We start from the raw sequence: 72,089 nt of genomic DNA, 5'->3' as shown, positions 1-72,089 counted from the left end.
TTGATTATTCTGTTCGAGTTATAGGGAAGAGTCGACAAGAGGACAAACCTAAAGATTTGGACAAAATGGTTTGGTATGTGTTGAATAACTGTCCTGAGATACTACCTTATATCAAGTAAGTGCAGTACTACAGCTTATACATTGTAATCTACTAAACTTGCAGCACATTCTTATATATTTTGATGTTTGACGCGGTCACTATGTTGTGCAGCATCTACAAAGAGGAGTTACTGCCGCAAAATCCAAGAAACATTGACGAACTGTTTATGGCAGGATTTGCGAGATGGTTCAAGAACCATGTAAGCTTTTGAAGTGCACTGTCAGTTTTTTTTAATATGTTGAGTACATAAGATGATCAGCTTGTCTATTTTCTAACCATAGGTTAAGAAGATGCGGGAGGATGGGCAGGTAGTTGATGATGCCCTTTACTCACTAGCAATGGGTCCTGATACTCGGGTAAGACATTATGAATCTTGCGTTGTTGGAGATGTACGCTACAACACCCTTGCACGAGACGAAGGCAGGAAGACACAAAATAGTGCCATCATGAGCACGGATACATATGACAAAGAGACAACTGAAATGTATGCTAACATAATAGACATTGTTCAGTTGCAGTATATCTCCAGTATCAAGGATCATTGGTGTGTGGTTCTATTGTGCTGTCATTGGTATAACCTGTTTTCCAGGATCGCAAAACCCAGAGCTGATGATTATTTCAAATCCATCAATGTCAAGGCGGCGTACCAGACCAACGAGCCTTTTATTTTGGCAAATCAAGCAACACAGATATTTTTCTTGGAAGACACATTTGCACGTAGCGATGACTGGAGAGTATTGCAAAGGTTTGAGCAGAGGAACTCGTTTAATGAAATTGCACAATTAGATGATGCTTACACTGCTCCTGGTGTACAAGATAACACAGATGTTCCTAATATCTTTGAGAACCATCACGTCAATGACGCCAGCGAAAAGATTGCATGCCGTGTTGTGGACATACAAGAGTTGATCAAGAAGAAGCCAACGTTCGAGGATGTTGATGACGAAGAAGAAGATGACACCATGGGGAATTACGATTCAGACTGATACACATGGCGAAGATGTTGACGCTGCTGCTGCGGATGATGATTACATTGCTTTTGTCGTATTTGCCTGTCAGAAGACATTTTTTTCTCTCTATGTGAAATTGTGTTTGCTATGACAACTGAAACCTGATGAACATGTTGTTTAGTATTTTGCTATGAGAACATCACTTGTTATGTATGCTGATTTGTGTTTGGTGATTGTATGACAACTAAAATATGATGACATTGTTGTTTAGTTGTACTCATATTTGGCTGTAAAACTTGAATTTGATGACATAGTTTGCTGTTGGAATGCAATTTGCTCGACGTCTTCGAATGAGAATAAAGCTGACCCGACAGGGCCTCTGCTATTTATTTATTTATATGAGCAAAAGGGGATACCCCCTGATTTCCGTTAATAGAAATTATTAGATGTTCACAACACTACGCCCAGCCTTCTACACAGGTTTCATTCATTACTAGTTTCAGCAAAGTGCTCATGTCGTAGCCACTGAATACATCACGAGTGCTACATACACTACAAATAAAGAGACAATCATCCTACAGAGCACATCAATTTTTCCCATTATCTTCACAAGCTCTTTCATCTCCTCATTGCTGTCAAGGCCGTTCAGCAGCTATTTCTTGGCCATGATCAGAGGAACTGCATCTTTAACCTTCTGCTCTGCATCTTCCTCTTCTGTCGTTCCTTCAGTTACTTGTCCAACACCCCAACCTGCTGGTATTGGGATTCCTCGGCTAACCAAATAATCAGCGTAGTTGCATTCCCCCACATCAGCAACTTCCCAGAAATACAAATCACACGAATCTTCCCTTTTCTCCACGAATCAAATTGGAAGATCATCAACCAAACTATTAAAAAATCAGCAACTGAAAGCAGCAGAACAACACTTAAACATATTATTACCCCATGATTTGGGCATTTGTAGAACACTCGGCCAGGGTTGTGGATTGTGCTTGAGATGCAACGGATGACTCTGCGAGATTTGCAACAGTGGCACCACACCAACGGCAGCAGGTTGCGAGGAGCAATCGGCTGCGGTGCGCATGCCGGCGGGGGTGTGATGAGACCCACAGGCGATGGTATGGGTGGCGACTTGGCGCATATCTGGTTGTTGCCTGCTGAAGAGCAGGTGGACAAGCAGCCAGCGGACATGGTTGCTGTGGCCAGAGCTTCTGATGCTAGGCAGAGTAAGTAGAGAAGAGGAGAATCGAACGTTGGATATGCCAGTTTCATTACTTGCAGAGTAGCATAGCACCATATATAGTCATAGTCTAGGTTTGGATTCGAACCAGCTACAGGAGCACGTCTTTCTTTTTTCTAAAACTTAGCAATGTCTCTTTACTGGTACACTAGCTTGTTATGTACGTCTTCCCAAGTCTTTGATTTTCTTTCCCTTTCTTCGCGAGGAAGGAAGGAGGGAAAAATTGAGAGTTCCTGGGACTCGAACCCAAGACCTCTCGGTTGGAAACCAAGGGTGCTAGTCACTTATATGGCGAACGTTCCCTGTGAGGAGGACGGCAGACGAACGCACTTTCCTCGCAGTTTTCTTCCTATATATAAAAAAGTATGCTACTTGGTGTCCGCTTAGTCAACAAATGATTGTGCCAACCTTGACCGTTGGATTGACATTCAATGTCTATCGTATTTCTTCAGTCTCTTCTTCCTCGAGCCGCCAAAGCCAAACCAGCGCCGGCGGGACCACCTGCTCCCGCCTCCCACGGCTGGCTGTGATATTCCCCGCCTCCTGTTCGTTCCCGTCCGAGGCCTCACCATCGTCCTCCGCCTTGGTTCACTCACCGCGGCGCCGCCTTCCAGTGTTGTCAACATGGTCAACAACCGAGAGGAATAAGGAGATGACTGTACATGGTGAGGATGACAGTAGGGACCCAGCAGCGCGCGCAGTAATTTTGTTTTTTCGGGACGGAGAAGGATATCAATTGGGTTGTGCGGGACCCGTGGCCCGTCTAGCCCAGGCTTTTATTTCATATGTTTAGCACATGACCAACTCAGTTTGTTTTTTTCCCTTTCTGAAAAATGGCTAGCCAGCTATTTTGTTTTTTGCAGAATAACCAACATGGCCGGAAATCTTTCAAGACGAGGAGGGATGCATTTTGCCCAGAAAATGGGATATAAGTAATAAGAAATGGGCTATAAGTAATAAGAAATGGGCTATAAGTAATGATAAGTGGGCTGTAAAATGAAAAAATACAGCAAATAGACAATTAGTTCCAAAATACTATTTTCTTTCAGATTTTGATATTTTAAATTTCATTGTTTTTGTGCGGGTAAAATTTCATTGAATTTAAATTAAGGTATATTTAGATTTAAAATTAATTTGAATCTGTCTAGAAATTTCGGGCTGTATGCTGTTTGGGACAGATTTGGAGGCTGACCTGTGGGTCTACTAGGTTGACGTGTACTTTGGCTTTGTCAACTTAGTCCACAAACGATTCTAGCAGCAGTGACCGTTGGATGTTAATCCAATGGTCGTGCTGCTTCTTCAATATCTGATCTTCTTGCTCCAGCCGCCCAAACTAGCTCCGGTGGGACTGCCTGCTCCCGCCTCCCGTGGCCGGCTGTGCTGCCGCACAGGCCGCACCGCCCCACCCTACTTCATTGTTGGCCAGGACATTCCTCTACTCACCCACACCTCCTGTTATTTTCCGGCGACGGCAGCCGGACTAGTAAACCCTCGTACTCCCCACCGCGTGGGTAACCATTGCCGAGTCTTCCCCGGCTCCGTGTCGTTCCCTTCCTAGGCCTCACCGTCGTCCACCGCCATGGTGCTCTCGGCGCAGCCTGGTCAACATGGTCAATGAACGACATCCATCAGTCGTGGATTGTACGCGCAAAATAATGATTCCTCCACCTGACAGCTGGGACCCACCGGAAGGGCTTCTGTATTTCACGAAAAAACGTTCCCCCCGCTGACATGTCGGACCCACCAGCTATATCTTCGCACGCAAGGAAGTGCCTCCTTATTACGCACAAAAAAATGAATACCCCCTACTAGCCGGGACCCACCTTGGTGGGAGGCTGACTTGTGGGCCTACTAAGTTGACGGGGACGGAGGGCTTTGTCAACTTAGTCAATATAAACGATTTCAGCTCCAGTGACTGTACAATGTCCATCCAACGACCGTAGTGCTTATTCAACCTCTGGTGTTCTTGCTCCAGCCGCCCAAAGCAGCGCCGGTCGTGCCGCATGTGCTGCCGTGAAGGCCTCACTGCCCCCTACTATTCCCACCGCTAGCCAGGCCCTGCGGCGACGGCAGCCTCACACCGCAGCCGAACTAGTGAACCCTCGTACTCCTCTCCGCGCGGGCTTCCACTGCCGCATCTTCCCCGTCGTCCCCTTCCTAGGCCTCGCCGTCATCCACCGCCCTGGTGCTATCGGCGCGGCGTGGTCAACGTGGTCAAGGAACGACTTCCATCGGACGTGGACTGTACGTGGAGAGGCTGACAGCTAGGTCCACAGCCGCAGCAAGGAAGTGCCTCCTTATTACGCAGAAAACAATTATTCCTCCACCTGATAGCAGGGACCCACCGGACGGGCCACCGTATTTCACAAAAAAAATGTTTCCCCCTGACTGCTGGGACCCACCAGCTACATCTTCGCACGCAAGGAAGTGCCTGACAGTCGGGACCCACCTGGTCGAAGCGTATGTAGCATTGTCATTCTGGTCGTGAACGTGTATGTTCATATATACTGGTCGATGTAGAAGAGCGCACGTGTCGTAGTAGAGGCACATAGCATGTACACGTACGTACAGAGGCCAGGGTGCAAGAAAAAAAATACAACCATGTACGTACATACAGGCAGGGTCTCGAACGCCTACTCACGCATACGTACATGGCTCGGTCGGAACGGAGAAACAGCATCATCGTCGTGTTCATGGGGAGCCAACCGGCTGGGTCGGAACGAAATAAGTGGTCGTGTTCATCGGGAGGGCTTGGACGGAACAGGCGATGGAAACGAGGCCTGGCGTATCGTAGAATGGAGGAAACAGACCTCCTACATTCAGAACGGGGTCCTGTTGATCGGGAGGGATGTGGCGTACCGCAAAACGGAGGAAACGGACCTCCTACGGTCGAAACGGGGGTCCTATTGATCAGGAGGGGTGTGGCGTACCGCAAAACGGAGGAAACTGACCTCCTACGGTCGAAACGGGGGTCCTGTTGATCGGGAGGGGTTTGGCTTACCGCAAAACGGAGGAAACGGACCTCCTACAATCGAAACGGGGGTCCTGTTGATCAGGAGGGGTGTGGCGTACCGCAAAATGGACGAAACAGACTTGTGTTGGAGCGCTAGAGTCGAAATGGGGGTCATGTTCATCGGGAGGGGTGTGGCGTACCGCAAAACGGGACTCCACGGGATACCGTTCATCTCCACCGTCGACCTCCTCCAGCCTCCACGGGCTACTGTTCATCCACCGTCGACCTCCTCCAGCCTCCACCTACGACTGTTCATCCACGGGCTCCTGTTCATCCAGCCTCCACCACACGCTACTCCATCGGCTACTGCTCAACCACCCCTCCACGGGCACCCTCCACCGTCTACTGTTCATCCAGCCCTCCACCACACCACGGGGTCCTGTTCAACCACCCCTCCATGGGCACCCCTCCATCGTCTACTGTTCATCCAGCCCTCCACACCACGGGGTCCTGTTCATCCACAAGCAACGCCACCGCTCACTATTCATCCAACCCCCCCCCCCCCCCCGCAACACTCACTGTTCATCCAATCGATCGGCTTCAGTTAGCAGCAGTAGCGAAGGAATCGCTCGATCGGGTTCAGTTAACAACCATCGATCGATCGCTCGGGTTCAGTAACGCGTAGCCTGCAGTGCAATTGCTCGGGTTTAGTTAGAGCCCAACGCCTCGCTCGGGTTCAGTTAGAGCCAACGCCTCGCACACAAGCGCGTATGTGTATGAGAGAAACGCGCATCGCTCGGCCCCCGACCTCCCACCGTAACCGGGAACTCCCCGAAATTTTCCTCGCCCTCGCTTCTACCACGGTTTTTTCCATCATGGACGGCCCAAAGAATGTCATGCAACTGCGTCTCCGGCCCGCCCAGGATGAAAAGCCCATTTTCTATCATGATTTTTTGTCATAGAAGTAGGAGCCCACCACATCTATGATGATATCGGGTTTTGTCACAATTATCGTCACAGAAGTGTCATATGTATGACAGAAAAAAATTTCGTTCGGCCCAAAATGTCATGGATGTGTCTTTTTTTTTGTAGTGATGTGGCTTTTTTAATGATGTTCCTAAATATGTAAGACAATTATTATCCACTGTCATCATCCTTATATTCACCATGCTTGCTATAAGTCACAGTCGATGCTATATAGGTCCGTCAGATCTTACATCAAGATCCATGCAAAACTTTCTTTTCAGATTTTCGTTTTTCGATCTTAAATCTCAGTCCAGTGACACATAGCCACGCTGTGAAATAGGGGCTCGGGCACCATTAATGGAGATGTTGGGCGGGAGGTGCGTGGCGGATAGAGGTCAAAGGGCTCTCCTCCCGATGAGCATGCGCATGGGTCTGATCGCACGCCTCCCATACTCAAATAGCTATCCCGCACATCACCTCCTAGCCAATAAAAAAGGGGACGCGTAGCGGCACGTAATTGGTAAGTAGAACACCCACGATTTTAATAATAGTTGTGTTTTCGATTTGTAACATGACATCTCTTTTTCCAAAATGACTGTTGATTATTAATGTGTGCGCCTTTGCAAATCGGACAGAAAACTTACCACGGCATGTTGGTGCCATGTCATGACACCATGTCAAGTTTCATGATTTTCAGGCGGGTTTTGGATTTACAAGAATTTTATAACCAAGTTTCGCACACTGAGGTGACACGTTCCCCATCGGAACCACGAGCCTTCTTGAGAGAAGATCCGGTTTGCAAGAAGCTTATACCAATTTGGCCAAAAAAATTACCGCAGCATGTTGATACCATGTCATGACACCATGCGAAGTTTCATGAGTTTCAGACATGTTTTGGATTTACATGAATTAAAAAATCAAGTTTCTCAATCTTTCCAGTCGAGTCAAGACGCCTAGATGTTTGAATTTCATTCTCATTTCTTGCATGTGACCTAGAAATTCACCCAAGGACACACATGTGATTTTTCAACGAACTTTGGTGCACTGGAGCATGTGCTTGTAGTTCAAATTTAAATTATGCACATTAAATGCCCAGAAATTCATTTAATGTATAAAAAAGGGACATTTACATCTGTGCCCCTAACTCGAACCCACTACTCAGATTTGCCCCTAGTTCTGAAGCATGCTCAAATTTACCCCTCCCCTCTTAAGTCACTACTCAGAAATGCCCTTCCGTACAATACTATAGCACTTTCCGTCCAATACTGTAGCACTTTCCGTCTGCTACAGTACACATGGGCCTCTGACAATCAAAGGCCTTTGACTGGATGGAAGGGCATTTTTAAGTAGTGACTTAACAGCAGAGGGGCAAATTTGAGCATGCTTTGAAATTAGGGGCAAATGTGAGTATGTGGTTCAAGTTAGGGGCAGAAATGCAAATGACCCTATAAAAAAGGCATTCCAAAATTTAGCACGATACTTCTATTTGGTCTAATCTGCCTGTGCGAAAAAATAGGCAGGGGAAGGCAGTGTACATATGTCGTTTCGCACACGAAGGTGACACGTTCCCTCTCGGAACCACGAGCCTTCTTAAGAGAAGCTCCGGTTTGCAAGAAGCTTATACCAAAGCTTGTCTCAATTCGGCCAAAGAAAAATACCGCAGCATGTTGGTTCCATGTCATGACAGCATGCCAAGTTTCATGATTTTCAGGCGTGTTTTGGATTTACATGAATTAATAAACCAAGTTTCTTAATCTTTCCGGCCGAGCCACGACGCCCAGATGTTTGAATTTCATTCCCATTTCTAGCATGGGACCTAGAAATTCACCCAAGGACACACATGTGATTTTTCAACCGACTTTGGTGCATTCGAGCATGTGCTTGTAGTTCAAATTTGAATTATGCACATTAAATGACCAGAAATTTAATTAATGTATAAGAAAGTCCAAACAAACCCGGAATAATTCAAAATTTTAACACGACACTCATATAGTTCTATGTTGCCTCTGTAAAAAACAAGGGGGGCAGCATATATTGTTTTGAACACAAAGGTGACACGTCCCCCCTCGGGAACCATGAGTCTTCTCGAGAGAAACTCCGGTTTTCAAGAAGCTTATACCAAAAACTTGTCCAAATGCGGCCAATTTTTTTACCACACCATGTTGGTGCCATGAAATGACACCATGCCAAATTTTTATAATTTTCAGTCGAGTTTTGAATTTGCAGTAATTTAAAAACAAGGTTTCTCAATGTTCTCGGTCGAGCCATGATGCCCAGATGTTTGAATTTCATTTCCATTTCTTGCATGGGACCTATAAATTCACCCAAAGACACACATGTGATTTTTCAACAAATTTTGGTGCACTGGAGCATGTGCTTGTAGTTCAAATTTGAATTATGCACATTAAATGCCGAGAAACTCAATTAATCCATACAAATGCCAAACGAACCCGGAATAATTCCAAATTTAAACACGACACTCATAGTTGCATGTTCACTATACATAAATGTTCTAGCAATTCAAACACCATCCTTTCCCTCTATAACACCATTTTTTCTTTCAAAATATAATGAAAAAATTAGGTATACCAGAAACAGTTTACTAGAAATAATCATGTGGGATGCGATATAAAATATCTTGGCACACCGTCTTGTCTGGCTTACGTAGGAAGCTTCGTCATCTACAGTCCACCGCCCCTGCTTGAACCACACTTGCATGCCAGTTTCTCGCGGCACCGAGTGAAATTTTTCTGCCACCGCGGAAATATCTATCTCCACGTCCCCTTTCTCCCACCAAAAGCCACATTTCCACTGTTCCTCCTTACTTTCCAAGTTCAAACCTTCACTTCTACTTACTGGCAGCTCAGCCTCCTCGCCGGCGGCCCTTCTACTTGCAACGCTAGCTCCTCGCCGGCTACCCTTCTTCTTGCAGTGCCGCCTCCTCGCCGGCGATCCTTCTTCTTGCAGTGCCACCACCTCGCGCGGCGACCCTTCTTCTTGCTGCACGGACTCCTCACCGCCGACCCTTCTTCTTGTTGCGCGGCCTCGTCGATATGGTCAGGTAATCCACACCCCACCCACACCATCCTCCTCCTTTCTCGTCACACATGCCCCGACCGACGGCACGACACCTTCCACCGAAATCACTGTCCCCCTCCTCTAATTAAGCATCACCCACAACCATTTTGCACGCAGTATAACATGGAGCTCAGTAGCATGTGGCAGCTGTGATGCCCGGATACTTAAGCTACAGTGAACCTCTGCTATTGATGCCACGTCACCACGATTACTATTGTTAATCTCGCATTAGTTCAAAACGATTCGAATTCAAATTCGAATTAAAGTCAAACAATAAAAGTTTTCAATTCTCAAAACTAAAATTTTCTTATTGTGACAAATAAATCATGGATAGTAATGGTGGAGAAACAACATTTTTTATAAAATAATTAATTACTCTAGAGTGATTAAAATGGCAGCAAAAACAATTAAGTGAATACCTTTTTCAATTAATAAAATTCTGAACTAATTTATTTCGGGTTAAAACATTTATGGAAGTGGGTGGTTCTCAAACATTAATTTAAGAGTTGTTATCATTTTTTAAAACTAAAAATAAGGTGTATCTAAAATAAAACAGAACAGAAAAATAAAAAAGAAGAAGAACAAAAAACAGAACAAAAAAAGAAACAAAGGAAAAGACCCCCCCCCCTTTGGGCCTCGGCCCTGCTGGCCACTGGGCTAGCCTGGCCGGCCCGGCCGCCGCCCCCATATCCCCCCATCCTCGAAACCCTAGCCACTACCGCACCCCCACTGCCCCCACGTCGCCACTCCCTCTCCCCCTCTCGATCCAATCTAGATCGGGGCGAAACCCCCACTCCCCTCGCTCCTCGCACCCCCTCTGCCCGAACTGGTTGGGGGCATGGCGCCCCAAACCTGACGTCGGCGCTCACCGCCACCACCTCCGACACCGCTGGACCGCGCCACTGGAGCCCCTCACCGTCTTTGGCGGATCGGCCGCCGCCCCGTCGCCCTTGACTCATCCCCGCCGGACTGCCTCCCCGTCACCGCATCGCCGTCATCCCCGTCTCCTTCCCGCGCCCCACTGCCCTGACCCTACGCCCCCGGTGAGGCCACGGCCTCCACTCCCTCCTCTCTGTCTCCCCCGCGCTCGGTCGCCCATGTGCCGCGCCCTCGCCCAGTCGCGGTGCCCCTGGCCGCTATTGTGTCGCCGCTCCCCTGCTGCAACTGCTGACCTGGCTCCCCCTCGTCACACCGGTTGTGCCCGGTCGTTTCTACCCACGGCCGCCCGTGCCCCGACCACACACCACGCCTGCTCGCCGCGCACTACGCGTGCCCGAAGTTGTGCCAACATCTGCTCGCGCCCGCACTCTGACCCGCCGAGCTCCCCGTGTCGACCACTTTCCCCCCTGGGCTGCCGCGCCCACCTGCAGCTTTCCACGCGCGGCCCACCACTCCCCTGGCCACGCGCCCGCGCGCGTCGCTTGGGGCCGCGCCCCGCCATGGTCGCGGCAAGTGCTCCATCCCGCCAGCACCTAGACGGGATGGCGCCCGTGGCCCCGCTAGCGCCCGATCCACTAGCTCCCCTGGGGTCAATGATAGGAGGGCCCCGCCTCCAGAACGTTTAAAAAAAGATAGAAAAATACATAGTTAAAAATAATAATTAATTGATTAATTACTTAATTAATTAATTTAATTTAAGCGTAATTAGTAACCTAATCACCTATTTAATTAACTAAACCAATTTAGTTAAGCTAAGCCTATGACATATAGGACCCACGCGTCAGTTTGACCAAGTCAACTGACTGTTGACCGCTGACGTCATGATGATGTCATAAACTGAATTTTATATTAAATTAATTCTGTTAATCCTAAAAATGACTTAAATCCTTTAAAATTAATATAAAATAAACCGTAGCTCGGATGGAAAACCTTTGTACATGAAAGTTGCTCAGAACGATGAGACAAATCCGAATACGCAACCCGTACGTCCCTCACACATATCTAGCATAGCGAACACGCAACTTTTTCCCTCTGGTCCACCTGTCTGAAAACGCGAAACACCGGGGATACTTTCCCAGATGTTTCCCCTTTCACCGGTATCACCTACTTCCGCGTTAGGGCACACCTAGCACCGCTCATTGTCTTGTCTTGCATCGTCATGTTTATGTTTGCGTTGTATTTATTGTTTATCCCCCCTCTTCTCTCTGGTAGACTACGAGACCGACGCTGCTGCTGCCCAGCTCGACTACGGAGTTGACGACCCCTCCTTCTTCCTAGAGCAACCAGGCAAGCCCCCCTTTGATCACCAGATATTGCCTATTCTACCCTCTACTGCTTGCATTAGAGTAGTGTAGCATGTTACTATTTCGATTAATCCTATTCTGTTGCATGGCCTGTCATTGTTGCTACATCCGTTGATACCTCACCTGCAATCCTAAATGCTTAGTATAGGATGCTAGTTTACCATTAGTGGCCCTACCTTCTTGTCAGTCTGCCATGCTATACTATCGGGCCGTGATCACTCGGGAGGTGATCACGGGTATATACTATACATACATATACCATACAAATGATGACTAAAGTCGGGTCAGCTCGTTGAGTACCCGCAAGTGATTCCGATGTGGGTGCTGGAAGGATAGGTGGCTCCATCCCGGTAGAGGTGGGCCTGGGTTCCCGACGGCCCCCGACTGTTACTTTGTGGCAGAGCGACAGGACAGGTTGAGACCGGAGAGAGGTGGGCCTGGCCTTGGTCGGCGTTCGCGGTTACTTCATAATAACACGCTTAACGAGATCTTGGTATTTGATCTGAGTCTGGCCACTGGCCTATACGCACTAACGAACTATGCGGGAACAGTTATGGGCACTCGACGTCGTGGTATCAGCCAAAGCCTTCTGGACGTCAACAACTGAGCAGCGTGCACTGGGTTGGACCGCGTAACGCAACTTCCTTTGTAATGGAGGTTGCTAGGTCTGTTCACCAGCCGCGTTCGCAACGTGCAGGTGTGCAATGGGTGATGGGCCCAGACCCTTGCGTGCATAGGATTTAGACCGGCGTGCTGACCTCTCTGTTGTGCCTAGGTAGGGTTTTGACGTGTTGATCTTCCGGGGCCGGGCATGACCCAGGAAAGTGTGTCCGGCCAAATGGGATCGAGCGTGTTGGGTTATGTGGTGCACCCTTGGAGGGAAGTTTATCTATTCGAATAGCCGTGTCCCTCGGTAAAAGGACGACCCGGAGTTGTACCTTGACCTTATGACAAATAGAAGCAGATACTTAATAAAACACACCCAGACAAGTTCCACAGACAACCCGGTGATCGCTTTTCCACAGGGCGATGAGGGGAGGATCGCCAGGTAGGATTATGCTATGCGATGCTACTTGGAGGACTTCAATCTACTCTCTTCTACATGCTGCAAGACGGAGGCTTCCAGAAGCGTAGTCTTTGATAGGACTAGCTATCCCCCTCTTATTCTGGCATTCTGCAGTTCAGTCCACTGATATTGCCTCTTTACACATATACCCATGCATATGTAGTGTAGATCCTTGCTTGCGAGTACTTTGGATGAGTACTCACGGTTGCTTTTCTCCCTCTTTTCCCCCTTTCCATTCTACCTGGTTGTCGCAACCAGATGCTGGAGCCCAGGAGCTTGACGCCACCATCGACGATGACTCCTACTACACCGAAGGTGCCTACTACTACGTGCAGGCCGCTGATGACGATCAAGAGTAGTTTAGGAGGATCCCAAGCAGGAGGCCTGCGCCTCTTTCGATCTGTATCCCAGTTTCTGTTAGCCTTCTTAAGGAAAACTTGTTTACTTATGTCTGTACTCAGATATTGTTGCTTTTGCTGACTCGTCTATGATCGAGCACTTGTATTCGAGCCCTCGAGGCCCCTAGCTTGTATTATGATGCTTGTATGACTCATTTTATTTTTAGAGTTGTGTTGTGATATCTTCCCGTGAGTCCCTGATCTTGATCGTACACATTTGCGTGTATGATTGAATCGAGGGCGTCACAAGTTGGTATCAGAGCCGACTGCCTGTAGGAATCCCCCTTCCAAACTCCTTTGCCGAAGTTGAGTCTAGTCATTGCAAAACTTTTACTAACATGGTTGTGCGGCCCATGGGCCCACGTCGCCATTGGGTGGTACTAGGATATTTTACTCCTCGATCAATACTCTGGGACTCTGAGCTCTTTTCTATTCGGGTTTAAATGATTTTACTAACTCTAACATTAGGGTCTCGTAACCACTTCCTCCCGGAGAGCCCCTTAGTACAGATGATCGCCTACTGCACCAGAAGATTCCGAAGATACTTTATAGTGTTCTCTCAAGACTTTGTGTCGTCGCTTGTTGCATTCCCTACCACTGTTATATCCTTAGGGATAACTGCATAAACTTGCCAGACTTACGTTCAACCCCATTGATCTTGTTATACAAGAGGCCTTGAACTGCTCTTCATTATTCCGAGAATCCTTTGAGCTTCCGCCTTGTAGTTCTTGCCCCATGAATACCCCTACGGATAATTTTCCCACACTTACCGAGTATCCGCTCATCCCCAGTTGATTCATGTATTTCAGAAAGGTCTTCGAAATACTATTCAATCTTCCGAAAATCCTCAGCGGCTTATTGCACTTGAAATTCTCGCTTGATGCATTATGGTTAATCCCATAAGTAATCTTATTGGCATCCTTTGTCACTATCATTTTGAGTCCATTGATTCAGTAAGTTGCGAATGCTCGCGATCCTCAATTATATCCTAGAATTCATCCTTCACACTCAGACGTCAATCCGGGCATGAGTTGGTTCTCGGCAATTCAAATCTTTATTGATTGTCCAATTAAGTGTTTCCAACTTATCCATCCTTGATCAGAGCATCTGCTTCTGATACTTCGTTTTGGAAACTATAATTTCTTTCTATTTAAACATCAGACTAATCAGGTGATTCTTGAATCTGATGCCTCTACATTCTTTCTTCCTCTGAGTGAGTACCGATACTCACATCAGCTCTGTTGTGGATCGCCCGGTCCATTGTTGGATTTTTATCCGACAGTGTCCTTCATGTTCAATCACCTTGTGAGATCTTCCCCTGATACATAATGCCTTTGGTACATTGTATCCTCTGCTTGACCAACCATGCTCTGCTTTCAAGCTTGTGTATTTACTTTTGAAACTTGTGGTATATGTTACTAAGATGCCCGATGGGTTGAACCTATGCTTTCCCCTAATCCGTGAGAACCCAAAAGTTTTCACAATGCATACTCTTTCGATGTTCTACCAAATAAAATTCCAACACTACAATTATATGAAAGCGAGAGGTGAATGAAATGATATGCATTAAAGAAGTGGGAGTCGACCTTGAACTTTGCGTTCATGCCCATGAAAATGATGTAGACCGTCTCGGAAGCTTCTTGCAAAATGATTCCAGCTGTATGATTCTTTTGGCATTCTTGAATTGATTCCTTACAGTTATGGTTCTGACCATGCTGTCTTGATCTGATATATCTGATGGGAATTCATTCCAGTGCCTCGTCTATTTTTGGCAAGGTTGAAGTACCTACTGTACTAGGTCAATGAGCCGGTTCTACTTCTATCATGTTCTACCTTCGAGTATTACCCCCTGGTATCTCGAAGATGTCTTGCCATTGCACCACATCTTACTAACTTTGTTGAAGTAATGTCTTTTCTGTAATCACTCTACGGGTTCTGGGTTGTTGTCAACTGAGGACACTGACTAGTGAAATTATTCCCCACTACAAATTAAATACCCCTAATATTTTTACTGGGAAATTCTGAACCCAATCTGGTCATTCCTAGACTATCAGCTGCATCCTGGTCTTGCTATCTTTAACTATGCTACCTCATCCTTCTCTGGTGAAGGAATTCTTCAGTGTGTGAGCATGACTTACGTCAAGCTTTCAACATCATGTTGCTTGTCTTGAGAAGCAACTTTGGTTCCGAGCTTGCATCTTATATATTGATCCTATAACTTTCCACTTCGTTATTTCCTTGCTTGTTGCCATTGTTGTTTGATTGCATCCTCTTGAAACCTCCCGACAAATGTGTCGGATCACCTTCAGCACTTTGACTTCTTCCGAGATGTCAATTGTGTTCATGATGAGAAATACCCTCCTTGCCCTCGATGATTTTTATTATCATCGACAACACCCTTGACTTCCTTTCATCGCGAACTTGTCCACATTATGAATACAACTTGTTCTCTAGCTAGTGTTGTGTTCTGCCTTGAAGTATTACTGTCTTTTATGTCGAGAATGTTGTGGGGATTGCTCCACCTCTTAGAAATTCTCGGTATGATGATACTTCTCACCATCACCATTCTTCTTTGGTCCCCGTGTTGTTTTTAACAAGGATACCAATATACTAACGATGTTGTTTGAGTTCTGTACTTCTAGAAACCCTATTGCTTAGAAGTTAACGACCGATAGTTCGTTCTTAGACTGTTGGTTTGAATCGTCACTCTAACATTGATCTTACTGCCTAAGGCCATATTTCGGGCACAACTTTTAACTAATGATTGATGGTGTATGTTTTCCTTGAGCATACAACATTATATCATTTGAATTGACAAGTGTCATCTTCTTGTTCACATTATTGTGGAAATCCATCCGTTTGGAATTCTCGATGAATTGTCGCTGAGCCCATCAGCCACCTCCTCATCCCCTCATTGGTTTAATGATGAAGTATTGTTTCAGGAACCCGCTCTCATAGTTCATTTCCCGAGAATCTTGCAATGTCATTTTGTCGATTTGTGTTGAACCTTTTCTTCTCGGACATCCTGAGTCTGAGGTATCATGACACTAATCGGATCTGAATCTCGGTCAGGTATGATGGTTGGGACAACTTTCCACGAGATATGATGTTGGTCCTTTGATGACCCGGTAATATGATGTCATGCCTAGCACCCCCCTAGCTGGAGGACCTATCATTATAATTTCTTTTGCAAGGGTAACCATTCTTCCTGAAGGAAATTGTAAGACTTATTTTATAAGTTGCTCCTGATGGATCATTTGTGTATCCAAAGTCTGGCCCTTGATTGAAACAACATATCATCGCTACCTCGATGCATGACTATGATACCCCGCTCTTCAACAAGAACATTGGAGGCGCGATGCTAAATTTTTCTTGGTCAGTTATCCAAACACCGTTGTATGGGTAACATCTTGATTAATCCTTGCCTCTTATCTGAATGGTTGGGTACTTGCTCTCCTACCCTGTATGCCATGTTCTGCTTGTACATGGGAAGGATATACTCCTAATAATTGTGTGTAATCACAATTTTACTTTCCATTGTTCTATTTAATCTGATAGTCACGTTTTCCTTTCCATTCTTTTGTTTAATCTTTCCTGAATCTGACTTAACTAAGCAGAGATAATTCCCTGCTTAGGTAGGCACCTTGTTGTACCACTTTGTCTGTAAGATCCTGTTACTATTGTTGATGACATTCCGGTAACCACCGATGGGTGATAACTTTGCCAATTGGTTCGCCTCGTTCAACAAGCAGGAAATTGCTCTCTTCATTCCCCGTCCTTGGTACCGACATTATTGCTGGCATAGCTGACAAGCTATTCACTGACATGCCTCCCTGTCGCGGCTGTGCAAGATGTCACTACCCTTCCTACTTTCAACCCACATGGTGGGCTCTTAACCCACAGGTCCACTGGATCAAAACATAACTCTTCGCTACAACCCGGATTCTAATGTATCCTGTGCACCTGACTTCGTATGTGATTCACGAGCTAACATCGATACCATTATTCATCTTGGAATCAAACATCATGTTATTCTTGTTGTTCAAACCCCCATTCCAGCTTCTGTCTAGTCATCGAAAGATTGCCTACCCGTTTGAAACTTTGATACCATCGTATATTGCACTCAACGAATTCACTGAAATAAAACTCGTGGGGTACCGTGTGTATTTCCCATTGAGTTCACCGTCAGATGCCCAGCTTTGTGGAGATGCGTTCTTCCGGAGTTTTTCCCCTTGGCCGCATTCGTAGGACGATGGAGATCTCGAAGAAAGGATGACGACTTGATCATGGTGACTCGAAGCAGAGAAATGAAGAAACCAAAGAAAGGGATCAACCTCTTCGAAAGGGCAGCCAAGACGAGAAGATCAGATAGGATTTCGTAACTAGAACTTTCCCCCTTACACCCCTCTTAAAATCTCGGGACAAGATTTCTTATAGTGGAGGAGAATTGTGACGTCCGGATACTTATGCTACAATGAACCTCTGCTATTGATGCCACGTCACCACGATTACTATTGTTAATCTCGCATTAGTTCAAAACGATTCGAATTCAAATTCGAATTAAAGTCAAACAATAAAGTTTTCAATTCTCAAAACTAAAATGTTCTTATTGTGACAAATAAATCATGTATAGTATTGGTGGAGAAACAACATTTTTTAGAAAATAATTAATTACTCTAGAGTGATTAAAACAACAGCAAAAACAATTAAGTGAATACCTTTTTCAATTAATAAAATTCTAAACTAATTTATTTAGGGTTAAAACATTTATGGAAGTGGGTGGTTCTCAAACATTAATTTAAGAGTTGTTATCATTTTAAAAAAAAACTAAAAATAAGGTGTATCTAAAATAAAACATAATAGAAAAATAAAAATAAAAAGAAGAAAAGAAAACACAACAAAAGAAGAAAGAAAGGAATAGACCCCCCCCCCCCCCGCTGGGCCTCGGCCCAGCTGGCCACTGGGCTAGCCTGGTCGGCCCGGCCGGCGCCCCCATATCCCCCAATCCTCGAAACCCTAGCCACTACCACACCCCCACTCCCCCCACGTCGCCACTCCCTCTCCCCCTCTCGATCCAATCTGGATCGGGGCGAAAACCCCACTCCCCTCGCTCCTCGCACTCTGCCCAAACTGGTTGGGGGTACGGTGCCCCAACCCCGATGTCGGCGCTCACTGCCACCACATCCGACACCGATGGACCGCGCCGCCGGAGCCCCTCACTGTCTTCACCGGATCGGCCGCCGCCCCGTCGCCCTTGACTCCTCCCTGCCGGACTGCCTCCCCGTCACCGTGTCGCCGTCATCCCCGTCTCCTCCCCGCGCCCCACTGCCCTGACCTTGCGCCCCCGGTGAGGCCACGGCCTCCACTCCCTCCTCTCTGTCTCCCCCGCGCTCGGTCGCCCATGCGCCGCGCCCGTGCCCAGTCGCGGTGCCCCTGGCCGCCGTTGTGTCGCCGCTCCCCTGCTGCAACTGCTGACCGGCTCCCCCTCGTCGCATCGGTTGCACCCAGCTATTTCTACCCACGGCCGCCCGTGCCCCTGCCACGCACCACGCCTACTCGCCGCGCACTATACGCGCCCGAAGCTGTGCCAACTTGTGCTCACGCCCGCTCTCCGACCCGCCGAGCTCCCCGTGTCGACCTCTTTCCCCCCTGGGCTGCCGCGCCCACCTGCAGCTTGCCTTGCGCGGCCTGCCACTCCCTGGCCACGCGCCCGCGGGCGTCACTCGGGGCCGCGCCCCGCCATGGCTGCGGCCGGCGCTCGATCCCGCACCAACGGGCATCCCCTCTAGCGCCCACACGGGCTGGCACCCGTGGCCCCGCTAGCGCCCGATCCACTAGGCTCCCTGGGGTCAATGATAGGAGGGCCCCGCCTCCAGAATGTTTAAAAAAAAGATTAAAAAATACATAATTAATTGATTAATTACTTACTTACTTAATTTAATTTAATTGTAATTAGTAACCTAATCACCTATTTAATTAACTAAACCAGTTTAGTTAACCTAAGCCTATGACATATAGGACCCACGCGTCAGTTTCACCAAGTCAACTGACTGTTGACCGCTGACATCATGCTGACATCATGATGATGTCATAAAATGAATTTTGAATTAAATTAATTATGTTAATCCTAAAAATGACTTAAATCCTTTAAAATTAATATAAAATAAACTGTAGCTCGGATGGAAAAACTTTGTACATGAAAGTTGCTCAGAACGACGAGACAAGTCCGAATATGCAACTCGTACGCCCCCCACACATCCCTAGCATAGCGAACACGCAACTTTTTCCCTTCAGTCCACCTGTCCAAAAACGCGAAACACCGGGGATACTTTCCCAGATGTTTCCCCCTTTCATCGGTATCACCTACTACCGCGTTAGGGCACACCTAGCACCACTCATTGTCTTGTCTTGCATCGTCATGTTTATGTTTGCATTGTATTTATTGTTTCTCCCCCCTCTTGTCTCTGGTAGACTACGAGACCGATGTTGCTGCTGCCCAGTTCGACTACGGAGTTGACGACCCCTCCTTCTTGCCAGAGCAACCAGGAAAGCCCCCCTTTGATCACCAGATATAGCCTATTCTACCATCTACTGCTTGCATTAGAGAAGTGTAGCATGTTACTGTTTCGATTAATCCTATTTGTTGCATAGCCTATCATCGTTGCTACATCCGTTGATACCTTACCTGCAATCCTAACTGCTTAGTATAGGATGCTAGTTTACCATTAGTGTCCCTACCTTCTTGTCAGTCTGCCATGCTATACTATCGGGCCGTGATCACTCAGGAGGTGATCACGGGTATATACTATACATACATATACCATACAGATGATGACTAAAGTCGGGTCAGCTCGTTGAGTACCCGCAAGTGATTCCGATGTGGGGGCTGGAAGGACATGTGGCTCCATCCCGGTAGAGGTGGGCCTGGGTTCCCGACGGCCCCCGACTATTACTTTGTGGTGGAGCGACAGGGCAGGTTGAGACCACCTAGGAGAGAGGTGGGCCTGGCCTTGGTCGGCGTTCATGGTTACTTCATAATAACATGCTTAACGAGATCTTGGTATTTTATCTGAATTTGGCCACTGGCCTATACGCACTAACCAACTACGCGGGAACAGTTATGGGCACTCGACGTCGTGGTATCAGCCAAAGCCTTCTTGACGTCAGCGACTGAGTGGCGCGCGCCGGGTTGGGCCGCGTAACGCAACTTCCTTTTTAATGGAGGTTGCTAGGTCTGCTCACCGGCCACGTTCACAACATGCAGGTGTGCAATGCGCGATGAGCCGAGACCCCTGCGCGCATAGGATTTGGACCGGCGTGCTGACCTCTCTATTGTGCCTAGGTAGGGCCGTGACATGTTGATCTTCCGAGGCCAGGCATGACCCAGGAAAGTGTGTCCGGCCAAATGGGATCGAGCGTGTTGGGTTATGTGGTGCACCCCTGCAGGGAAGTTTATCTATTAGAATAGTCGTGTCCCTCGGTAAAAGGATGACCCGGAGTTGTACCTTGACCTTATGACAACTAGAACCGGATACTTAATAAAACACACCCAGACAAGTTCCACAGACAACTGGTGATCACTTTTCCACAGGGCGACGAGGGGAGGATCGCCGGGTAGGATTATGCTATGCGATGCTACTTGGAGGACTTCAATCTACTCTCTTCTACAGGCTGCAAGACGGAGGCTGTCAGAAGCGTAGTCTTTGATAGGACTAGCTATCCCCCTCTTATTTTGGCATTCTGCAGTTCAGTCCATTGATATTGCCTCTTTACACATATACCCATGCATATGTAGTGTAGATCCTTGCTTGCGAGTACTTTGGATGAGTACTCATGGTTGCTTTTCTCCCTCTTTTCCCCCTTTCCATTCTACCTGGTTGTCGCAACCAGATGCTGGAGCCCAGGAGCTTGACGCCACCATCGACGATGACTCCTACTACACCAGAGGTGCCTACTACTACGTGCAGACCGCTGACGACGACCAGGAGTAGTTTAGGAGGATCCCAGGCAGGAGGCATGCGCCTCTTTCGATCTGTATCCTAGTTTGCGTTAGCCTTCTTAAGGAAAACTTGTTTACTTATGTCTGTACTCAAATATTGTTGCTTCCGCTGACTCGTCTATGATCGAGCACTTGTATTCGAGCCCTCGAGGCCCCTGGCTTGTATTATGATGCTTATATGACTCATTTTATTTTTAGAGTTGTGTTGTGATATCTTCCCGTGGGTCCCTGATCTTGATCGTACACATTTGCGTGTATGATTAGTGTACGATTGAATCGGGGGCGTCACAGCAGCGGAGAAGCAAATCGCGGCCGCACATGCGCACGAGGTCACTATGGCTGCCATGCATGCCGGCCGCCAGATCTTGGAGGAGAACCTCATCTTCGAGGCCACCGTCAACACCGCCATGTGGTTGTCTACTTTAAAATACAGATCGTGATGTTTTCTCGAGGCCACCGCTAGTGCCTTCTAGTGATTTGTCCTCTGTAATGTTAATATGCAATCTGATGTTCAGTTAATAGTTTGGTCCTCTGAAATGTAATGTTCACTTAATACTTTGGTCCTCTGAAATGTAATGTTCAGTTAACAGTTTGGTCCAACAATTGCTACATTTCGTAGTACTGTTCTCAAGCATTCTTTATTTTGTTAACTGTCTTATCTTGTAGTACATGTTTCTATTCTGCAATGTCGTGCTCAGTTAACTATTTTGTTTCATTTGGTCTGATGTCCATTTAACAGTTTGGTTCAGTTCTGCAATTTGATTTTCATTTGCTGTGGGTACAATTTTGTATTGTTATGCATGTGAAATAAATTGGATTTGGCTGTACTCAATACATATTCTACTGATAGTATGGCAACCCTCAGTTAACCTATTCAAGATCTTCCTTATGTGTGTTGCAGGGAAACAATGGGAGACACTGCGGTTTACCATCGAGGTTTGTTCAAGCATGGTCATGTCGCTAATAGCACATTATTGTGCAGTTGCAGGAATCATTCTAATATTTAGGTTTCTTACAATTTGGTCTTGCACATGTAGGTCCCGCTGTCAGAGGCTTAGTCCCACTGTTCGACCCATTTTGCATATGGGAAAATGAGATGTCCATGAATATCAGTCAAGTCAAGAAACTCAGAAAGATTGTTAGGATGAAGAAACTTGCGACGAATAATAGCAAGATCTTTGTTTGCACAATGAAGAAGACATCAGTCAACTATAGGATGGTACTAACTCATTTACCTTGTTTTTACCCCTTGCGCCATTTCAAAATTTATAACAGCGATTTATGCATATCTTTGTTTTCAGTACTTTTCAAAGCAGTTCACTGATGATTACCTCTCAAGCCACCTGCATGGTCAAGAGGCGAGGAATGTATTCATTCAACACCCAGGTACAATATCGAAGTCTTGCTGAAGAGGACGAAGGTTGGGCGGGCAATTATCCATTGCCACTAGCCTAAAGTTGCAAGGACATTCAACATCATCGAAGGCTCAATATTTGCCTTCTGCTTCTGCAGTTTCCCACATGAGATTCATCTGTCTATTTACCGTGTATGATGCTACTTTCCGAAGGTTTTTGATGTTGCATGTGAAACTTGCTGCTGTTGTGTAATGGCGTAACTGAATGCCGAAGCTATCTGATGTAATTCGGTTATGAAATCCTGGTTGCTGTTATATGGATATGAAATATCTGGTGTGTTTTATAAGAAATATCAATTTGATTAGTACATGGATTATCAATAATAGGCTAATTACCCTGCTTATCGGGTTTTTTTATTGCAGACGGTTACTCAGACAACACCATGGGCGATGAACTCAAACAACCTGCACGGTTTCTGGAAAGTAGGCGTGTTCGATCAACTAACAATCACACACGACTTCCGGCAGAGAATTGTTTGCGTTAGGCCACCTTGCACAAACGTTTCCATAAAAAAACGTGTGTGATATACATACGAACGGAAATATTTTTCTGGAATTCATCGTGTGGGATGTACATACGAACGGAAACAATTGGGTTTCGATGCCCCGCTAGATCGCACACGAGCTCATTTTTCCCCAGCCTGTGTCCCAGGAGGGCCTATCCCCGACCATTTCTGGGTCATATGGGAAGGACCCACCTATCGCCCACACTCACTTGGCGACGGTTTCAAATGTCGTCGCGGAAAGGGGTTAAAACCGTTTGTATACAGGTCTCTGCACCAGTGCTTGTAACTTGACCCTATCCTCTACGTTATCAACCTACAAGCTTGAGTAGTTGTATTTGTTCTCGGGGATATATGGATGAACTCTTATATAATTATAATTAAATTCCTTTATGCAATCCAATATCTTTTGTTTATGTTCGAGTTAATAGCCTTCATGAATGTTGAGAGGAGGCCTCGCTCGCATTTTTGCCTTGATTGGCCATGGAGCATATTACTACCGTTGTTTAGGTCACGATGTTGAGGCAATTCGAGGCGACAGTAAAACCCTCTCCTCCTTGCTTTTGCAATCGATAGGGGAGTAACGGGAAACCCACTAGTTGGTCGCCTTCATGGGCAAACCCTTAATTACTCATACTGAAAACCGGCGTGGGGAAACTACGATATTGACGTATGTAATAGGAGTCTACTAGGGGTTACCGGGAACATCCCAGTTAGACACATAAAGAGTAGCTTTGCGATACATCAGAGAGCTATGCTCCACATATGTTGCGCATATCATATTGGTAGTGATCCTAGAGAACACTTTACTACTGAAGCACTGTCCTTACTAACTTAGTATATTTTTATTCTCGGTTTTACTTTTATGTTCGTAGTTTAGGTAACATCTTTTTATTCCTTTCCTAGCAACCAATAGAGTATACTACTTTCAAAATCTGGTTTGGGTGTGTACGGAACTACGTCGTGGCAATGTAGTTGTGGGGTTAGTAGTGCCTTCCTTTTCGCTCCCTGTGGGTTCGACACTTCACTTATCACGAAGGAGCTACAATACCCTGTGTTGTTTTAGGACATCACGAGGCAAGAGTGGGAAGGGAGATCAATTGCCGCTGCTTGAGTAATGGGCCATAATAATTTTGAAAAGTTATGTTCGCCAATCTCCAGGAACTACTCCCAAGAGGTGATTCTCTGCCTCCTTTCTCGACCTACATTGTTGTGGGTCCTCATTCCTTCCATCTATCGATCCAGTGGTGGGAGTGTATGGGGACCCCAACAGCTAGTTTCTTTCAGAGGCGTTGAATCAATGGTGAGAGCAACACCGCGTCGGAATAATTTTCCTATGTCTCCCCCCATCTTGGTGGTGCTCTAATCGGCGGCACCTCGGAGCACGCGGCTTGGTCTTTGGATTGGTAAGACTTCTGTCTGGTGGCAGACGCTCACTGTCTGAAGTGTGGTGGTGTCATGTTGCTGTAGTTGTGTTTGATGTCTTCCAATGGTTTCCATGGATGGCGGCAGACGACGATGTCCATCTTCCTCGATCACATCATATGAAGTTGATGCAGCCAGGATCTAGTGTTCATGGAGAAGAACACCGGTCGATGTGCCACAAAGCATCGGTCTCGTTGCTTGCGGCGGTCCAGTTCATCGGCTCAACAAGCATCATTGTATGCGAAGGTTCTCCCCTAGATCTGGGTAAGCGGTGGTTCTCCTTTTTCTCCGGCAATGCATTGGTGGTGGCGGAGGACAATGGCGAGCCACGATTCAGTAAGGGACAAGATTCTCCATGAGTGGAATTGTAGTTTTACAGCTTGCAGAATCCTTGGTGCCAAAATGCAAGACACCTATGTATGCACTCTGTCTAATGTGTTTGTATAATGAAATATATGCGGTTATTTAAAAAAAAGGACAATACTAGTTCGGGCTCAATTTGTAGTCAAGTAATTCCAACACAATTAAGTTTCAACAACCCCCACTACAACTACAAGCTATGTGGTGGCCCAAATTCTATACTATATCACTATATAGTCTGGGTATCGCCTTTACTGTACATGAGGCTGGGTCAATTAGCACTTTTTTTGCTTTGGTTTTCCTTTTTTTTCATTTCTAGTTTCCAATCACTGTCTCCCGAGTTATTTTATTTCCTTTTTTTCTATTTCTATTTTTTATTCTCCTTTTCTTCTTCTTGTTTTATTTACCTTTTCACATTTTGATTTAGTTTTAAAAATGTATTCGTAGACAAATAAACAAATAGTCTCTAAATCACGCAAACATTAGAAAAGGCATGAATTATTAAAGTTACTGAAATATATTAAACTACGTGAACACTGTCTATAATTATAAAAATATTTTTCAAACTGAATAAGAAAAGTTTTAATTTTATTGATATTTTAGAAATAGACTTAATTTGAACACATTTAAAATTATATTTGTACATTTCAAATTTAGTTGCAACTTGTAAAAACTTACACAAACATTTTAGAAAAGTTGAAACTTTTTTTGTAACACATTTTTTTCCATTATATGAATAATTTTTTGAAAATATGTGATGCTTTTTTTAAAGCATAAACATTTTTTAAAAACCATGAACAATTTTTGTAAAATACTTGAACATTTCTAAAAGTACATTAATTTTATATTCTTTTGCCTGTGTGGAAAACAATTATAACACATGTATATCCTTAACTTTTATTATTAATGTAAATTTAATATAATGTTATAAAAATTCTAGGAAAAAAGGAAAAAACAATTGTACATAGACCACACCTGTTCAGGCCCGTTTAAAATGTTGTGGGCGTTCTACCCCTATTACCCGCTTTATGCACTACATATGGCGAGCAACTGACCAACGGTTACGCTTTGGTGGTTCCCGTGAGGGTCACATTTTTTACCTAGGAGAATGTCAAGTGGTCCGTCTCTCCGCCGCCATGTGTCTTGTGTTGGATGTTTGTTCTGGAGTTATTTCTTTATTTCGTGTACGCGTTTTCAGATTCTAGATGTTTTATTTTGTTTGATTACCTGGTTTTCCATGGATTTTGGAGGGATTTTTTTATTTCTTTACTGTGCTTCTTAAAAAAATTGTTCTTCCGTGAGAAGTCAGTTGTGTTTCTTGTAAGAGCACAAATCTAATTTCGCGTGAAGCATATATTTGCTTCTACAAGGAGCACAACCTGTGCTTCCGTAAAAAAAAAAGCAAAACATGTGCGGAAAAGGGAAAATAGAGCTTGTGGTTCTATGAGAAGCACAACTTGTGCTTCCTCGAAAAAAGTGAAGAGCACAACATGTGCTTCCAAAAGAATTGAAAACCGAAATCATGCTTCCTTACTTTTGTTTGGTTATTTGTTTTATTGGGTTGGCTTTTTTTTCTTAGTTTCAAAAATTTTATTTTTTTGTACTCGTTTTTAATTTTTTTCGGTTTTCGGTTCATCGTGGAAAAAGTTTTCCAAAACTTATTAACGTGGGATCTAGTTTCGAACATCTGAGGCGAGAAATGCTATGATAAATGGTTCAGTATTTCGACTCACAGTTTAAGAGATAAAATATTTTAAATAAGCGAACTTACGAAAAATAAGGGAAACTTGTAGTTTGGGACAAATGACATGTGCAGTTCGCTCACTTTTCTGCACCTAAGGAGATGGGGAATGACCTTCGCAAGGGAACCCTGAATGACGTGCTGCTAGCGATGTAGACGCGTAGTCCCGCATACTCTTTGCGCCGGGTGGCCGGCCCATTGCGGGGTGGGGTTCCCCTATTTTTTCCTTTGTTATTTTTGTTTTGTTTATTGCCTCTTTAAAACATGTTCAGGATATCAAAAAAGATTCAAATCCAAAACAAAATAGCGAATTTAGAATAATAATAATTCATTATTCAAAAAAAGTTCAGGATTTGACTTTTCCCCCAATTTGGAAACAAATTCACGAATTTAAAAAATGTTCACAAATTGCATAAAATTTCAGATTTTCAGAAATAAAGTCGCATATTTTGAAATATTTCGAATTAGAAAATTTTCTCGGATTAAAAAATGTTAACATTTTGAAAAAAATTCGAACTTATAAAACAAATCTGCAAATAATAAATGTGTCTGATGTCCTTTTTTTTTTTTAAAATGTCACACCGCCAATCAAATTTGTACTAAAGCATCGTCGATTATTATGGATCATAGGGACTAGTTGATTCCAAAAGTATTTGCTTATTCCTAAAATGTTCACGCATTTTAAAAAATTGCTCTTCAATTTAGAAAAAGAGTTAATGTATTTGCAAAAGGTCCTTGGATTTCATAAAATGGTCATGAACTGTTGAAAAAAAAGCTCAATTCCAAAAAATTACCATGAATTTTGGAATTGTTCCCGTATTTGTCAAAAAATTGCCAATTTGAGAAATATTCAGGAATTTGGAAATGTTCATGATTTTTTAAAAAAGTTTAGGAAATTGGAAAATCGCTAATTTTGGAAAATCTGAGTAATTCAAAGATGTTCATGGTTATAAATAAAGTTATGGATTTGAAAAACTAAAAAGAAATAACAAAAAAGGAAAAAAAACAACCGAAAGAAAAAGCTATTAAAAAGCTGGAGGAGTGAAAAAGCGAATGTCGTAGCGACGGGGAAGAGGGGCGCGAGGGGTAAGTGGTAGATTTTTCCTTTAGAAATGGGTAAGTGTCTGATTTTTATGGAAGTGTACACAAGCACTTATATTGTATAGTTGTTGCAAGAAATGTCACGAGTATCTTTTTGAAATACATGTGAATTATTTTAAAGTTTGAATTTTAATTCTATGAATATTATCTTATAGTTACCGTTTGACTTGAATAGGAGCTATATCAATAACAATGATCCTTTTCTAGTAGCTGCATGAACATTTTTTTAACTCATCCCGTTAACATATTTTTAATGCGTGATGAATGTTTAAATAAATTAGACTTTAAAAAATATGATTTTTTTAATATTATTCAGGGGTAAAAAAAAAATAAAAAAGAGGAAACAAACCTAGCACTACCTGGGCCGGCTCACTTGACTTGCATTAATACTCTAGATCGCTACAAGAGACATATAGAAGCTCCCCTTAAAATGTTTATACGGATCTAGGTACATCTGAAATCACTAGGGATATCCCAAAGGTCCACTCACATCCTTGACAAGTGTGCTTTCCCGTTTTCCAGACGTTCATTCAAAAACATTTTATCTCTTAAACTATGAGTATAAATCCTGAACCATTTTTATCCTTGGATTTCTCGCGTCGAGATGTTCGAAATTAGATACCATGTTAATAGGTTTTGACGAAAATAATACTCACAAAAAACCCAAAAAATCGATAAAAAGTCGTTTCCGAAAACATGTTTTGTTTTTGTTTTTTGCATTCCGAGAGGAACAATTGTGCCTCTTGTGAAAGCATATATGTGCCTCCACATGAAGAAAATATATGTCTCTCGTGGAAAAAGCGTGTTTTTTTCTCTTTCGAGAGGCACAGTTCCTATAAGCAAGCCCGTGTCTCCATAAGAAGCAAACTTGTGCCATTCATGGAAGAACAAAACAAGTTTTTTTTCCTTTTCGAGAAGCGCCTAACATGCGACTCACGGCGGCAGCTGAGAGTGTGCCAAGTGGGGGGCTCTCATCCCATAAAAAATATACCCTTGAGGGCTCCCGCAAGAGGTATCCGTCATGCGAACCAACTTGTGGTTGGATGGTTAGGTGGACAGTGGTATCCCAAGCCCATCAGGGTTCAAATCCTGTTGCTCGCATTTATTCTGGATTTATTTCAGGATTTCCGGCAACACGCATTCAGTGAGAGGAGACGTTCCCATCAACTAATGCGCAAACGGTGACTTTATAAAATCTCAAGATGATATGCCAATTCAGTCTCTCGGAGATGCTAATAAGGATAGGGTGTGCGTGTGTGCATTCATAGGGATGAGTGTATGCGCGTATATATGAGCGTTTGCGTCTGTACTGTGTTAAAAAAATACCCATCACCCATCAGTTAGTTAATGTTGACAATTTTCAAGTTTAAAATAAAAAAACATAAAACAAGAAAAAGGTCAGAACAAGAAAAAAAATTTAAATAAGAGATCAGAAAAGAACAACCAGTGAAAAGGGACGACATGCGGCCGAGCACATATGGGCCCTGTGCGTTTGCCCAGTATGTGACACCATGAGAGTGAAATAGGATTGTTCTTAAATTCCCCGTTTGTTGAGAGCAACTAGTTGATGAGCATTTCTTCGGGAGCCTCACAACGACCAGCGCCACTTACGCGCTCTCAGCTGCCCGCACGTGCTGCGCTCTGGACGCTTCCTTTGGATTTTGTTATTTTTTCACACGCGTTTTCGGCTTTTTAAACTGTTTTTTCTGGATTTTTATGACATTTCGGTGTTTCACTGGTCTTCCTTAACTTTTGGACAAAAAAATTAGAATTATTTTTTGTGAAAATACACATTTTTTTTATTTCGTGAGAGTCACAGTTTTGCTTCCGCGAGAGGCACGGTTTTGCTTTCGCGAGAGTCATGGCCGTGTCTCTCGGAAACGGGGAAAAACATGTTTTTTTTATTTTTTTCCTTCCACGAGAGGCACGGTTTTCCTTCCGCGAGCGACACGGTTGTGCTTTCGCGAGAGGCACGTCCGTGCGTCTCGGAAACGGGAAAAAAGCGTGTTTTTTGTTTTTTCCCCTTCCGGGAGAGGCACGGTTTTGGTTCCGCAAGAGGCATAGCCGTGCCTCTCGAAAACGAAAAGAAACGTGTTTTTTGTTTTTTTACTTTCGCGAGAGGCACGGTTTTGCTTCAGCGAGTGGCATGGTTGTGCTTTCGCGAGAGGCACAGACGTGCCTCCTCGGAAACGGAAAAAATCACGGTTTTGCTTCCGCGAGAGGCACGGTTGTGATTTCGCGAAAGGTACAGGCGTGCCTCTTTCGAAAAGGGAAAAAATCTGTGCTCCTAGTTCGGTTTTTTGTCCTTTTTTTGTAAAGAAAAGTTCGTCAAAACCTATCACAAAACATGTGATCCCGGTCCGGTTTTTTGCCGTGCGGTTTGTGTAGTTTGGAGATGTCGACGTGAAGAATCCAATGATGAAAACGGTTCAAAATTTGGACGCTCGGTTTAAGAGATAAAACCTTTTGAATAAACAGATGTACGAAAAAGGGAAAACTAACATGTTGCGACAGGTGGCGCACATGCAGCGTGTCCCTTGTCACAACCTGAAAATGTGGGAATGATCTTTGCAACGAGTACTCTCAGTTAGTGATTTCATTGTTTGTTACCTTGATCGATAAATATGGGCTACCCTCGTGTCGCCCGGCGCATGGGTCGTGTCCAATATGATTGAGATTTATTTTTCTGTCCATAAATTCCCTTTTCTCTGTTTTTTATGCTTCTTTTGATTTTTTTTTGTTCTTAGTTATTTCTCTCCCTGTTTTCAGTTTTTTTCCTTTCCAGTTTATTTCTTTTGTATTTATTTACTTCATGCCAGTACACAACGTTTCTTTCAATGTAAAAATGTTCACCGAGCTCAAATATATAAAAATGTTTGCCGAGCTCCAAGACCCACACACCCAATATTACTAGGCCTTGGCTCGTTGGCGGTGACCTCAATATGATTACCTCCGCTGCGGATAAAAACAATGACCATCTCAACCGGGCATGATGAATCACTTCCGGCGTTTTCTCTCTGACCATGGTCTCCATGACATCTATCGTCATGGCCAGCGATATAAATGGTTCAATGAGCAAGACAACCCTACTCTCATCCCGCAATAACCGTGTCCTTTGCACCCCATTGGGAGACAACTCATGTCCACTGCTTGCTTCGTTGCCTCACGTCTGCTGCCTCCGATCATTGCCTTCTCCTCATAAGCTTTGTGCAACCTAGTAAGCTCGGTTGTTCGCTCGCTCGGCCTACCTATTAGCTGGGTTTTTTCACTCATCCGCTTATACAAAAAACTAAATTCTTTTTCCTTGTTAGTTTCAAAGCCTTGGTGAAAACAAATTTTTTTCACTAATTCAGAAAAAGGTTCACGAATTCGGGCGAAGTAAATGAATTTGGAAAGAATGTTTGCAGCTACAACAACATTCGCAAATTTAAATAAAATTCACAAATTTGATTTTTCTAAAGTTCACTTCAGAAAAAGATTATGAATTTGAAGGAACTTCATGGAATTTGAGAAACATATCAAAAATGTCTTTGGAATTTGAAAAACATATCAAAAATGGAATTCCAAGGAACTTCATGTAATTTTAAAAGGAATTCAGAATCTGAAAGAATGTCCGTGGATTTCAAAAATATGTTCATAAAAAATTTAAAAGTTCACAAACCTGAAAGAATTCTTGAAGTTTGAATTTTTTTTGAAAAAAATAAAACTGAAATAAAAAACAAAATGGGCAAAACCTAAGTAGAAAACAAGGAAAATGACAAAGAAAACTGGATCAGAAGCTTCCTAATATCAAGATGGAAGCTTCTAGAAGCTTAACAAAACTGTTTGGAGCTCGTGCAACCGAAACAGAATAGACCTTGATATGGGCCGACCCGTTGCGAGAGAACGTTCAAGTGGGGGGGGGGGGGATATGCACCAGATATTCCTATTTGCCATTCATCTCGATAAACTGCTACTGAATTTGATAGGGAAGGAAGACTGCTAATTCATTTGGGTCGCCCTGTTTTGCTAATTTTTTTTCATGTTTTCCTGGTTTTGCGAACTTCCAGAAAGTTCTGTTAGGAAACACAACATTCAATTTCCAAAAATAATTCTATGCTCCCACAAGATCTATCTAGAAGATGCATATCAACGAGAGGGGGAGAGTGTGTCCATGTACCCTCGTATACCGAAAGCAGAAGCGTTAACTTAACGCGGTTGATGTAGTCGAACGTCTTCTGTAATCAACCGATCAAGTACCGAACATACGGCACCTCCGAGTTCTGCACACGTTCAACGCGATGACGTCCCTCGAGCTCTTGATCCAGTAGAGGGTCGAAGGAGTAGATGAGTTCCGTCAGCACGACGGCGTGGTGACGATGATCGTGATGTGATCCACGCAGGGCTTCGTCTAAGCACCGCGAGAATATGACCGGAGGCGTAAATTGTGGAGAGGGGGCGCCGCACACGGCTTGGAGCAATTGGTGTGTTCTCTAGGGGCACCCCCCGTATATAAAGGACGGAGGGAGAGAAGGCCGGCCTAGGTGCACCCCAAGTGGGAAGGAGTCCCACTTGGACTCCTAGTTGGATTTGGCCCCCCTTTCTTTTTACCGGAGGGGCAAAGGGGGAAGGAGAGGGAGTAGGAGAAGGAAAGGGGGGTGGCGCCCATTTCCCTAGTCCAATTCGGCCTCCTCCCTTGTGGGGGGCGCATCAGCCCCTTGTGGGCTGGTTAGCCCCCCTCCTATGGCCCATATGGCCCATATCTTTCCCCCGGGGGTTTCGGTAACCCCTCCGGTACTCCGATATGTACTCGATACACTCCGGAACCCTTCTGGTGTCCGAATACTACCTTCCGATATATCAATCTTTACCTCTCGACCATTTCGAGACTCCTCGTCATGTCCGGATCTCATCTGGGACTCCGAACAACCTTCAGTCACCAAAACACATAACTCATATAATATATATTGTCGTCGAACGTTAAGCGTGCGGACCCTACGGGTTCGAGAACTATGTAGACATGACCGAGACACCTCTCCGGTCAATAACCAACATCGGAACCTAGATGCTCATATTGGTTCCCACATATTCTAGGAAGATCTTTATCGGTTGAACCGCAATGTCAACATACGTTATTCCCTTTGTCATCGGTATGTTACTTGCCCAAGATTCGATCGTGGGTATCTTCATACCTAGTTCAATCTCGTTACCAGCAAGTCTCTTTACTCGTTCCGTAATGCATCATCCCGCAACTAACTCATTAGTCACATTGCTTGCAAGGCTTCATATGATGTGCATTACCGAGAGGGACCAGAGATACCTCTCTGATACTCGGAGTGACAAATCCTAATCTCGATCTATACCAACCCAACAAACAACTTTGGAGATACCTGTAGAGCATCTCTATAATCACTCAATTATGTTGTGACGTTTGATAGAACACAAGGTATTCCTCCGGTGTCTAGGAGTTGCATAATCTCATAGTCGAAGGAATATATATTTGACATGAAGAAAGCAGTAGCAATAAAACTGAACGATCATTATGCTAAGCTAATGGATGGGTCCTGTCCATCACATCATTCTCCTAGTGATGTGATCCCGTTCATCAAATGACAACACATGTCCATGGCTAGAAAACTTAACCATCTTTGATCAATGAGGTAGTCAAGTAGAGGCATACTAGGGACAAAGTGTTTTGTCTATGTATTCACACATGTATCAAGTTTCCGGTTAATACAATTCTAGCATGAATAATAAAATTTATCGTGATATAAGGAAATATAAAATAACAACTTTATTATTGCCTCTAGGGCATATTTCCTTCAGTGCCCCACTTGCACTAGAGTCAATAATCTAGTTCACATTGCCATGTGATTTAACACCAATAGTTCACATATGTATGTGATTAACACCCATAGTTGACATCGCGATGTGATCAACAACCAAAGGGTTTACTAGAGTCAATAATCTAGTTCACATTGCTATGTGATTAACACCCAAAGAGTACTAAGGTGTGATCATGTTTTTCTTGTGAGAGAAGTTTAGTCAACGGGTCTGCCACATTCAGAGCCGTATGTATTTTGCAAATTTTCTATGTCTACAATGCTCTGCATTGAACTACTCTAGCTAATTGCTCCCAGTTTCAATGTGTATCTAGATTGAGACTTAAGAGTCATCTAGATCGGTGTAAAAGCTTGCATCGACATAACTCTTTACAATGAACTCTTTATCACCTCCATAACCGAGAAACATTTCCTTAGTCCTCACTAAGGATAATTTTGACCGTTGTCTAGTGATCTACTCCTAGATCAATATTGTACCCCCTTGCCAAACTCATGGCAAGGTACACAACAGGTTTGGTACACAACATGGCATACTTTATAGAACCTATGGCTGAGGCATAGGGAATGACTTTCATTCTCTCGCCATCTTCTGTTGTGGTCGGGCTTTGAGTCTTACTCAACTTTACACATTGTTATACACGCAAGAACTCCTTCTTTGAATGATCTATTTTGAACTCCTTCAAAATCTTGTCAAGGTTATACTCATTGAAAATCTTATCAAGCGTCTTGATCTATCTCTATAGATCTTGATGCCCAATATGTAAGTAACTTCACCGAGGTCTTTCTCTGAAAAACTCCTTTCAAACTCTCCTTTATGTTTTCTAGAAAATTCTATATCGTTTCTGATCAACAATATGTCATTCACATATACTTATCAGAAAGGCTGTAGTGTTCCCATTCACTTTCTTGTAAATACAGGCTTCTCCAAAAGTCTGTATAAAACCATATGCTTTGATCACCTCATCAAAGCGTATATTCCAACTCTGAGATGCTTGCACCAGTCCATTGATGGATCGTTGGAGCTTGCACACTTTTTTAGCACCTTTTGGATCGACAAAACCTTCTGGTTGCATCATATACAACTCTTCTTTAATAAATCTATTAAGGAATGCAGTTTTGACATCAATTTGCCAGATTTCATAATCATAAAAATGCGGCAATTGCTAACATGATTTGGACAGACTTAAGCATCGCTGCGGGTGACAAAGTGTCATTGTAGTCGACTCCTTGAACTTGCTGAAAACCCTTTGCAACAATTCGAGCTTTATAGATAGTAGCATTACCATCAGCATCAGTCTTCTTCTTGAAGATCCATTTATCCTCTATGGGTCGCCGATCATCGGGCAGATCCACCAAAGTCCACACTTTGCTCTCATACATGGATCCTATCTCAGATTTCATGGCCTCAAGCCATTTATCGGAATCTGGGCTCATCATAGCTTCTTCATAGTTCGTAGGTTTGTCATGGTCAAGTAACATGACCTCCAGAATAGTATTACCATACCACTCTGGTGCAGATCGTGCTCTGCTAGACCTACGAGGTTCAGTAGCAACTTGATCTGTAGTTTCATGATCTTTATCATTAGCTTCCTATCCAGTTGGTGTAGGCATCACGAGAACAGATTTCATGGATGAGCTACTTTCCAAATTGGGAGTAGGTACAATTACCTCATCAAGTTCTACTTTCCTCCCACTCACTTCTTTCAAGATAAACTCCTTCTCTAGAAAGGTTCCGTTCTTAGCAACAAAAATCTTGCCTCCGGACTTGTGGTAGAAGGTGTACCTAATTGTTTCCTTAGGGTATCCTATGAAGACACACTTCTCCGATTTGGGTTCGAGCTTATCGGGCTGAAGCCTTTTGACATAAGCATCGCATTCCCAAACTTTAAGAAACGGTAGCTTAGGTTTGTTGCCAAACCACAGTTCATACAGTTCCCAAATTTCACAACTCATGTCAATGGATTTTGACAGTGCTCTCTTCAAAGTGAATGCAACTGTCTCTAATGCATAACCCCAAATCAATAGTGGTAAATCGGTAAGAGACATCATAGAGCGCACCATATCTAGGAAAGTGTGGTTACGATGTTCGGACACACCATTATGCTGTGGTGTTCTAGGTGGCGTGAGTTGTGAAATTATTCCCCATTGTTTTAAATGAAGGCCACACTCGTAACTCAAATATTCTCCTCCACGATCAGATCATAGAAACTTTATTTTCTTGTTACGATGATTTGATACGTCCCCAACGTATCTATAATTTTTGATGTATTCATGCCATGTTTATAATATTTTTACATGATTTTGGTATGATTTGGTTAGAACTAACCCGGACTGACGCTGTTTTCAGCAGAACTACGGTGGTGTTGTTTTTGGGCAGAAATAAAAGTTCTCGGAATGCGCTCAAAATCAATGGAGAATATTTTTGGAAAATATAAAAAATACTAGAACGAAAAGCTACCGGAGGAGTCTCGAGGGCCCCATGAGGGTGGAGGGCGCCCTCCCCCTAGGGCACGCCCCCTTGCCTCGTGGACTCCCTGTGGGGCCCCTTGACTTGAAACCGACGCAAACCCCTCCTATAAATCCCCAAACTTCCAGAACAAAACATAGATCGAGAGTTCTGCTACCGCAAGCCTCTGTAGCCACCAAAAACCAATCAGGACCCTGTTCCAGCACCCTGTCGGAGGGGGGATCCATCACCGGTGGCCATCTTCATCATCCCAACGCTCTCCATGACGAGGAGGGAGTAGTACGCCCTCGGGGCTGAGGGTATGTACCAGTAGCTATGTGTTTGATCTCTCTCTCTCTCTCTCTCGTGTTCTTGATATGGCACGATCTTGATGTACCGTGAGCTTTGGTTATAGTTGGATCTTATGATGTTTCTCCCCCTCTACCTTCTTGTAATGGATTAAGTTCTCCCTTTGAAGTTATCTTATCGTATTGAGTCTTTAAGGATTTGAGAACACTTGATGTATGTCTTGTGTGGGTTACTCGTGGTGACAATGGGTATTCTATTGGTTCACTTGATGTATGTTTTGGTGATCAGCTTGCGGGTTCCGTGACCTTGGGAATCTATGCATAGGGGTTGGCACACGTTTTCGTCTTGACTCTCCGGTAAAAAATTTGGGGCACTCTTTGAAGTTCTTTGTGTTGGTTTGAATAGATGAATCTGAGATTGTGTGATGCATATAGTATAATCATACCCGCGAATACTTTTGGTGACATTGGAGTATCTAGGTGATATTATGGTTTTGGTTGATTTGTGTCTTAAGGTGTTATTTTACCATGAACTCTAGGTCTGTTTGTGACACTTATAGGAATAGCCCAATGAATTGATCGGAAAGAATAATTTTGAGGTGGTTTCATACCCTACAATAATCTCTTCGTTTGTTCTTTGCATTAGTGACTTTGGAGTGACTCTTTGTTGCATGTTGAGGGATTTTTATATGATCTAATTATGTTATCATTGTCGAGAAAACTTGCACTAGTGAAAGTACGAACCCTAGGCCTTGTTTCGAAGCATTGCTATACCGTTTTCGCTCACTTTTGTTACTTGCTACCTTGCTGTTTTTATAATTTCAGATTACAAAGACCTATATCTACCATCCATATTGCACTTGTATCACCATCTCTTCGCCGAACTAGTGCACTTATACAATTTACCATTGTATTGGGTGTGTTGGGGACACAAGAGACTCTTTGTTATTTCGTTACAGGGTTGTTTGAGAGAGACCATCTTCATCCTACGCCTCCCATGGATTGATAAACCTTAGGTCATCCACTTGAGGGAAATTTGCTACTGTCCTACAAACCCCTGCACTTGGAGGCCCAACAACATCTACAAGAAGACACTACAGAAAAAGACACATCCATGACATTTTGGGCCGAACGAATTTTTTTCTGCCATACATATGACACTTCTATGACGATAATTGTGACAAAACACGATATCATCATAGATGTGGTGGGCTCCTACTTCTATGACAAAAAATCATGATAGAAAATGGGCTTTTCGTCCTGGGCGGGCTGGAGAAGCAGCTGCATGACATTCTTTGGGCCGTCCATGAAGGAAAAAACCGTGGTAGAAGCGAGGGGGAGGAAAATTTCGGGGAGTTGCCGGTTACGGTGGGAGGTCGAGGGCCGAGCGATGCGCGTTTCTCTTGTACGTACGCGCGTCTGTGTGCGAGGCGTTGGCTCTAACTGAAGCCGAGCGAGGCATTGGGCTCTATCTGAACCCGAGCGATTGCACTGCAGGCTACGCGTTACTGAACCCGAGCGATCGATCGATGGCTGTTAACTGAACCGGATGGAGTGATTCCTTCGCTACTGCTGCTAACTGAAGCCGATCAATTGGATGAACAGTGAGTGTTGCGGGGGGGTTTGGATGAACAGTGAGCTGTGGCGTTGCTTCTGGATGAACAGGAACCCGTGGTGTGGAGGGCTGGATGAACAGTAGATGGTGGAGGGGTAGCCGTGGAGGGGTGGTTGAACAGGACCCCGTGGTGTGGAGGGCTGGATGAACAGTAGACGGTGGAGGGGTGCCCGTGGAGGGGTGGTTGAACAGTAGCCGGTGGAGTAGCGCGCGGTGGAGGCTGGATGAACAGGAGCCCGTGGAGGCTGGAGGAGGTCGACGGTGGAGATGAACAGTATCCCGTGCAGTCCCGTTTTGCAGTACGCCACACCCCTCCCCCCCGTTTTGACCGTAGCGCTCCAACACAAGTCCGTTTTGTCCGTTTTACGGTACGCCACACCCCTCCCGATCAACAGGACCCTCATTTCGACCGTAGGTGGTCCGTTTCATCCGTTTTGCGGTATGCCACACCCCTCCCGATCAACAGGACCCCCGTTTCGACCGTAGGAGGTCTGTTTCCTCCGTTTTGCGGTACGCCACACCCCTCCCAATCAACAGGACCCCTGTTTCAACCGTAGGAGGTCTGTTTCCTCTGTTTTGCGGTAAGCGCGACTAGGCGTTCGAGACCCCGCCCGTATGTACACATACGTGACCGTATTTTCTTTCTTGCACCCCGGCCGTTGTACGTACGTGTACATGCTACGTGCGCGCCTCTACTACGACACGTGCATGCCTCTACGACGACACGTGCGCGCCTCTACATCGACCAGTATGTACGTACACGTTCGCGACCAGGATGACAATGCTACGTACGCTTCGACCAGGTGGGTCCTGACTGTTAGGCACTTCCTTGCCTGCGAAGATGTAGCTGGTGGGTCCCAGCAGTCACGGGGGCGAATCGTTTTTTTACCCGGACGCACTTCCTTGCGCGCGAAGGTGTAGCTGCTGGGTCCCAGCAGTCAGGGGGGCGAATCGTTTTTTTGCCCGGACGCACTTCCTTGCGTGCGAAGGTGTAGCTGCTGGGTCCCAGCAGTCAGGGGGGCGAATCGTTTTTTTGCCTGGACGCACTTCCTTGCGTGCGAAGGTGTAGCTGGTGGGTCCCAGCGGTCGGGGGGCGAATCATTTTTTTTCTGGACGCACTTCCTTGCGTGCGAAGATGTAGCTGGTGGGTCCCAGCAGTCAGGGGGGCGAATCGTTTTTTTCCCGGACGCACTTCCTTGCGTGCGAAGATGTAGCTCGTGGGTCCCAGCAGTCAGGGGGCGAATCATTTTTTTCGTGAAATACGGTGGCCCGTCTGGTGGGTCCCCGCTGTCAGGTGGAGGAATAATTATTTTGCGCGTAATAAGGAGGCACTTCCTTGCGGCTGCCGTGGACCCAGCTGTCAGCCTCTCCACGTACAGTCCACGTCTGATGGAAGTCATTCCTTGACCACGTTGACCACGCCGCGCCGAGAGCACCACGGCGGTGGACGACGACGAGGCCTAGGAAGGGGACGACGCGGAGCCGGGGAAGACACGGCAGTGGATGCACACGCGGAGAGGAGTACGAGGGTTCACTAGTTCGGCTGCGCTACCGTCACCGCAGAATAACAGGGGGTGTGGGTCAGTGGGTGAGTGGAGGGATGGCCTGGCTAGCGGTGGGAGTAGTAGGGGGCGGTGAGGCCTCCGCGGCAGCACAGCCGGCCATGGGAGGCAGGAGTAGGCGGCACGACCGGCGCTGCTTTGGGCGGCTGGAGCAAGAAGACCAGAGGTTGAAGAAGCACGATGGCCGTTGGATGGACATCGTACGGTCACTGCAGCTAGAATCGTTTATATTGACTAAGTTGACAAAGCCCTTGGTACGTCAACTTAGTAGGCCCACAGGTCAGCTTCTGAAACGGTGCGCCCCAGATGTTAGGGGGATGAATCATTTTTTAGGCGGGTGAAGCTAGAATATTCGAGATTGAAGAAGAAGCACGGCATCCGTTGGATGGACATCCAACGGCCACTGCTGCTAGAACCGTGTGTTGACTATAAGTTGACAAAGCCTTGCATACCCGTCAACTCTGTTTTTTTATGGGACGCGTCAACTTAGTAAGGCCAGAAGTGTGTGGCAGAGAACTTATAGCCAATTTGAGATTTGTAAGAATGTGTATCCCATTTTTGAATTCTAATGGAATTTACTACAGCCCATTTACAGTTTGTTAAAAGTACAACCCATTTCAACCAACCGTTCAAAACAGAATTCAATAAAATTTCCCACATTTTGATGGGATCCGAATATTTTAATCCCGAAATTTTAGTCAGCTTAAATACAATTTCAATATAAATTTATATTGCGTAAAAATCCAACAAAACATTCCGCTCGCAACAATTAATGAAATTAAAATTTTCAATATTCCAAAAATAATATTTTATAAAGTTATCACTGTTTGGTGCATTTTTTATAGTTACTACCCAATTTTTATAATTACATCCCATTTATTATTTCTTAAAGCCCATTTTCTTGTTAAGCCTAATGCATCCCTCCTAGGAAAGATTTGCAGCCCAGCGGGGCGGAGCATAACAACTTGACCTTGCCTGGGTATTCCTAAAAAAAGTATAGCTGGGCTAGCCATTTTCAGCTTGAAAAAAATTAATATCTGGGCTGGATATCTGGCCTGGGCTAGACGGGCCACAGCCCGCCCAGTTAATACCTGCAGCGATGTTTTCGTTGTTGTTTAGAGGAGAAAAATTAATATCTGAGGTAAACATCGAAAAACTCTGCAGTGCTCACACCTCAAAAACACAAATACTGCTCGAGCTTCTTGGTCCCAGCTGTCGGCCGCTTCTTGTGCAATTCTCTCGTTTATTGACTACTCCCTCCTTTCCGGTTTATAATGATCAATTCAAAAATCTCACCAATCAAGGAAGATGGCGAGTGGTGGAATACTTTTTCTAGTTTTGCAAAAGCACCTAATTAATGCTCTTGTTATCCTCAAAAAATTATGTTTATCAATGCATTAATTGCAATGCATGCATGCATAAAGTACATGCATTGGTCAATTTTCTCTTAATACTTGCATGCAATGATTTAATGCACCTTGGAATCTGAACATGTGATGGAAAACAACCAAATTGAGCCTTATAAAATGGAAAAACTAAAATTTTGAGATAAGCCCTATAAACCGGAAAGGAGGGAGTACATAGGTAGACAATGGTGTGGGACCGTGATGTCAGGAAACCAAGAGGAAGCAAAATAAATTATAGTTATATATATATATAATAAGGAGGCACTTGCGTACATGAGGCTATGGACCTAGTGGGTCCCCATTGTCATCCTATCCAAGTAAAGTGATCTCCTCGCCCGCGCGCGCTTTCTGCCCGAAACAGTCAGCGCCGGCCGCCCCGCTTCCCGGTGCAGGCGATTGCTCCGCCTTCAAACGACACAAGTGCCGTCCGTCCGTCCATCTACCGCACACACTAATGATACGCGGTTGCCGAGGCGGCTACTCCGGCGTCACACGTCCATCCCTCCGCCCACCCACCATTGCTATATAAACTGTTGCGCCGGCCATAGCCGCAGTCATCCGCATCCGTTTCCTTTCTCCTGTCAACACCACTACTTCCCACCATGGCTTCCTCGCGCTCTAGTGCTCTTTGGGACGGTCGGACGACGGACCACAAGGAGATAGCAGCCATTGCTGCCGACAGGCTGGCCGGCAGGCAGCCGGAGGACAACGACGTCCCAATGGAGAACATGGTAGTCGACGATCTGGCGCCAACCCCCTCCTCCGCGCCATCCTCGCCGGTGCATTGCACCATGACCATCGGCGAGGCCCGTGCCCAATATATGGACAGGGTGAGGCAGATGCGTGAGGAGCAGTTCCGGGAGGTGCAGGCCAACGCCGCCTACAACCACCATCTCCTCCAGGAGCACCTGCAAGCAGAGGAGCAGATCGCCGCGGAGTGGGCAGAGCAGGAGGTGCTGCTTGACTCGTACCGCTCCACCCACAAGGGTCGCCTCGAGCGCTGGCGGTACCGCATGCGGGTGGCGGAGGCTGCGGCCGCCTACAAAGAGGCTAGCAAAGAGGGCGATGAAGCGGGCGAGGCACTGTTTGGCGAGACCGAGGACGAGGCAGAGGACAATGCCGGCTCTAACGAGTCCCCGCTCTGCTGGCGTCGACGATGCCCCGCGGCGCCAACAACGAGGCAGAGGACAGCGTCGGCTCCGCTGAGGCCCCGCGGCACCAATAACGAGGCAGAGGACACCGCCGGCTTCGTCGAGGCCCCTCCTCGCCAACAACGAGGCAGAGGACATCACAGGCTCAGCCGAGGCCCCACCGTGCCGGAAACGTGGGGGAGGATTTCCACCGCTCTGCTGAGGCGCCGCCCACCGGCAATGAGATAGAGGCATCGCCGGTTCCGCCGAGGCCCCGCCCTGCTGCCAACAAGGCCGCGCCACACAGAAAACGAGGAAGAGTAAAACATGGTAGGTCGCCGCCGCTCGGGTCCAAGTAAGGCCACCGCTGCTACCCTCCGGTTGAAGCCAAGCTAGGCGGGTTGACCATTGATGGCCGGTTAGCTTCTTGGCGGTGACGTGGAGTCGGAGAGCTGCGCTGGAGAAGAACGCTGCTTCTACTTAACTGCTAGTGCAGTTGGCTGACTGACACGTGGGACCAACATGCCACATGTCAGTTACGCAACTGCACCTGCAGTTAAGTCACTAAAGCTTCTGTTCGGCTCAGCGGGACACAAGTGGGTAGCTTCAGTTAATTAATTATACCTCCAGCGCACCCCTTTTTAGTTTTTTTCGAAAAGGAGGATGACCCCCGGCCTCTGCATCTAGGAGATGCATGCGGCCACAAACACCCCTTTTTAGTTGAAGAATGTATGAAATGTAACGAAATCCGGCATGTTTATATGAAATCCGACCGTGTATGAATGAATTTATTTCGATTAGTTCGAATTCCTCTATCACTGGCATTGGATGAACATGCAAAACAATACGTACTAGCATTATTTCCAGGGTGATCACCACGTTTGCAGCAGTTTCACATGTACTCCCTCCGGTCCTTTCTAGTCTGCATACAAGTTTTGTCTGCAGTCAAAGTATCTCTACTTTGACCAATCTTATACAAAAAAGTATGCACTTTCACAATGTGCGAAGTAAAAAGGAACAGAAGGAGTACAAAGAGTTTGAGCAGCTTTTTAGCGTTTCTGTACATTGCAATCAAACACACAAGCCTGGCAATTCATAGAGAACATTCAAAACAATCGATGATTATGCATCTCAGTGACTCACATGTCAGAGGCAATATTTACTTCACAACTAAAGAATAAAGAAAAAATTGATCACCGCTGCTGACAGCAAAGGGCGTCCCATTCAAAAATATCAAATGCATATCTTGCTAAAATCAATGAGCAAAATTTGACAAGGTTGTCCCATTCCAAAATATGAAATGCCTACGATTGTGGAATGGGCAGGGTTTGCCATCAGTTCGGACATTGACATGGCAACTCATGCTAAATAAACCAGCTGTTCTTTTTGTGCAGTTCCACCAAAATCAACCAAATTCGCGCGTAGCTTGTATGAATTCGCCCTTATATGTTGCAACGCCTTGAACTTATGGGCACCTCCTTTCTTATGGTGGAAATGAATGATTCGATGTATTCATGAACATTTTGTGCAGTTCCTGTTGAAATCAAGCTGAGCACCCCTGTTTGCACAAATACAAAAAAGTGATTAGTATAAAGCAAACTGTACTATGAATTGACAGTTTCAACAGGCACATACATGGTCCATGTAGAGCACACTTTTAGAAAAATGGAAATCACCAGAAAGAATCCTAGAACAACATTGTACTCGCGCATCACAGCAATAAAATGGAGATTTGTCAGTCCTTCTGAGCTGAAGTTAGTTTGGTCTTGTGGGGAGTAATGTAACCATCCTTCAACTGCTCCTTCTGATGAGAAGATAGACAGTGCTTCTTCATCCTGGCATAATCGGAACTAGTCACTTCACGTACTCCATATTCTTCTTCAGAGGAAGATGATCCTGTTGTGCAAAGACAAGAGGACTACTAAATGCTAGCATCCATGTTTGCTCGAAAAAAAGGAAAGGAAATATTTAAAACAACACAGATGAAGCACTTCCCATGGACAATACCACTTTTTCACGACAGTATCTAAATAGTAGCACAACAGCAATAGAGATGACAAAGCTCAATCATATGGATGAAATCAGTGGGAGAGTACCAACCTTTGTCAGGAGGCTGATTGTGTAGAGCATACAGATGAAGCACTTCTCGGGAACCATCTGTTGCTATCTACGGGGGTGGCCATGCTTACTATATACTCCTCGATTAGTTTAATGTTTCCAACATCTTCTTGTGCAGTTCCACTAAAATATATGGTATCTTCAAAGAAGATCCCTGTTTGCACAAGTAGAGATAATTACGTATGGCATCAAATCAGTGAAAAACAATTGCTCGTTCCAGCCATAGCAATAAATTAAGATGCAAAACTATATCATTACTTGTGTCATCACAGTTCCAGTGCTTCATTACAGCACCAGGAGTTGATTTTTGTTTTTCTTCCGCTTGTTCTTCCCCGGCATCACTTGGTTCAATAACAGACAAGCTTCGCCTTCAATGTAAGATTTGGCATGTCAATTAGGGAGCACAAGTATAGTGCTAAACTTAATTTTCTGATGAAAGTGGCAAAATACAGGCCAACAGTTGTGAAATATCCTTATCTTACCTCAATGGGATATTACGGTGCACATATAGATTGGAAGTCTTGTCTCCATTTGTGCAGTTCACTAAAACCAAGCAACATTATCGGACAAGTAGCACAACATATGGAAGCACACTGCATAATCATGTGAAAGAAGGCTAGTACTGACCTCTCATGATGTGGAATTCAAACAACTCACAAGAAGAAGATCTGAACCAAATTCGCCTTAACGGATAGGAAGTAAGATCTCCTCTTGTGCAGTTCCACTAAGATCGAGCAATCAAGCAACATTGTCGGTGTGACATTTTGGTTGAACTGCACAAAACACTCTTAAAACAAAAGTGTTTTGTGCAGTGCAACAAAAGGTCACAATGGCAACGAGGTGAAGTAGATAACCCTATTTACATAGAGGTGCAAAGGAAACAATTAGTGGTCAATAACGGTGGATGACACAGAAGCCAACAAAAAGAAGCATCTACCTTATCGAAATGGGAAATAAAGCAAGACAGTAGCATTTCTCAAATGGTGGCATTGATTAATATTAACATAGAGATTATATTAACAATAAAATTCGTTAAACATGTAATTTGCTTTTAACTGTGGCATTGCATCAATTTTCCAGCGACATTATTAGAGGGTGTTTGTTTACAGGGACATTTTGGTGTAGGGACTAAACAAACTCCGTGTCAGTCACATCTAAACCAAACAGGAGGGACTTTTCGAGACTAAAAGTGGGCATTTGGGACTAAAGAAAGAAGACCCCGAGGGAGTCTTTTTGGGACTTTTTCCAACAGTTGCCCCTGCCACGCATTGCACCTTGTTTCTATTAGTTCATTACTAGGGGTAACATGGTATTTTATCATGTCATTTAATAACCTCTAGTCTATGTTTAGTCCCTGGAACCAAGCAGGTAGGGACTAGGGAGTTTTTAACCAAACAGGGCCATAGATTAACAACAGCTAATGAGTTGCACGAGACAGTGGACGCACCAGCACCATGTGCATCTACCGATGTACTGTGGTCATGCACAGTCTGTTGCAACAAAGAACAAACAACCAAGGAGCATATTTGTGTTGGTCCCAGTTTTGTTATCTTTAGACACCTTTCCCTATGTGAGCGCAGCAAATCTAGTCCTGCTCAAACTCTATAGCCTTGTCCCTTCCTTTCCTTTTTGAACTAGTACTTTCGCCCCTTCCTTTCCTCTTTGAACCACATCCTAGATTTATGCGATACAACTTTCCCCACTACTTTCCCCCATTCCTTTCCTCTTTGAACCACGTCCTAGATTCATGCTATACAAGTTTCCCCCTTCATTTCCTCTTTGAACCACTTCCTAGATTCATGCTATATACAACTTTTCCCACTACTTTCCCCCACTCCTTTCCTCTTTGAACCACGTCCTAGATTCATGGTATACATGCAGCTAGAGCAATGCATGTGGAGTAAGTAAAATATACCTTAAAGTTCTTGGGGTGTGGTTCGGTGGGCGACGGGACAACGGCGAAGAAGAAGGGTCGGAGGCCCTCCCGCGCTGCCGTTGGGTGGAAAGTGAACAGCAGCGCCGGTAGTGGATTCCCTCCCTCGTCGACGGCGACAGCGTTAAGCCTCCTTCCATTCCCGGTGGACGAATCCTGCCGGCTCTTTGAGCAGCAGTGAGGGGAGAGAGAGGACAACGAAGTCTTGTTTAGATCTGGAGAGGGCGAGAGTGTGTGAAGAGAGCAACTACAAGCGCTGAGGATCCAGCGGGAGAGGGCGAGAGAGTGTGAAGAGAGAAACTACAAGCGCTGAGGCTCCAGCGTGTATATATATACCGGAGAGAGAGTGTGAAGCGTGCAAACCCTAGAAAACATTTTGACCAATCAAAGAATCCTCCTGGCAAAAATTATGCTCAAGTGTAGTTATCGAACCCGAGACCTCAAGTTTGATGAGCGAACAGGCTAACCAGCTACACAACCCTCCCATTATGTTCAACAAGAGGAAAATAACCTTTTATACATTCCTGCATTCGTGTGACAGGCATGCCGTGTTTTTATTTGTGTGTGTGTGTGTGGGAGTCATTAGGATTTCAATCATAATCGTGTCATGTGGCTTTGGTGGTAAGACTATCCACAGTGGTGTAGAAATAATGCAGCCTTAGTCACCTTACCTCTCTCCACGTAGTACGTTGGGTCCCACCAGTCAGAGGGTGAAACAAACAAATTAATAAGAAAAATTAAAAGCGCCAGCGGTGTATCTTAATACCTCACACATCTCGCTACTGCTCGGGAACACTGTCCAATTGATCCCTGTGTTCGCTCACGTACTATTATAAGTGAATCCTTATTATAACATGCACACAAATTTTGGGCACTTGTATTCGACTTAAGTCAGTGTGCCACCGTATCTCGTATACTTACTAATCCCTCCGTCTAGGTGTAATAAGTCACGTTAGAAGGTGCAACGGGACCAAGGTGCGTGCGTGTGCGTGTGTCTGTTTAACAGCATGTGTGTGTTGGAGAGTGCGACAGATCGACCTACTCCTACAGGGATATGGTGTGTAGTGTATGATTTTAGCTGCGAGAGTCAGTGCATCCTCTCGTTTCTGGGCGTGTCCTCTAGGGACATGCCGACAGCTGCCATGCCCGCTCTGACCAGCCTGGACCACCCAAAGCCCCTCCATCGCCCGCGCGCACTTCCCACCCGAAATGGTCAGTGCTGCTCCAAGGAATCGGTGCCGCATTCATGCCCGGGCAGAGCGGACGCGACCTCTCACTGGCGCAAGAGTGATGGTTGCTTCGTCCGTCCAACTTACTTCTGGGTCTATGTGATTTGACAGCTCATTGGTCTCTATTACTGAGGTGGTAGGACTGCTGGATGTCCCACACTTTCGGCGAAAGGAGGTAATAGATTACAATTTCTCCATTCTTACAGCGGAGGAGTGCAAGAGCAGTGAAAACACGCAGGCTCAGTGATTAGATGGCCCACCTCACACTATCACCGTGCGACACCTAACTCTTTACATGGTACTCCCTCCGTTCCTAAATATTACTAGATGAGTCCCCGCTCGTTGCCGCGGAACAGTGGTATATCTCTCTGCGCAAAATTATCGATTTCATAAAACTAAAAAAAAAATCTATAACCGCATGACAAATGTGGTAGCCAAACTAAATAAACTCCCATCATCATTTAGATCATCCCAAGGAAAAAAGATCAGCCAACTCCTACTGCATAATGGGATTATATTTTTCTTTTTGTAATGTTAATGGGACTTAAAAGCTCACTTACATGCATGCTACCGGTGCATGATTGCATGCAGACATGTTGATGTGATTTAAAACCCACTCACATGCATGTGCCACGGTATTTCTGCATGCTTGCATGTGGCTTAGTGCTGAGCCTCTCAACGTCTAGATTAGACGGCTATTATGACTGATTTACTTCATCTAACGGCTACGTCAATTTTGATGATGTGGCTCAAGGAGAGGATAGAGAGTTGCTAGTAGTGGGGGCTAGCTATTACTAGTAGATAAGTCTTTGTAGAGATTCCACTAGGTGAACTACATACGGAACAAAATGAATGAATCTACACTTAAAATGCATCTATATACATCCGCATGTGGTTAATGGTGAAATCTATACAAAGACTTATATTTAGGAACGGATGAAGTACTAGTATAGTACTAGTACGTACTGTAATTTATCAGCGAGATAAATTTGTACAATGCTATGAAGCTTCCAGCTCCTGTTACATGTATCTTGCGTCCAAGGTTGCCCGTTGCAACATTTCATAAAATACAAAGGAGACTAACATGCATGCTATTGCATATCAATGATTGACAGATCATAGCAAATATGTACTCCCTCCGTTCCAAAATAAGTGTCTCAACTTTGTGCAAACTTTAGTACAAAGTTGTACTACTACTAAAGTTGACACTTATTTTGGAACAGAGGCAGCTAAAGAAAAAAACGATCCATGCAGTCCCTAGCCCTTGAACCGTGAACCCTGATCAGGCTTCAATTTACTGGCAACGTTCGAGCTTCCTAATAAATGAAGTTTGCAACCTTTTGACCATTGGATCATTTTGTGCAGTTTCACCAAAATCGAGATGAGCATCCCTGTGGCAAAGAAATTGAAGAAGCGTGATTAGAATAAGATTACTAGGACTAGTTTATGAGACATAAACTCATCACAAATACAGTACGTAGAAGCCAATAGAGGTATCAGGTATGTGCGGGGCAAAGAAGTAGAGAAATATCCACAGGGAGTGATGTAGGCAGCTGGAGCAATGGTGCAAGCCGGCTGTAAAGGCAGTTGTACCTGAGGGACGTAGCTCGACCTTGAGGAGGGCGGCGGGAGGCAGCAACTGCCCACTTCGCGGCAGTGAGCAAGGGATGAAGGCAACCTCACCGGCTTTGCAAGAGAGAACAGCGGGGACCCCTGATCGCGACGTGCCGATAGTGGGTTTTCACCGTCGGTGACGGACACCGCATCTACACTAAGCATCCACCCCTTCCCCAAGCGGACATGATCTGCCGGGATGTTAGAGATGTGGCCACAGTCATTTTGTGTGAGAGGGTGTGAAGAGAGCAACCCCAGCAAGCAACCGTGTAGGCTGGCCCGTCCTGACTATGTATATAGTGGAGCGGTGTCCTTTTCTCTCCATATGAACCTATCATATTGCGTACGTGCCACTGAAGAAAAAAATTATTTATAAATGACGCGGCACCTACTACTCGTTCTCCTATAACCTTGCGCTTGGCATCTCCAAAATATTAACCTTGCGATTGGCTCTTCGCCTCTTCGGGAAGTCGAGCAATAATGGTAGTGCAGTATGAGACCAAATGAATTGCTGCACGTCCACCACGTGGGCGAGGGTCAAGGGGCGAGGGAGAGTGCTACTACATATGGAGCAAAATGAGTGAATGTACACTCTAAAATATGTCTATATACATCAGTGTTTGGAGTATGTACCAGTAGTTCATATTGAAATCTACTAAGGACATATATATTCCAAGCAATATGATATAATCTCTATAACCAAGGTAGTAGGGACGAGTAGTAAACGGAGGGAGTAGTAAATTTTTCTCCTCGTCCTGCGAGCCACCGCGCGCATGGGCGAGGGAGGAGCAAGCTTCACCTCATCCTGCGAGCCACCGCGCCCGTGGGCGGGGGAGACGGTGTACTAAGCAAGCTTCTCCTCATTCTGCGATTTGACGGGACACATCAAAAGTACTCCAGTGTATAGAGCCTTGCCTCTAAGGTAGGCCCCACAAGGTTTGCCTCTTTTTTTTAATTTAACATAACGCGTCAAGTTGCAATTTGTTTGTTCACCCGTGGTAGACGATCCTCCCTCCACCAAGTGGACAACCAGTACACGTGCCAAGTTACCATGTGGGCTGCCTTTTTTGTACAGAAATGAGCTCCACCGTGTACCCGCGCGGGTGTGGTTGGGAAAGAGACGGGAGTACATGCGCCATGCATGCACCTCTTCTCTTCGTGCACGTCCCCCACCTACGTGGGTTTGTGTGAGAGATACAAACCGCGTTCATGAGTGTTTTTTGTTTTGTGGTGGGGGGTAGGGGGTTGATTTCGTGAATTATTTGTGGGAATATGTGTCGATGACATCTCAAACAAAATTTTGCATGCAATGTGTGTGAAATGGAGGCCTATCCATATCATACATAGAGGGCCGGGCAATCCACGAGAAGAGAGGGAGGGGTCATAGCTATCGATAGAGTCGAAGAGAGGATCAAGTACGGGTGGGTGCGAGATCGATGAAGAGAGCCATCAAAATTGCGTGTGTGTGTGTGCAAGTCAAAGATATAGGGCGTCTGGCCTACCGGAATGTTAGAGGGCACATGTCAAGTTTGTGTGTGGCAGGGAGACATGACTAGAGCGCTTGATGTATCGGTGTGTGTGGGGGGGAGGGGGTGGGGGGAGGGGTAGGCAGAGGCCTAACTATAGAGGTAGAACGACTCATATATGTGTTGAGGAGAGACCCAACTATGTCATGAGGGAGATCGGTCGACATCCATACATAATTGAAGGACGGGAAATATGATGGGACAGAGAGAGAGAGAGGGAGGGAGAGGGAGGAAGAGGGGTAGAGTGCTGGATGGGTGATGGAGTTGCTTCTTGGAGATGTTGGGAGAGGCCTACTAGACAAACTGAGGGTGGAACTGCAATGTTATCAATAAGAGTGGGGATGTGTTTCCGTGTGAGCTTGGGCGTGATAGATCTGTCGGGACGCATCCATGGATGATGAAGGGGAATCATGTGTTTGGTAAGCAAACCTAACTAGATCGATAGATCAATTGTTGTTTGTCGGAGGAAGGGAGAGACACAACAAATGAGGTAGATCGATCGATGTGTGGGTAAAAACGAGTTATAAGGACCTAGCTGGCTATATGTATAGCGAGAGATCGGTCGGTGTACGTCCATTTGTTAGAGGCAAATAAGGCCCAGCGAGACGGATAGACAGAGAGAATGGAGCTAGGAGGTGGTGCGAGAGGCCCAACTACTAGCTGGATAGAGGAAGGAGTGTGCGGTTGTGAGATCGATTAAAAGAGGGGTGAGAGTTTACACGTGTGTCTGACCATATGAGAGATACGAGGCAAGGACACATAAAGGAGGAGATTGAAGCTGTTTGTGTATGCTGTGGGCAGGCATCGCTGGAGAGGTTTATTGATCGGTGTGTGTCGGAAAGGAGTTGTGGAGACTCTGGGAGAACGACCTAAAGGAAAAAATGAATGTGCCCGGTGGATAGAATGCCTAGGGAGGGGGAGGGCGAGGAGGGCGTGTGAATGCACGAGAGAAAGTTAGTGGTAGCTACAAAGGTTAGAGGACTGTGTGGGTGTAAGAGACTAACAAAGATCATAATTTGATATGAAAGCGGATTCATATATTTGAATAGGAGATCATAGTGTTTTAAACATTGCATGCATGAATATAGCGGTGATACACGTGCTGTGCACATGTTATACCATAATGTGATAATGCATGGCGTTTGCAACTCACAACTAAATGCCAAACAATCTAAACCATACTATACATCAAACAATCTCACATTTTATTTGAATTTGTGATAATGTGCGGCATTTGCAACTTACAACTATATATCGAGCAATCTAAACAATACTATATATCGAACATTCTCACATTTTATTTGAATTTGTGGTAATGTGTGGTGTTTGCAACTCACATCTAAATACTTGTAGGCATAGGGGGCGGGACACCATACATAATGTGATTAACACATTATACATATGAGGCATGGTTTAGATTATGAAGATCTAGCTAGAGCTAGAAATGTAATGTGATTTGAAATCAAAATAAAGTGGATTCAAAAAATCTAGTTCGAGTTCATATAGTACACATAGTTCATATGTAACTCGATACTGATCATGTGGTGTGCTGTGAAGATAATACACAAACGATGGTTTAACTTGACAATAATGATGATTGTAGATCTTATTAAAACAGAGAAACGAATTCAAATGCTTTGACTTCACAACAATCATTACTGTAGATCTTATTCAAATTTAGTTCATATTGAAGCGGTAGTATATACGTTTGGAATGCACTAAAACATTCATTTTAGTAGTAGGTTGCATGTATTATACACGTAGCGAAATTGTCGGCGTTCTGGGAACGGGGGTCCCCAGACTTGCCTGCCTGCGGCCCGCGGCGTGGCTCAAGGGGCGGCCCAGCATGGCCCATCTTCATCAGCACGAGCTCAAGACCCTCACGAGGGGCCAAGCCTCGCGGGGTGGGCGACAGGAGGCCCCCTCAAGCACGGCCTCGTCAGGCTGGCTCACGAGGAGGCAGAGAGATCAAGGTGGGGTACCCCACAAGGTGCCCATGATGCTAGCCATGAAGACCAAGGGCGCCAGGCGGGTGCCAGCTCGTGCAGTGTCCTCCTTTCCTCTTTGGTGCAAAGGGAGCAAGCGCAGACGAGAGCATCAAGCAAAGGCATCCATTTCGGTGCAACAAGACCAAGACCAGCAGAATGGCAGGATGGAGGTCATCGTGGAGCCCAAGCCGGCGTCACCACCAGAGCCTTTGGCAGGTAAGGACCAACTTTAGTCAGGATAAGTGTACTAGATGTTCCCCTTTAAAATGGCCAATTGTTGGCGCCCTTCCCGCTCAATATTTGGGAAAAGGCCCCGGGCCTTTGCCTATAAATAGGACTAGCCACCCACAAGGTAGAGGGATCCGATCATCACAAGGAAACCAGTAGAAGGAGCGACTGAACTCCCCCTAGCAGTTCATCGCACCAGCCAAGAACATACCCTCACGAGGTTGTTCTTCCTTGTATTGTTCATCATCAGCCCAAGAGGCAATCCACCACACCACAAACTAGAGTAGGGTATTACACCACAATGGTGGCCCGAACTAGTATAAAACCTGTGTCTCTTGTATTGCTCTTTTCATAGCTTAGATCCTAGCGAGGCGGAGAGGTGCGGGTAGTAGAGGGTGAGATCTCTGCGTGCACCCCAGAGTTCGAACCTAGAGGGTCTGCCGGAACCCAAAATCCGACATTTGGCGCGCCAGGTAGGGGGGCGCCGGAATCCACCTTCTGCTGCTTCGCGCCCTGTTGCATCATCATCATCATGTCCAGCGACCAGGCAGGCAACCCTGATCCCTGGGCAGCCTGGCCCGCCCACTTAGAGCCGCTCGCCCCGGGAAACCCCATGCCCCAGGCAGCTCGCGATCCGCAGGGCGCTGCGGGCCGCGGGCGGCGCGGACAGGCAGCGACAGCTCTCACGATGCGGCAGGCGCGGTCGGCGGCGAGGGCCTCCCACCACGCTGCGGCCACGTCGCCGTACACTCGATGGGAGCAGGCAAACTCGAGGGCCGCGCTCACCGTGGCCCGAGAGCTGCTGAAGTGTAGGCTGCTGGAAGGCGGTCACGACGTGCTGCTAGAGCGGGTGGCAGAGCTACTGGGCTTCGCCGCCTCGGGGGCTCCCCCCTTCTGCACCCAACTCCCACCTCAGGTCCAGGGTGGCCCGCACGGGGGCTCCATGCACACCCGTGCAGCCCCAAGAGGACTCCAAGGCCACCCCAATGTCGGGCAGGCCGTCAGCACCGGGCCAGCAGCAACACTGCCTCCACCCCTGGCCATCGAAGGAGGACTCGCCACAATCCATGGCCCCGATGGGCCGCCGCACTACCACCCCCAGGCGGGCGCCTCAAGCAGCACTGCATGGCGCGCGGGGTGCTACGGCGCGGCCTTCGGAATGGCGGCCCCAGAAGAGTACGTACCCCACATGATGGACCAAGGGCGCGCGCATGAGGACGAACAAGGCTCGCTCCTCGGCCCAAGCTGGGGGGACAAGGCACCAGACGCTGAGCTCTTCCAGGAGCCCCAGGAAGGCTTCGTCGGCTATGCTGGAAACAACAATTATCAGGTACCACTAATTTCTCAGGAGCCGGCATACGCCAACCATGGATCGCAGGAGGTGCATGTTACCACAACGGGCGGCTGCCCCACTCCCGCAGCTTGCTACCCCTCAGGAGGAGGGCGCCCGGGGCTGCAGGAGAGGGGCTAAGATCCGACATCACCACCACGGTGTTCGGAGCAAGACATCCTCAGGAGGTAGGCCCTCTGCTAGGGAGGTGCCTTTAGGGCCTGCCCCTGGCAGAGGACCTGTGGTCGTCGGGGGAACCGCTGGCGACCGCTCTACCCCATCGGCGGCGTCCTGGTTTCCGGTCGTCATCGGTGGCACTGGAGTGTGGCGCAAGGCGGGGCCCTCGTCTGGCGATATGAAGCAAGGCCGGTACCTGTGAAGAAGGCCCAGTGCTTGTGAAGCTCGCCGCCCCGTGACACTCTCACATAATAATGAGTGGGGCTGTACACGCCCCGGAGTCTGAGGGGTGCCGGCCTCAGGCCCTGGGGCTCCCTCCCACGCCCAGTGGCAGCACTTAGCTCCCCACTGGTGAGAAGACGTCCAAGACTAGACTAGGTGCCAGACGCTGCCTTTTTATGCTTTCATTGCATTTCCCCTTTGGCTGTCGTTTCCCCCGTTGGATTTAAGTTGGATTTGAGCTCGAAGATTTGCGTGTGTTCGGGGAAGGGGTGTTTAATCTCGTTCGAGCAATCTTTAGCATTCTGGTTACCACTTCGCCTCAGCTGCCTCCCCTCGTGAGCCCCTCGCGAGCCGGGCCAAACCTAGCTTGCGTGCAGCCCAGACTACCATCGCCGCGCCCTCTCAGGAGGTTTTCATTACAGGTTCGATGGGCTCGTTCAGGAGACGCTCGAGGCACCACAACCGTCCACAGGCTGACTTGAGGCCCACGTGGGTCGAAGGTAAACAAGCCAACCAGCTCGTCGCAAGGTCAGCCGCTTGGCGCAGGCGTGCGAGTGATATTGCATCTACTAATACGCTGAATACGAGTTTTTACATGAGGGGCTCCCCCTCCCAAAATGCTCTTACAACCTTCCGGGCAAGACCCAAACTCTATCTGCGCAGGGTAAGGAAGCAGGGACAACACGCAGTCAGTCGGATTAATCCCCCAATGCATCCTCAGGGGCGCCCCCTGAATCGTCGCTGGCGTCGCTGGCCTCGCCATCGCCCTCCGCGTCGCCATCAGCGGTGCCAGGGCCGTTCACCACGTCACCTCCATCAGCAGCCACGACCACGCCGTCGTTATCAGAAGCGAAGGCCCTGACGAGGGCATCCACGTTGTCCTCCACCCAGCGCGCCAGGTCGCCCCGGACGGCCTGGGGTACTGGGGCGATGGCCTCGTCAAAGTCAAAGTTGGGGACCATGTTCTGAAGGTGGCTGAAGACACGAGAGAAGGCGCACCCGAGCAGAGCGCGGCTCCTCTCCTCCACCAGCCTGTTGGCACCAACCGACCGCGCCTCCAGCTGCGTCACCACGTCGGTGAAGAACTGAAGATTGCCAGCATAGTTGGCCGCGTGGGGCTCGTCAACAGCCGCCTCGCAGATGTTACCCAAGGCTGTGTTGGCTCTCTACCGGAGAGTGGTGAGCATGGGGCCGTGCTCGTGCTCCAGAAGCCGCCGCTAGCGTATCTCGTCCTCGTTCTGCCGCGCAATGGCCTCGGCCTCGTCCACCCGCTGGCGGATAAGAAGCGCCCCGGTGCGGAAGGTAGCCACGTCCTGCTATGCCACGTCGAGGGCGGCCCGGGAAGCGTCGGCCCGCCACGTCACTTCCTCCAGCTTGGCCCTCAGGGCGGTGGTCCTGCCTTCGGCCTCGACCCGGATCAACCCCAGCCTCTCCTCGAACTCGCACTCAAGGTTCAAGCGGGCCGTCGCCACCCCGCGTTCAACCTCTACCAAGACTCGGGCCTCGCGCGCAGCGACGTCATCCTCCGCCTGTGTCACCAAGCACTCTCTCGTCTCCAGATGTTCAAGATCACGTGCGCGCTCAGCAGCTTCCAACGTCAGTGCCTCCTCACGCCTCATGAGCTCTACCTGGTCGACCGAAGCCACCTTCATCGATGCAAGGGCCTTCTCACGCAGCTCCACCTACTGCTCCAGGGAATGGCACCGGGCCAAGAGTTCCCGCGCCCGCTCCTCCGACGCCTCGCGCCGCCGGTCAGCCTCTCGGGCCTCCTCGACGGCCCGGGAACGGGCCTCCCGAGAGGCCGCCAGCAATGCCTCAGCCTCCTCATTGTCGAGGTCACACTGGTGGCGCGCAAGGGCAACGGCCGCCTCCAGCTTGCGCCTCTCTCCAGCCAGGCGCAGGCCCTCAGCCTCAAGGCACGCATCTTCATCAGCAAGCTCTTCACCAAGCCGGCTCACCGCGTCAGCCGCCCTCCGGAGAAACTCTTGGCGAAGAGCGCGAGCCTCCGGGCGCGCTCGAGCACGTCTTCTGTGTCGTCCTCTGCCACAAGTAAGCGCGGAGGGCCGCGAATCAGCACTCCCTCTCTGGGCAGGGGGCTGGGGGCTGGCGCCCTCGCGATGGCCGGGCACGCCTCGCCAGAAGCCCGGCCGGGAGACAACCCATCCCCAAATGAAGAGCGCATGGCCGACCTCAGCCAATCGCCATCCACAATCAGACGTGAAGCCCAAGGCAGGCTGGCTATGCCCTGAGGGGGCTCGTGAAGGAGGGTCGCGAGGTGCGCAGGGCCGCGATGCACCACAGGATGGCTCACCTCTCCCGCCGGCCTCACTACAAGGGCTCTGCTGGAACTCGGAGTGCTCGAAGGCGGTGGAGAGGGCGGAGCCTAGGGGGATGGCTCCTCAGCCATCTCCGTGAGCTCGGCAGGAAGGGCCCTGCAGCGCAAGGATCAGCCAAAGCAACGGGAGGATCAGGAGCTAGGAAAGGGGAAGTGTCGGTGTCAAAACCGGCGGATCTCAGGTAGGGGGTCCTGAACTGTGCGTCTAGGCGGATGGTAACAGGAGACAAGGGACACGATGTTTTTACCCAGGTTCAGGCCCTCTCGATGGAGGTAAAACCCTACTCCTGCTTGATTAATATTGATGATATGGGTAGTACAAGAGTTGATCTACCACGAGATAAGAGAGGCTAAACCCTAGAAGCTAGCCTATGGTATGATTGTTGTTCGTCCTACGGACAAAAGCTCTCCGGTTTATATAGACACCGGAGAGGGCTAGGGTTACACAGAGTCGGTTACAATGGGAGGAGATCTTCATATCGTATCGCCAAGCTTGCCTTCCACGCCAAGGAAAGTCCTATCCGGACACGGGACAGAGTCTTCAATCTTGTATCTTCATAGTCCGGGAGTCCGGCCAAAGGTCATAGTCCGGCCATCCGGACACCCCCTAATCCAGGACTCCCTCAGTTGCCCCTGAACCAGGCTTCAATGACGACGAGTCCGGCACGCAAATTGTCTTCGGCATTGCAAGGCGGGTTCCTCCTCCGAATACTTCATAGAAGATGTTGAACACAAGGATAGTGTCCGGCTCTGCAAAATAAGCTCCACATACCACCGTAGAGAGAATAATATCTGTACCAATCTAATCTGCTGACGTATTCCGCAGCATGACATCACGCCACGGCCAAGCCTTTGTTCATTTTACCGTTCCACCTCAGCGCGTTTAGCGAGGCGGTTTCCTTGGCATGTCTTGTCGAAGCAGAGATCGTGTCCCCTTATTCCGGGATTCTCATCAATACAGGCGTGGGTAACCTAACCGCGCCATTAACCGCGGTGCTTGGGAGATAAGCGAGTTTTATTAGGCCGGTGGGGGCTCGTAGTTTCGGCTGCCCATATAAGGGGATAAGGATCTACCCTTTCCATTCACGCCTTCTTCCTCCTTTGCTTATCCATCCCTGCCCACTCGAGCTCCAACGCCCAAGCCCGCACTTCCCACCTCAACCTACTCCAATCATGTCCGGAGAGGGAGGTAGATGGATGGCCTCCTCCATCACGGAGGGGCAAATCAAAAAGTTGAGGAAGGCCGGATACTTGTCTGACGACATCGCGCACTGGCTTCCAGATGAGGGGAAACTCATCCCCACCCCTAGGCCCCATGAGAGGGTTGTATTTCTCCCCCATTTCCTCCGCGGACTAGGCTTTCCTCTCCACCCGTTTGTCCGGGGGCTCATGTTCTACTACGGCCTAGATTTCCACGATCTGGCCCCGAACTTCATCCTCAACATCTTGGCGTTCATCATCGTTGGCGAGGCCTTCCTCCGCATCTAGCCTCACTTTGGCCTATGGCTGAAGATCTTCAGCGTCAAGCCGAAGGTCGTGGGCGGCCGCCAAGCGGAGTGCGGAGGCGCCATGGTGGGTGAGGGAGTCCTGGATTAGGGGGTGTCCGGATGGCCGGACTATGACCTTTGGCCGGACTCTTGGACTATGAAGATACAAGATTGAAGACTCCGTCCCGTGTCCGGATAGGAATTTCCTTGGCATGGAAGGCAAGCTTGGCGATACGATATGAAGATCTCCTCCCATTGTAACCGACTCTATGTAACCCTAGCCCTCTCCGGTGTCTATATAAACCGGAGAGTTTTAGTCCGTAGGACGAACAACAATCATACCATAGGCTAGCTTCTAGGGTTTAGCCTCTCTAATCTCGTGGTAGATCAACTCTTGTACTACCCATATCATCAATATTAATCAAGCAGGAGTAGGGTTTTACCTCCATCGAGAGGGCCCGAACCTGGGTAAAAACATCGTGTCCCTTGTCTCCTGTTACCATCCGCCTAGACGCACAGTTCGGGACCCCCTACCCGAGATCCGCCAGTTTTGACACCGACATTGGTGCTTTCATTGAGAGTTCCTCTGTGTCGTCACCGTCAGGAAGGATGCCGCACCCCGTCTTTAAAGATGGCGCTGTTGCTAAAGGAGCTTTGGTTGTCAGCCAAACTCTCTGGCTAGGCAGTTTTTTGATGACCGCATGTTCGGCTGCCGCGCCAACAATGACCTCTCGGGCCATCGAAAGCAATCTCCACATCAGCTCGGAACTTGCCGAGCAGTTAGAGCCTATGTAGCTCTCTTCCCTAAACAAGCTCTTGGATCGCATCACCGCCCTGGGAGTCGCTATAGATTACGGCCAGATTGGGCTTAAACCCGATCAGAGAGAGATCGACTCTCCCCAGGTCACCCACCACATTGAAGTGGTGGAAGAACAATGCGGCGAATCTTCACCCATCCTAAGGACCAGATGTGTCCGGATTCCCGAACCCTCCAAGCCGGACATCCGCAGAGGGGAGGATGTTGCCCAAGCCCTGAACCTAAAGTCAGGCAGCAGGCCTAATTCATTGTATAACATCCAAGAAAACAAGCTTCCGAATCCGGAAATTTCTTGGCCCCTGAGTCTTATATCGGGCGAGGTTCCGGATTTAAATCCACCCGCCCACCCAAATATAAGGGATCTATCCCAAATACGACAAGAGCCCTGGGAAACAGTACACCACTACTGGGCCAGATTCCTCCTGGTTATGAACACGATAAAGGACTGCCGTGAGAAAGACGCAATTTCATCCTTCAGTAACAACAGCACGGACATCGGAATCCTTAACGCCATAAGTCGCCGTGAAATTACACGCTTCTCCGACTTGACATCCATAGTATGAAAATACTGTGCGACAGAAAGCGTTTGAAAACCGAAACTAAATTCTGGGACAATCCGGCCCTGGATACAATCCCAGTCCAAAACAAAAGGGCGCATTATCGCCAGGCAACTGAGCCAAACAGCAAAAAACAAAAACCCTCTACAGGGTATGGGACCGTACTGGAGGGATGGCTCAATGGACCCTGTAAAATTCATAGTTCAGGGGAAGTCACACCAACTCACAACCTTAGAGCATGTTGGATACTCCGGCAGGTGGCCAGAAGTGGCGAGGAGCTTCTAACTCCAGAATCCGCAGAGCACCACCCCAGAAACGCCAGTACGGTGTCAACAGTCTTCGAGACTTTCGCATCAAACAATGCAAGGAAACAAACGCTCCGCAGCCTTACCGAAGTCTACCAAGTAGCAACAATAAACCCATGGAGTGACACGACTATTACCTTTAATATCAGTGACGAACCTAAATTCCGGACAGCCCGATCACCAGCCGCATTGGTGCTCAGTCCGATAGTGGACGACTTCCGGCTTACAAAGGTACTCATAGACGGCGGCAGCGGACTGAACCTCATCTACGAGGAAACCCTGCGAAAAATGGAAATAGACTGGAGCCGCATTGAGCGAAGCAACACAACCTTTAGAGGAATAATACCAAGCCAGGAAGCGTGATGTTCAGGGAAAATCACACTGGATGTGGTGTTCGGCACGCCGGATAATTACAGATCCGAGGAGGTCACATTTCAAGTGGCCCCGTTCAGCAGCGGATACCACGCTCTGTTAGGACGAGAAGCATTCACAATTTTTCAAGCTATACCCCATTACGGGTACATGAAGCTCAAAATGCCCGGACCCAACGGAATCATCACTCTTGCTAGTGATCCGGACACAGCGCTCCGCGCCGAAAACAAGACAGCCGCACTGGCCCTCGAGGCATTATCCGAAGCCCTAGCGGCCGAGGAACTAACTGCGTTGCGCTCAACGGTGGACAGGGACGATGTGATACTAGATAAGAGATCCAAGTCCACCTCTTTTAAACCAGCGGACAAAATAGTCAAATTCCAAGTCCATCCAATGGACCCTACAAAAACGGCCTCCATCGGGGCACAATTAAACACCGATGTAGACGCCGCACTACGAGAATTCCTATGGGAGAATTGGGACATCTTTGCCTGGCACCCTTCAGACATGCCAGGAATCCCACGCAGGCTGGCCGAGCACAGCCTGAACATCCTAAAAGGATTCAAGCCCGTTAAGCAGACTCTTCGGCATTCCTCCGAACCCAAGAGACAAGCCTGGGAGAGGAGCTAGCAAAACTACTGGAAGCCGGATTCATCAGAGATATAAAGCATCCGGACTGGCTAGCAAACCTGGTGATGGTACCAAAGAAGGACAAATCCTGGCGCCTATGCATCGATTTCAAAGACCTAAATAAGGCCTGCCCAAAGGATCCCTTCCCCCTCCCCCGTATTGATCAAATCATCGACGCCACTGCAGGACACGATTCATTGTGTTTCCTCGATGCATACTCTGGCTATAACCAAATCAAGATGGCAGAATCGGATCAAGCTGCGGCAGTATTCATCACCCCATACGGCCCATTCTGCTTCAACACGATGCCCTTCGGGCTCAAAAACGCCGGCGCAACATATCAGCGCATGATTCAGACATGTCTGGCCAACCAGATCGGCAAAACAGTTAAAGCATACGTAGATGACGTGGTCGTCAAAACCAAACACGTCGAAACTCTAGTAGACGACTTGAGGCTCACATTTAACAATCTCCGAGCATATGACATTAAGCTCAACCCGGAAAAATGCGTTTTCGGCGTACCAGTCGGAAAGCTCTTGGGCTTCATCGTATCCGGTAGAGGAATTGAAGCAAACCCAGCCAAGATCCGAGCTCTGTCACAATTGGATATCCCAAAAGACCTCAAGCAAATACAAAAATTGACTGGATGCGTGGCGGCTCTAAGCCGCTTTATCTCCCGCTTAGGAGAAAAGGCATTACCCCTTTATCGCCTCTTGCGGCGTACCGAACACTTCGAGTGGACGGATGCCGCCACGGCCAGACTCGAAGAAATCAAAGCCATATTGGCAACAAATCCGGTCCTGGCCGCGCCCAACACGGGCGAACCAATGTTATTATACATCGCGGCAACCCATCAAGTTGTAAGCGCGGTGCTCGCTGTCGAACGAGAAACGGACGGACACAAGTTCCCTCTCCAAAAACCAGTTTACTACGTGTCCACTGTCCTAACTCCATGCAAGTCCCGGTACCCGCATTATCAAAAGATAGCATACGTGGTGTTCATGGCATCCCGAAAGCTGCGACACTATTTCCAAGAGTGTTCAATAACAGTAGCCTTTGAAGTACCTCTTAATGACATTATAAACAACCGCGACACAACGGGCCGGATTGCCAGATGGGCCATTGAGCTCCTCCCGTTCGACATAACTTACAAGCCACGACGAGCTATTAAGCCACAGGTTTTGGCCGACTTCACCGCCGAATGGACTGAAGCCGAGCTCCCTAAAGAGTACGGCGCATATTCCAACTGGATCATGCACTTCGACGGCTCCAAAATATTGGCTGGCCTGGGGGCTGGCGTCATTCTGACGTCCCCGACTGGAGATACAGTCCAATACGTACTTCAGATAATGTACACGGACTCCAACAACGCAGCCGAATACGAGGCCCTTCTACATGGTCTACGGATGGCACTCTCCATGGGCATTCAGCGCCTAGAGGTCCGCGGGGATTCAAACCTCGCGATATCCCAAATAAATGGAGACTTTGATGCCAAGGATCCGAAAATGGCAGCTTATCGCAACGCCGACTTAAAGATGTCAGCTCGGTTTGAGGGGCTCGAATTTCACCATATAGCCCGGGAGAACAACCTGGCAGCAGACGTGTTGGCACGCATTGGCACAAAGCGCGATGCCGTTCCTCCCAACATCTTCCTAGAGAGGCTTTTCAAGCCATCCGTATCATGGGAGGGAGAGTTCGGAAACAACAGCCCGGACACAACCACACTACCCCTCACCGAACATTCTGACACAGTCGGTGGCTCCGCCAACAACACAACACCGTCAGCCCACACAATAATGGTAGTCATTGCCCCATGGACAAAACCATTCCTAGCCTACCTAACTAGGCAGGAACTTCCTGAGGACGAAAACGAGGCCCGCTGCATAGTGCGGCGATCTAAAGCCTACAAAGTCCACGAGGGAGAGCTTTATAAGAAAAGCACAATCGGAGTCCTTCAAAGGTGTATCTCCGAAGAGGAAGGGCGAAATCTTCTGGCTGAAATTCATGCCGGACTCGGCGGGCACCATGCCACAGCCCGGGCCCTTTTAAGCAAGGCCTTCCGTACTAGATTTTATTGGCCGACGGCCCGGGCAGACGCTCAGGACTTAGTGCAGCGATGCGTCGGTTGCCAATTATTCGCTAATCAAAGCCACATGCCGCCTACCGCCCTACAAACCATACCAATTACCTGGGCTTTTGTGGTCTGGGGGCTTGACATGGTTGGACCCCTTAAAGGAGGAACCCACAAGCAAAAATATCTACTGGTCATGGTGGATAAATTCAAGAAATGGCTAGAGGCCAAGCCTGTAAAGACGGCCGAATCCGGACCAGTGATAGACTTCATATCCGGGGTTGTACACTGCTACGGCGTCCCCCACAGCATCATCACTGACAACGACACAAACTTTACGGCCGACGAAGTCAAAATCTGGTGCAAAAACATGGGCATTAAGCTCGACTACTCTTCAGTCTATCACCCACAAACCAACGGTCAAGTCGAGTGAGCCAACAGTCTCATCATGAGTGGCATCAAGCCCAGACTAGTGCGATCCCTCAAGGAATCTAACACGCACTGGGTAGAGGAGCTCGACTCCGTACTCTGGGGGCTGCGGACCATGCCGAATTGCACTACCGGATTCACACCATTTTTTATGGTATACGGCGTAGAGGAAGTCCTGCCCTGCGACATAATTCATGACTCACCTCGCGTGCGCATGTACGAAGAAATAGAAGCCGAGCTCAATCGGCAGGACAGCTTGGACGCATTGGAGGAGGAGCGCAACGTAGCAAAAGCCCGTTCCGCATTCTATCAACAACAGGCTCGAAGATATCAAAGCAAAGAAGTATGGGCCAAAACATACAACGTTGGCGAACTAGTTCTGCGCCTGCCGGACAAGAAAAAGGACAAACTAAAGCCCAAATGGGAGGATCCCTTCATAATCGACCAAGTCCTGACTGGTGGAGCGTACCGTCTGCGAAACGCGTCGGACAACCGACTCGAGCCGAACCCACGGAACGCAGCACGCCTATGAAGATTCTACGCCTAGCGCCGGACTCCATGTTCGTCTCCTTCCTCTGTCCCTTTTTTTATTTTATCTTTTTTTTTCAAATTAGCTGCCTGGTATTTTTCTCCTTCTCCCCACCTTTTTCTCCCAAGCCTTAGGGGCTTGCCTGAGTGTTGCTCGCACACACTTGACGCGCCACCCACGCTCATTATACCTGGGGGCTTCTTTATCAGAAGTTTATATAAACGGGCTTCATGCCCCAAACATGTGTGACACTTCCGCATGAACCTTTTATACACCATTATATGCATCGATATGACTTAAGTTTTGGCCAAGCTGGATTGCCTGGCTCCTGTGCTTACCCCTACGTTCCCGTTTGTTCGGCTAGGTGGTAAAGGGAGCACCTCTACGATTGTTACGGCCGGGTCAGCCAGATGTGTACCTCAGACTGGGTGAAGCCAAAAGCTAGCGTTCTTAAGAGAATATTCGGTCGGTGAACTAAAAGATGTTTTTTCTTGTTTATTTATCTGCCCCCAGATGCTTTTTCTGCTCTTTCTCGCAGTTCGGACATGCACTTTAGGGCATGCCTCATAGGGAAAGGAACCCCTAACCGAACTATTCTCCCTGGAAGATGTTTCTTACTAACCATGTAATATAACATAACTAGTTGGGCACTTGTCTGCTAAAGCACTTATGACCCCTACGCCTTGTCTCCATGCATGCCCCGGTTCTTACATAACCGAGAGGGTATTCGGACACACTCCGGACTATCGGGTCCAGAGGTTGAAGCGAAAAGGTCTGCAATGACAAACGATCTACAATCCGGCTAGAAGGCATTTTACATGTCATTTTAAAATTACATAGTCAATTTGACTCGGTATATTCTTCTTCAATACCGTCCAACAGGCTGTCTAATTTACAGTTCTGTCGAGAATACTTGGCAGCCAGCTCTACCTGGCCATACACCAAACTGACAGGGATCTCCTTCCCATCGGGCCCCATAGGGCCGACCTTGGCCATGTGGTTTGGGTCAGCCGTCGTGTACCGAGTCTTCACCATGGCCCAGGCCTCCCTGGCACCTTGACGGCAGGCCGATATCTTCCATAACCGGAAGCGCTGCCGCACTCCCTTTAGCTTCTCTGCAAGCTCTCCAAGGCCTTCGGGCATGGAGAGGGATGGCCACATAGCCTGGACGACGCCTCGCATCGCCTGCCGAACTTGTTCGTGCAGTTGCAACAGCTTGGGAAGAAGGTCCCTCGCTGAACCGGGCATTTCCTACGCAGGACGACCTGTCAGCATACCTACATACATAGCTCTGTCAATCGACTTCCTCGCCGAACTCTTTTTTTGATGATTCGTTCAAGCACTTACTAAAAATGCCGCGTCGAAGTCGCTGATTCTCCTTTACAGTATCAGACAGCTGAGCAAGAACATCCTTTAGTTCCTCGCCCAGCCGGGTATTGGCGTCTTGAAGCTTGTTCTTCTCTTGCCTCACCCTCATCAGCATGCTCTCACCAGCCTTTAACTGGCGTAGGAGTTGGTGCTTGTCCGGATTCACTCCGGCCCCATGTGCACTGTTATCGTCAGAATTGCGCACATGCCGCACTTCACAACGGAATTATCTTTCGAAGCATATATTACCTGGGGGGGTCCCCTTGGCACTATCAGAAGCGGCCAGTGCGGCCTCGAGTTGGGCCTTGCACTCTTCCAACTCCTGGGACAGTTGCGTGTTCTTTTTTGTAAGATCCTGCATAACATATGATCCTTAAAACAATTATCTTAACTATTTCAAGTCTTGGGGGCTACTGACATATATAACCATCAGATTTACTCACCCGTATGTCTTTCACATACTGCTCTGTGGCTCTGGCTAGACCATTTTGAGTGGCACAGAGGTACACATCTCCCGTATTAAAGGCGTCCAACGCCTCTAGGGAAAAACATGCGTCACGAAGAACAGTCCGGCGACGCTGTGGTTCATTGCACTCTCCACCTCTGAATTGGTGGCAGAAAGCCCGTCTGTGTCCTCTGTCGGAGGAAGGTCCGATGCGTGCCCCATGTTCGCCTCCGCTTCCGGACGAGGCCTTGAAGCCTGGCCGGTGGATATAGTCCGGCGGACTCTCTTCTTCCTGAGGAGAGCATGAGTGTTAGTGTGACTTGAGGGCATACACCCCAGGCGTTAAATTTGCACGCCGTACCATTGCGCCGGAACCTCGATCTGATCCGCACTTCTTTTTAACCCGCCTGGCTTCAGCGGCCCTTGTTGGCTGCCCACCGCGGGCTTAGCTCTCCGCCTCAAGGATTTCCCCTGCAAAATGAAACACTATTGGTTTACGGCATTCAAAATAAAGGATGGATGGATCCTCTTGAAAGTACTAGGATTTCAGTCTCGGTTAACTTTGAGGCTGGAAGTAGTCCGGGATAGTCGGCCGTAATGGCCACTAAGGTATTGTCCTTACTCAGTTGATGAAACACCCCATCAATTAGCTCCACACATAAATCCGGGAGTCTGGATCGAGGGACCGCTCCAGGTCCTCGGGTTGTGGAGGAGGGCTGCTTATCTCCTTCACAGTCTGGCGCAGCTCCTGCGTTAGAATTACTAGGCTGAGCACCCAATTATGGGAATTTGAAAACTGGTAGGCAGGTGAAAATGTTCGCTCACCCAGCTTGGAGGACTGTACATGGAGAATCCGCCCCGTGGGTTGACCCGGAGGAATTCCTCTTCTTCTCCCTTGTACAAAGCGGATAAAATCTTCGTTAAGGTGGCAGCCGAGTACGGCCCCTTGCGACCGCACCGGGTGGCGTCGTCCTCCCCGTTGAAATCCCACATGGGGTGGCCTCCGTACTGAAGCGGCTTCACCCCCTGCGTAATGCATGTGGCCATGACCTCGATCATGGTCAATCCGAAATGAGCAAACAATTTTATCCGGCTCATCAGGTAAAGGACGTCCCTATCAGTTTCCCTCTGAGGGTTCCGTGGGCGCCAGCTCAGGTGTTTCTTCAACGGAGCGTTATTAAACTCAGGGAGGCCGATCCGTACAGGGTCCGACAGGGGGACGTCATCCATATAAAACCATTCCGAAGGCCAGTCCTCGGATGCCTTCTTTGGGGTATCCGCTCCCGGCGATGTGCCATAGTTCGGCTCTGCCCACTTGATAAATTGACCCCTCCTGAGAGCGGGGCACAAGGCAGAACAACCTCTTCCACAGCGTGAAGTGGGCCTCGATGCCCAAGAACAGCTCGCAGAGGGCCACGAAGCCCGCAACATGTAGTATGGAGGCGGGTGTGAGGTTATGTAGCTGGAGGCCGTAGAACTCCAGTAGGCCTCGGAGAAACGGATGAATTGGAAATCTGAGTCCTCTTATTAAATAAGGAACTAGGCACACCCGCTCTCCTTGAGAGGGATTGGGGACACTCTCCGCCTGCTCTCCGCCGCTATAGGTGGCGATCCCGGATCGGACTGGGACCATATATGCTGGGGGGAGGAGCCCCTTGGATTGAAGCACTACTAGCTTGCTATGCGGGACGGAACATCGCTCCCAGTCTCCGGGCCGAGGGCTGGAGAGGCGAGAGGAGGAGCTGCTTTGCCCGGCCATGGTGGAATGGTTCTCTGTCGAAAGCCCTCTGATGAATACTCGCGGGGGGAAGGTGGTATGAGTTGGATCTAAATCCCCGCCTCTTTTTATGAGCGGCTCATTTACCCGGCCGGGGGGGGGGGGGGGCGGGGGTGAACGAAAAGACCCCCTGGCTTTTCGCATTCGTTTGACACGTGGAAGATGGTCATTATTGTGCACAAAAGCTGAGGAGAGCAACACGCACCAGAAGCCGGACACTATCCGGCAGGTACATGGAATTTGGAGAAGAACCCGCCTTGCAATACTGAAGACAAACTTGTGCACCGGACTCGTCATCATTGAAGCCTAGTTTGGGGGCTACTGAGGGAGTCCTCGATTAGGGATGTCCGGATGGCTGGACTATGACCTTTGGCCGGACTCCCGGACTATGAAGATACAAGATTTAAGACTCCGTCCCGTGTCCGGATAGGACTTTCCTTGGCATGGAAGGCAAGCTTGGCATTACGATATGAAGATCTCCTCCCATTGTAACCGACTCTGTGTAACCCTAGCCCTCTCCGGTGTCTATATAAACCGGAGAGTTTTAGTCCGTAGGACAAATAACAACCATACCATAGGCTAGCTTCTAGGGTTTAGCCTCTCTGATCTCGTGGTAGATCAACTCTTGTACTACCCACATCATCAATATTAATCAAGCAGGAGTAGGGTTTTACCTCCATCGAGAAGGCCCGAACCTGGGTAAAAACATCGTGTCCCTTGTCTCCTGTTACCATTCGCCTAGACGCATAGTTCGGGAACCCCTACCCGAGATCCGCCGGTTTTGACACCGACAGTGCGCAAGATAGCCAACGTTACATGGCTCGAGGGCGCCTTCATAGAGACCATCAAAGGGTGGCAATCGGGGTGGTTCTATATCACCGAGCCGCGTGACCCTGAATGGGCAGCGGCCCCCGAATTCCGATCTGGCATCCCCACACGGCTCACATCTTGGAAAGAGATGTGCCTGTTGTGGGGTAATTCGGCAGAAGTGGCCGGACATCAAACCTGCATCAAAGACTTGATCGGCAGGAAGGTTAAACTTGTCACCGTAGTCCAGGTCATGCTCTTCCGCCGGATTCTCCCGTGTTAACGACGGGCTTTCAACTTGTGGGAGTTCGACCCGGCCCAGCACCAGACTCTGTCCTGGCTCTTTGACACAAAGCACGAGGATGCCTGGAAGGTGCTATTCAAGAGCTCCGAGGTCTCCCCTCCCGTCACTGAGGATCGCGGATTCTGCGCCAAGCGCCAAGCCAGGGCGGTGAGCTTAATTTTCCCATTACGGGGTATTTGTTTTCCATAGATCTAATTCTATGCGGGATCTAAACCCCAATCCCTTTAACAGGACTGGCAGAAGAAGGCCGGACAGATCAACTGTCCGGCTCCCTTGCCTGAAGACCCAGCGGACGCTCGCTTGACGAAGCTGCTGGTTGCGGCACCTCACGTGGTGCCGGAGAAGAAGGCCAAGAAGAAGGCCACGGGGACTCGAAAGAGTTCCCGGCGCTTGGTGGTGTCGGATTCATCGCCTGACAACCCCGAAGCACCCTCCGCCTCTGAGGATGAGGAGGAGGAAGAAGAAGAAGCCTCTCCCCCTCCAACGGGGGGAGGCAAGAAAAATAAGGCCGCCCCAACTGGGGAGGCCGGAGGGTCCAAGAAGGGGAGAACCCTCCTGCCGGACTACACCTCCAATGCCGAAGATGGCGGGGAGGAATGGCCATCTAGAGTCAAGCCCCTGGCAAAATGGTAAGTATCCGGATATTAGAATAACTTATGGCGCTCCTCTATCATTTGGTATTTTCTGACGCCGAATTTGATCATGCAGTCCGCCCAAGGCTCAGCTCGACGATTCGACGAGCGGCTCCTAGGATTCGTCGGATGTGAATAGTGCTTTAGTTCCGACGGCCTCCTCCCCTCTCCCTACGGATGACGCCGAGGTAGGGTCCCGAAAGGGACTAGACCAGGAGGAGGTGGTCCTGGAGGCGCCGCAAGGCGACCTCCCGGACTCCAGGCCCAAAGGGGGTAAAGCCCCGGAGGGATCCAAGTCCGGCTCTGTGCCGGACACTACTCCGGAACCATCCACGGTTCCAGAGACCGGTAGGTAGCGCCTTTGCAAGAAGGGCACGCCTACTACGCCGGCGGCCTCCCTCCAACAGGAGGCACCAGACGTTTTGCTGGAGGCGCTTAACGGTGCCTCCATCGACGAGGAGCACCACACTGTTATGAGTGCGGTGATTCAAAAGATTCAGTCTGCCAAGAGCGGGCTGACCGAAGCTTGTACGAGCCTTCTAACAGGCTTTGAGGTAAGTATTCAAAACATATAAAAATGTTACCGCATAGACAGTAGCCCCTGATGCTTAGTTTGGTGTTCGGAAAGAAAAGCCGAGCTGAGGATCTAAGAAAGATATACGCAGGAGTCTAACATAAATATGTCAATATGGGAATGTAGGCTGCGCTGCTGACCTCTGCCGCACTGACTGCGGAGGTCAATGCATTGAAGGAGAGCCTTGAGCGGTCCGAGAACGAGCTCGGCCGTGCCAAGAAGCAGGTCGGGGACAAGGAGGGTATGTAATACCGCATGTATATAAAGAAATACTTGCTTGCAAATAATGACAGGACCAAGGTAAATGTTGCAGGGGCCACGGCCGAGGTGGCGACCCTGAAGGAAGCGGTGTCCAAGGCCGAAAATAGTGCAGCCTTAGAGCGCACCGAGTGAGAGAAGCAGGAGGCGCGGGTGGCGGAGGTGCGGCAAGAGCTCCAGGCTCTCTTGGAGAAACACGAGAGTTTGGAGCGTGACACGAAGACTCGAGAGTCCGAGCTCGCCTTGGCTCTTGAGAGTGCCAAAACCGCTAAGGCCAAAGCCTAGAAGGCCCTCGAGGAGATCGAGGCGATGAAGAAGATAGCGGCGGGTAAGGCATTCTTCATGCAAAGCAAGAATATAAAAGTAAATTATCTGTTACCCAAATCCGGAGCTCTCCAGGAGCGTTCGCCGATCTGCCCTGTAGTGTGTCTGATGCTGCCGCATTCTACCGAGCCGAGGAGGGGAGCTCGGCGGAAAAGGTGTTCTGGTCTCAATATGCTGAGACCGGACATCTGGTGCCCCTGAGCGACCAGCTGAAGCAGCTGGTCGAACTCCACAAGGTGGCCGAACAGGCCATGAAGGGCCTCATAGTTCGGCTATGGCCTAGAGAAGCCATGCCAGGGAGTTACTTCGGTCTGGTGCGGCGGCTGGTGGACGCTTGTCTGTGGATTGAAGTCGTCAAGCGCTCCGTCTGTATTGAAGGTGCCCGTCGGGCCCTCGCCCGTGCTAAAGTGCACTGGGGCAAGCTGGACGCTGAGAAGCTGTTGACGGACGCGCCACCGCCGGGCAAGGAGTATCGCACGCCCAAGATGTATTATAAGGGCGACCTGAAGGGTGCCCGCCTTATAGCGGGTGAATGCTCCAAAGATGTAATTTTTGAGTAGACTCGCATCTATTATCATGTACGCTAGAAACTTTTGTTCATATGCGTTAAGCAACGCTTGTTAATTTAAAATATTACCTTCTGTGCGGCTGTTTATCAAATTTGAGAGATGCAAGTCGTCGGCTTCTACCCCCATGCCATGAGTGCTGAGGTGTTCGGGATAACCCTGAGCGCTCTTGTTCCCAGTCTTGGGTCCATCTAGGGAGGCGCTCAGCACAACGAACCAGGCCATCGGACTTATAATGCTTTATCACTCTCACTTAGCCATAGAATTCTATAATTTTAAATTTCAGCGAAGCCCCTAGTATTCGGAAGATCGAGTTCGGGGCGCTATCCATGCCTAGGCCGGATAAGTCCGGTTCCTCGCTCTAAGCGGCATAAGTCTTTAAGGACTCGAAAAACCTCGCGAACAGCGACCGATCTCTCGCACTATCATGACGGTTAGTTTTAGCTTTCTCTACTGAGGTGTTAACCCAGCTCAACTGGGGCACAATCGCAGTAGTTCTCCCAGCGCTACCTTAGCCAACATTGCGGAACGTAAGGTACCAAAACATGGGAGCCGGGCAAACCCAACTATTGACCCAAGACATGATTCGGAGCCGATGCATATAGTGCTATAAGTTCGGGGTGCCGCACTCATGAGAGTGTTCGGTCTTCTCACACCATGTTATGGGGTGCTTAAGCACCTGGTGTATTGGCCGTACCAAAGTGTACGGTTGCATAATTTCATGATTGAACACATTTGTATAAAAATAGATGAATACAATAATAGATAAAAGCTATGTATTGTTTATTATTAAAAAAGGGCTGCTATGAAAGCAGAACGATACAAATAGTGCGATAAGCAAGAGATGGGATTATTTGACATGTCCCCCTCCAGTGGCAAGCTGCGGGACTTTATGTAAAATAGGTATTAAGCTCGTTATAGAGACCACCTGGACATTTGACGCGGCCTGTTCTCTCCCTAGCTGTTGCATCGTGTGTTCGGCAAGTGTATTGCCAGACAGGCCTTCCGAATAGTTGGGTCCTGAAAGTATATAAAAAAAGAAATGGCAGAATAGGGAGCCCCTAGGTGCGGTTAAGCCGCATTCTGGGCGTGCCATGGTTGTGCCCCTCCCCTTATGCCCATGGCATTTCCAAAGCGTAATTATGTATGCGTGGTACCGATATCGCCATCTGGCGAGGGCTGGGGTTGGGGCCGCACTGCTATGCTTGCTCGGAACGTGCCAGCCGGTTTTGTTGTTGGTTACTTCGGGCGCCCTTGACGTTGTCCGGACGTTTAACACCCGGATTGGAGAATTACCTTGAGAGGCTACTC

The sequence above is a fragment of the Triticum aestivum genome, chromosome 7B (genome assembly GCF_018294505.1).
Source record: "Triticum aestivum cultivar Chinese Spring chromosome 7B, IWGSC CS RefSeq v2.1, whole genome shotgun sequence".
Taxonomy (NCBI): Eukaryota; Viridiplantae; Streptophyta; class Magnoliopsida; order Poales; family Poaceae; genus Triticum; species Triticum aestivum.
Note: the sequence above shows the minus strand (reverse complement) of the source record.